A 72,089-nucleotide genomic window follows, 5' to 3' on the forward strand; every position below is an offset into this window, starting at 1 on the left:
ATATTCGTATGTTACAACATTTACATCGGTCAGCCCTTGTAGTCCTCTTACACCTCTTCAATCTTATTTGGGCACAAGGAGTTCTTCCCCAGCTGTGGAAATCTGCCATTGTTCTCCCTTTCCGCAAACCGGGTACTACAGGACATGATGCCTCCCACTATCGCCCCATCGCTCTTACTAGTGCAGTTTGCAAAGTGATGGAACGCCTCGTAAATCGACGTTTAATGTGGTATTTAGAGACTCACAACAGTCTCTCCGCTAGTCAATATGGCTTTCGTAAGGGTCTTTCTACCATAGACCCCTTACTACGCTTGGATACGTATGTTCGTAATGCCTTTGCGAATAATCACTCAGTTATTGCCATATTTTTTGACCTTGAGAAGGCATATGACACAACTTGGAGGTATAATATTTTGGCCCAGGCCCATTCCTTAGGCCTCCGAGGCAATCTACCATCCTTCCTTAAGAACTTTTTAACTGACAGACATTTCCGTGTTCGAGTCAATAATGTTCTTTCCCCGGACTTCGTCCAAGCTGAAGGTGTCCCTCAGGGATGTGTTCTAAGCACAACACTTTTTCTCCTTGCTATAAATGATTTGGCCTCTGTTCTTCCACCCAATATTTGGTCATCACTCTATGTTGATGACTTCGCTATTGCTTGTGCAGACGCTGACTGTCACCTTATTGCAGTTTCTCTCCAGCATGCGGTCGACCGTGTTTCCACTTGGGCCACCACACATGGGTTTAAATTTTCAAGTACCAAAACTCACCAAATTACTTTCACTAGACGCTCTGTTATCTCCGATCATCCTTTGTATCTCTATGGCTCCCGTATCCCCGAACGTGATACAGTCAGGTTTCTAGGCCTTCTCTTTGACCGTCGGTTAACCTGGAAACCTCACATTACCTCTCTGAAGGCAACTTGTCACATCCGGCTAAACCTTCTTAAAACCCTTGCTCATCTTTCCTGGGGAGCTGATCGTCGAACTCTGCTTCGCCTACATTCAGCCCTCGTTTTATCGAAACTCGATTATGGTGACCAGATTTATTCCGCGGCCTCTCCTGCTACTCTCTCTAGCCTTAACTCTATCCATCACCAAGGCTTACGTTTGTGCCTTGGTGCTTTTCGCTCTTCCCCTGTTGAGAGCCTCTATACAGAAGCAAATGTTCCATCCTTGTCTGATCGCCGTGATGCCCATTGCCTTCGTTACTATGTACGCTCTCACGATCTACACAATCCTTCCATTTATAGAATGGTCACCGATATTAGTAGACATTCTTTATTCGTTCGCCGCCCCTGTTTGCTCCGTCCCTTTTCTCTTCGCCTACATTCACTCTTGTCTTCCCTTCAGTTACCACCTTTATATGTTCATGTAGCATCTCACTTTTCCCTACCCCCCTGGGAAGTTCCAGCTGTTCGGGTCTGTTCTTTCTCACTCCCTTGCTCGAAAGCTCAACTGCCTACGGTGGCTTCCCGCTCTCTTTTTCTTGATCACTTCCACTCCCATTCTCATGCCACCGCTGTGTACACAGATGGCTCTAAGTCTTCAGACGGCGTCGGATTCGCAGCAGTGTTTCCGGACAGCGTCGTACGGGGGCATTTACTATCTTCAGCTAGCATTTTTACTGCTGAACTGTATGCCATTCTTGCAGCACTTATTCGTATCGCATCTATGCCTGTGTCATCATTTGTAGTAGTCTCAGACTCCCTTAGTGCTCTACAGGCTATACGAAAATTTGATACATCTCATCCCCTAGTTCTCCGTATCCAACTTTGGCTACGCCGTATCTCTACCAAACATAAAGATATTGTTTTTTGTTGGGTCCCTGGTCATGTCGACGTACAGGGCAATGAACAGGCAGACACTGCTGCGCGGTCAGCAGTACATGACCTACCAATTTCCTATCGAGGTGTTCCATTTCTGGACTATTTTGCTGCAATAGCTACCCACCTTCGCACCCGTTGGCAACAACGTTGGTCAACTTTGCTCGGTAACAAACTTCATTCTATTAAACCGAGCATAGGTTACTGGCCGTCTTCTTGTCATCAGTGCCGAGGTTGGGAGACCACTCTCTCCCGCCTTCGCATTGGCCACACTCGTCTTACTCATGGGTATCTCATGGAGAGGCACCCTGTTCCTCTCTGTGAGCAGTGTCAAGTTCCAGTATCGATTAGCCACATTCTGTTAGACTGCCTTCTCTATCAACGAGCACTCAGAATTTACCTCCAACGTCGTCTTCGTTCTACTACTCTCTCTTTACCTTCCCTTCTTGCTGATGGACCCTCCTTTAATCCTGACTCTCTCATTGACTTCTTGACAACGACTGATTTACTCCACAAACTCTGATGATACTTTTCGCACTCCCCTCAGCCCTTTCTAGTTCAGTCTCTTGCTGCCCTTTACTCTTTCACCATCCACTACCCCGCTGTTATCCGTAACCTATTACTCATCCATCTCCCTTTTGCCACCTGATGCCCTCGCTTCCTTCCTGCCCTGCAGCGCTGTATAGTCCTTGTGGCTTAGCGCTTCTTTTTGATTATAATAATAATAATAATCTTTCTTCATTTCCATCGTAATTCTCACCCTTTTTATCACAGGCTTGGCACTAGAAGCTTTCTTGGGGCCCATGGTGGCTTATTTAGCGGTTAAAAGCACTAAAAACACTAGAATAATACAAAATATATCGCAGGTACACGTGGAACCGACCAAAACGGCTTGTAAACAATGGCACACTGAGTCTTGGAGTGGCTGGGCCCACTCGGGTCAGACGCCGTTAGATGAGTTTTTCGCCGTTGGTAGAGCCATTTTTTTTTATGCCAAAGAGCGCCGTTAGACGAATTTGCCTTTACTCGATGCTGCCATTGGGCGGGGGTCCACCGTATATGTATCCTTGTGTGTGTATTTGCTCATGCATGTGTACATTTGTATATGTACTCGCCTATTTGTGGTTGAAGGGGTAGAGTCAGCTCCTGGCCCTGGTGTGTGCAATTTTTTTTTTATTAAAACATTGGCCATATCCCACCGAGGCCGGGCAATCTCTCTCCCCCCCCCCCCCCAAAAAAAAGCACACCTATACTACAGTTGGATGTATTAGCAATTAAGGCAATAAGTTGGCAATGTTGGTGGGTCATTACCCTTTAATTAACTTTGATATATATATTTTCATACCTATGTTCAGTGGATAAAAAAATTTTCTCATTTACATTCCTTATTTTTTTCCTCCTGTTTATATCACAGAAACCAATAAAAAAAATAATTCTTTGGTTACTGAATAAAAATGAATATAATGAGTTATTCAATAAAACACTTATTTTTAGGCCTCCACATCTTACAAAAATAAAAGTGAATATGCAATTGTAGTTCATTGTCATGATGTATTATGTTGTTTTTACTGCTTAAGATTACAAATGCAACAGAAATAATCGTATTTCTTACCTTAAATTGTGGGTGCTGGTGTTTATGGATGATTGTAGGGCTGTGGCCTTACTGGGCTGAGGTGGATGGTAGAGGTTCTGGTACTGAAGTCGATGGTTGTTTTGGAGTGTGCATAAATTCTGTAATGGACTTCTGTTCTATTTTACCCAGCAGTACATTATACAAGTGACAGTAAGGCATCAGCTGCTCTAGACACTGTTTCAGGGTCCTGTTCAGTGAAAAAGTCTAACTTTAAGTCAGCGAGTCAGTGAGTAAATCAGTAAGTAATTCACTAAGTCAGTCAGTAAATCAGTCATCACACACACTCATATTTACCTCATTCCTATGTGCACAAAATGAAGCTTCGTTACGGCCACATTTTATGACATGATAGAGAATCTTTTCCTGATGGTAATGACACCAAAAGTACGAAATTTGGTCGAAAACTCACAAAATTATGGTCCCACGAAGTTAGCGGTCTCGGCGACTATTACAACCTAGGATTTCAAATGGCCTGTTATCCCAGGTGTAATGGGAGCAAATAAACACAGTAGAAAAAGTTTAGACTTATATTATCCTTCACCAATTTAGAACAGCAATATGTACACTATGTACAGTGATAAATATAGTGCACTCCACGGTAAGCAAGGCAGAAATAGAAGCCACAAGATAGCAGACCGTGCTTCAACCAGCTCTAGAATGGGAATGACAAGGGCAGACAGGAGAGCGGTATCCACATAACCTCTGCGATTGCCAATCCCACCTTCTTATTGGCTAGAACCTGGTCACTAGTTGAACGATGGGGCCCCATCATCAACTCTTAGCAACCTGGTTCGCTGGTTGGGGGAGATAACCTGTAAATGAGGGTGTGTCCATGCGCCGAATAAAGGTTACGTACTCTTTGCATGCCACACCCCCACCCCCGAGAAGGCTCAGGATTAGGCTGCCACCTCCCAGTGGTAACCGTGCCGCCATGGCACAAAATAATGGGACCGCCTATCCTCTCCACCATCCAACTCTTAGATAGAGCTCAGCTTTCCTAGTGACCAAAAGCCAAACCCTAAACTCAGAGTGAGACAGCAGTCAGATAGGCCAACATAGGTCCAAGATACAAGCGGACGGTAGCCCGTATCCCCTCACTAAAAAAAACCCCCACATCAGGGGATAAAAAAAAGAGCTTGAAAGGGGGGTTACCACAAATACATCCTAACCTAAATAAAATATTAAACTAGACTCTTGACAAAGAGTCTGCCAACACATTTTCTTTGCCGGCAATATAATTAATTTTTATATTGTAGGGCTGCAGCCTGAGCGTCCAACGCATAAGCCTTGTGTTGTGATTCTTCATGGCTTGGAGATAGACTAACGGGTTGTGATCACTGTAGACTGTGACCACCTGCGATGTCTGGCCCACATAAACATTGAAATGCTCCAAAGCCATTACCAGCGCGAGGGCTTCTTTTTCAATGGTAGAGTAAGCTCTCTGATGTGGCTGGAACTTGGCTGAAAAGTATGCGATTGGCTGCAGCTCCTTGTTCCCGATTTGTAATAGTACCGCCCCAACCCCAGACTCACAAGCATCAACCTGTAATGAAAAAGGTTTGGAGAAGTCTGGAGACAGGAGAATGGGTGCAGAGCACAATAATCTTTTTGCTTTATTAAAAGCAGTGTTACAATCTGACGTCCAATTAAAGGGAACTTTATGACTGGTAAGAGAGGTAAGAGGGGCTACAATATCTGAGAAATTCTTACAGAATCTTCTGTAAAATCCTATCATGCCTAGGAAACGTTGAAGAGATTTCCTATCATGAGGAACTGGATAATCTTTAATCGAAAGAACTTTAGCAAGTTTAGGTGCAACATTACCACTACCTACTTCATGGCCTAGAAAAGTGACAGTGGCCTGGCCAAAGGAAGATTTAGATAAATTAACTGTTAATTGGGAATTCTTAAAGGTCTCAAACAGAGCTTTAAGTCTAAGTAGGTGTTGATCCCAAGTATCAGACACCACAACAATATCATCTAGGTATGCTGCCGTGCCTTCAAGTCCTTTAATAGCCTGATGGACGAGTTTCTGGAATGAAGAGGGGGAATTTTTCATTCCGAAGGGGGTAACTGTATACTGATAATGACCTCCTGGAATTACGAAGGCAGAGATTTCCTTCGCCTTATCTGTCAAAGGTACCTGATAGTAACCTTTAAGGAGATCTAATTTGGACACAAAAGTAGCCTTACCCACAAAGTCAATTACGTCATCCAGACGAGGAAGAGGGTAAGCATCTGTGATTGTGACCTCGTTCACTTTACGGTAGTCTGTGCACATACGAAACCCTCCATCAGCCTTTTTTACTAGGATGCACGGTGAAGCCCATGGACTAGATGACTCCTCCACTAAACCATGTTCTAACAAGAAGTCTACTTCCTGCTGAAGTAGCCTTTGCTTTTCAGGATTAGCTCTGTAGGGGGAGAGTTTAATTGGTTTAGATTTTCCCACATCTACATCATGGTAACCTAACGTACATTTTTTCGGCACATCCGAAAAAATATTAGGATATGACTGTAGAAGCTCAGTTAAATTGGTTGCTTGTATTTCAGATAATCCATCCATTAACGGGCTAGGATCCTTGAGGAGGACAGAATTTGAAAGTTTAGTATTAATTTCAGAGATAGAGTGCAAAGAGTCAGAGTCGTCCTCAGAGGTAGAGGACAGAGTCATTACTGGGACTTTATCTGGTGTATGAAAGGCCTTGATTTGATTAATGTGGTAAGTTTTTGTTTTTGAGGTCTTATCAATGGGAGCTACCACATAATTTAAATCAGATAATCTACTTACTATCTGCATAGGTCCCGTAAATCTAGCTTTCAAGGTGTGGCCAGGTATAGGTTCCTGCACCAACACCTTGTCTCCTGGATGGAAGGAGCGGAATTGTGCACTTCTGTCATACCTCTGTTTCATCTTACTTTGAGCTATCTTTAGGTTAGCCGTGGCTAACTCACGTGCCACCTGCAACCTTGAAGACGGGTTGTAGAGTGCTGAGCTTACGTCTTCTCCCATCCATCCTTCTTTGAGCACCCGAAGAGGACCTCGTACATTGTGCCCAAAGATCAGCTCAAACGGACTATACCCTGTAGACTCTTGCACCGTTTCTCGTACTGAGAACAGCAACAACGGTAGAGATTCATCCCAATCTGTCGGAAAGTGCATGCAAAAACTTCTCATCATTGTTTTTAATGTTTGGTGGAATCTTTCCAAGGCGCCTTGGGACTGAGGGTGATAGGCAGTGGATAAGTTGTGAATTATCCCTAGCCTAGTTAATACTTCCCTAAATGCTTTGGCAGTGAAGTTAGTACCTTGATCACTTTGTATAGTTTTAGGAATGCCAAAACAAGAAATGAATTTTGTTAAAGCTTTGAGAATAGCTTTAGTATTGATACTACGCATTGGGATCGCTTCAGGATATCTGGTTACTTTATCCATAATTGTAAATAAATACTGATTTCCAGACTTTGACTTAGGTAGTGGACCTACACAATCTATAATTAAATCTGCAAAAGGTTCTCCATCAGCAGGTATGGGTTGGAGAGGTGCAGGTTTAATGGAATGTCCAGGTTTTCCAACTTGCTGACATTCTCGGCAACACCTAATATGATTCTTCACATCTTTCTTTAATTTTGGCCAATAAAATTCTTTTGTGATTCTATACAAGGTTTTTGTAATTCCTAAGTGACCTCCTAATGACGTATTATGAGCTATATTTAATATCTGAGGTCTATACTTGGTTGGAACCACTAACCTGTTGTATAATTGCCGGCCCTCTATCTCCTTACCAGTCTCAGTGCAGACCAAATAATCATTTTTAACTTCATACTTGACTGGATGACCCAAAGAGGATTTACCCATGGCTGCCTGAAAAGCGAATTTTAAAGAAGGGTCCTTTCGTTGTTCCTCCCGGAAGGACAGTCCCTCGGGCATGGAAACAGAGACATCTGGCAATCCTGCAACCTGGGAATAGGAAGGCTTGATCGGGGTCTGTTCACTTGATTTACGAGACTCCGGCCGGTGTGTCTCATAAAACAACGTGGCTATTCCGAGATCGGAGTCGTCCAAGGATAGGTCAACATTCTCCCCAGACAACCCTTGGGATGTTGCCCGAGTTATGGCCAACACTGGAGAAGCATTAATCATTATAGGTTCAGGACACGAAGTAACAGTAGTAATGTTATTACCCAGTAATAACATGGCATTTTTCATGGGAAATCCTTTTGAGACACCTACAGTCAAGTACCCAGTGTAATATTTGCACTGTACATAAATTTTATGCAAAGGAACAGAATATATAGCTCCTCCATAGGCTTCCAATAAAACTGAGGAATTCAAGGAAGTATTCTCTGAAAGGGGTAATATTCCTTCTCTGACAAGTGAGCAATATGCTCCAGTATCTCTAAAGGTATTTACTTTAGTTGGTTCTGAGTTTTCCTGAAGGGAAATAAGACTTTCGCAATAATAAGGGGCCATACCTTTTTCTACTTCTCTAGGGGACATGTTACTAGGGATATTAGAGATTTTCCCGATGGGTTGAGGTTTTTGGGGGCAGTTGGAACTGATGTGACCTACTTTATTACACCTGAAGCAGACGACAGGCTTGCCCTTTACTCCCTGATGACGTTGCAAGTGGTGTCGTTCTGGCTGGTGCCTCTCTGGATATTGTTGTCGAGATGCTCCATAAGTAGTTTGCCTCTCCGCAGGGGGACCATATGTTGAGAAGCGTGGCTCACCAGGTGACTTGGTTGGATGACGTAGACGCTCTCCCTCCGGCTGGCACTTCATTCTCCAATGTTGTCGATCTCTGCTCACGCCAGACTGTTGAAAAGAGAGACGGGACCGCTCGGACAAGGAGCGGTTCGTTTCGAAGGTATCAGCCAACCTGGCCGCCTCCAATGCAGTGGTTAAGTCACGATCCTGCAGAAAGACACGAACCTCTGGTCCCACAGACTCCAGCAGGTTATCAATCAGAATAAGCTGCACCAGCTCCTCAAAGTTAGAGACACCACTCGCTTTATACCAGCTGGTAAAAGCTTTGGTTTGCTGTCTCACAAAGTCCACCAGGGATTGACCAAGCTGCCGCCTGTTCAATTTGAAGGTCTTACGATATTTAGCTGGGATACATGTATATGCTCCCAACACTGTGGTCTTCACTACTTGATAATCAGAGAATTCAGCGTCAGTTAATACCGACGTAAATTCCTGTGCCTTACCCAATAATGCTGTATGAACCAACGCTGCCCAGTGCTGTTCCGGCCACCTCAAGGCTCGAGCCTGATTTTCGAAGCTTTCGAAAAATTGCTCTGGTTCGGCCTCATTGAAGCGGGGAACAAGCTGTACTGCTTTTTGTAAACTGAAATCGTTTACAGAATGCGAAAACTGCCTCCTTTCTCTTTCCCTATCAAATTCTTCCCTTGCGAATGCTCTCTGTTCCCTAGTTTGCTCCAGCGTGATTTTTGCCAGCTCAAGTGCCAACGACGCTGATTCACCTCGAGACAACCCAGCTGCACCATACTGACCATTTTGCTCCGTAGGTGTATCATCTTCCTCATGCGAGAACATAAGAGTTTTTGCCCCAGCTCCCGTAGAGGGAGGAGTTTGATGTGCCATCTCTTCTTCAATAAGTTTGTCAGCAATAAGTGAACGCAGTTGCGCAGCTGTGAGAGTGCGTTTATAGGGAATGCCAATGGAACGAGCAATTTGCCAACAACGCTGTAGGGACAATTTAGGTAGGTTATGCAAAGTATATGCCGACACCAGGCGTCTGACTCGTCTAGGTGGCATAAGTTATTCGCTATGCACAGTACGAATACCCCAACGTAACACGTTAATTTGCAGAACACGCTTAGCTATGCACAGTACGATTGCAGAATACGCATACAAGCAAAGCCGACTGCACACAAGATTGACCGTAGCGAAGCGAGCACACTGAACAAGCTAGTAGCGAGCTGTTGAACGATCACACAATAGCAAGGCTGATCATAAGCAACTGACACGCAAAATTTGTAAAGCGAAGCGAGACAGCAAGCTACACAGTGTTCCTGCTACAAGCTTCACCCTAAGCTCAACCGTTTCTCTAAGTCCAGCTCTCGGACAGGCTACCCATATTACAACCTAGGATTTCAAATGGCCTGTTATCCCAGGTGTAATGGGAGCAAATAAACACAGTAGAAAAAGTTTAGACTTATATTATCCTTCACCAATTTAGAACAGCAATATGTACACTATGTACAGTGATAAATATAGTGCACTCCACGGTAAGCAAGGCAGAAATAGAAGCCACAAGATAGCAGACCGTGCTTCAACCAGCTCTAGAATGGGAATGACAAGGGCAGACAGGAGAGCGGTATCCACATAACCTCTGCGATTGCCAATCCCACCTTCTTATTGGCTAGAACCTGGTCACTAGTTGAACGATGGGGCCCCATCATCAACTCTTAGCAACCTGGTTCGCTGGTTGGGGGAGATAACCTGTAAATGAGGGTGTGTCCATGCGCCGAATAAAGGTTACGTACTCTTTGCATGCCACAGCGACATATATGCATCAGCAATTCCGCCGACTTTGAGCCCTGTTTTTGGCCAATTTCGTTGTTCCAGTTGACCAAACTCATAGCTATTTCTTTAGAACTCCATTTTTTCTATCAGTTGAGTACAAGAAACCACCCATTTACTGATTTGAACTACCCAATAAAGTGGTCAGAAATTGGCAATTTGGCCAATTTCACGCATATTAAAAAAGATGCCAATTTCAAAATAGGGTCCAGAATAAACAATGTAGACATTCTTGGCACTAAAATAACATATCCTTTGTTCATTAGTCACATCTCTAGGCCCCTCTTATATTACTATTGCTTTCTATTTTGATTTTTTATTCATACAAAAAATACAAAATTTACTCTTATGCAGACTACTGCATTATTGTAAAAATGGTATAAATAATATCAGTGCACTAGTGAAAGAATATCAGACTCCCCAGTTGACGTGAATTGGATGTGTGGTATGATTTGCTTACTCCTGAACATTGGTAAAAATCAAACATTTCTGCTACTTTGAGGTCAATTTCAAGGTCGTTTTCATCGTGAAACTAATCAAAATCATCTCTATTTCTGTAATATGTTTTCCATTTTATCACCTGAGACCATGAAAACGAGAATACAACGATAAATACTATGTGAAAATACACCTCAAAGTTGGCGTTTTAATCCAAAAAAACGGTGTTGTTTTTTTTTCTCATTACGCACTGCGTGCTGCAGGATTTTTTATGTGGTGCACACTGACCACACAGACCCATTCTCTCACATGTGGGCCTACCAGCTTTCTCCTACTTGAAGCCGCTAGAATTTATGCGTATTAATATGTCCGAAACACTGGCTCATAAGATGTATACAGTGGAACCTCAAATATCGAACTTTCTTCGGTCCAGAAGTCTGTTCGAGTGCCTTTACCGAATGAATTTATTCCCATCAGGAATAATGTAAATTAGATTAGTCCATTTCAGACCCTTAAAAATACACTTATAAAAGCACTTACAAAAATACACTTACATAATTGGTTGTGTTGGGAGCAGTTCGATTTTTGAGGTTCCACTGTATATATACGACCAAAACAGTCAAAGGGTTAATTCTAAGACTTAAATGCTTATACCTTTTCTTGTCACTTTCAGCAACACTTGTATGCCGACTTGGTGCCATGATTGCTTGGCAGATTTAAGACATGGCAATTAAAACGTGTATCTAAACAAACACAGCGAACTCCCAGAGGATCGTCCTACACATGTATGAACCAAACTAAAGGTTGTGAGGGTGGTGGGGGATGGTGGTAGGTCTCCCCTGTGACTCGATGGTGTAACCAACAGCCAATCCTGTGGGCAACCATGCACTCAAAATTTTTTCCCCCTCCTGCAAACTGAACCATGTTAAGTTAATTTTACGAAGTGTTGTATAAAATTGTGCCACAATTCTTCAATTGTGCCAAATAAACCTGTGTTAAATGGTCTACTGTATTTACTATACTGATAAATATGCCTTCACATAAGCAAAACGTAATAGGTACTATCCTGGCAGTAAAATGCATCACCCATTAATTAGTGAATAATAATAATCAAATTACAGGAGAGCATGGCTCTTAGGTTCCCAACCTCGTGCGATAAGCTAAAATCACCGGCTGGTGGAAACCTTAAAATATGAGGCTGATTGTCTTTCCCTTACACAACTGCTGTGTGAAAACTGTAAAAGAGCTCAAAACAATGAACAATGGCTCAATTGAAAGCCAATGAAAATGTGGAACACCAAAGAGTGGGGCCCTCCTGTATGTGCTAAACCCAAATTAAATATTAAAGCCATTTAGAAGAGGTAAACTAAAACTTAATTTATTGTGATTTAACAGGACTGAAAATTTCACATACAAAATGGCCAAAATCTGCACTTGCACACTTGACTTTCACACTGCCATCATCAAATTAGGTGGCACCTTTTTTTTTTTTTTTTGGATAAGCTACACCACTGAGGGTTTCTGACATTATCTGAGCCATTCCAGGATGCTGGAAATGGGTTCAACAACTCGGGTCATGGTGCACCTGCACATGCCTATTGTTTCTTAGAATCTGGTCCTTGTTACCATACACAAGCATTCAAAATTTAAATCTGATCAGATGAGGGGTTTGGGAATTGAATGAAATACAGGAGGTAAATAAAAATTAAAGATATCAATTCATGGCAATAAGGCACCTAAATTACTGGGAATGGTTGAAGGTCCTTGATCTGTATTCCCTGGAATGCAGGCAAGAGAGTTATATGATAATATACACTTGGAAGGTCCTGGAGGGATTGGTACCAAACCTGCACACAAAAATCACTCCCTATGAAAGCAAAAGACTTGGCAGGAGATGCAACATTTCCCCAATGAAAAGCAGGGGCGCCACAAGTACATTGAGAGACAACACAATAAGTGTCCGGGGCCCAAGATTGTTCAACTGCCTCCCAGCATACATAAAGGGGATTACCAGGCCCAGTGGCCTGGTGGCTAAAGCTCCCGCTTCACACACGGAGGGCCCGGGTTCGATTCCCGGCGGGTGGAAACATTTCGACAAGTTTCCTTACACCTGTTGTCCTGTTCACCTAGCAGCAAATAGGTACCTGGGTGTTAGTCGACTGGTGTGGGTCGCATCCTGGGGGACAAGATTAAGGACCCCAATGGAAATAAGTTAGACAGTCCTCGATGACGCACTGACTTTCTTGGGTTATCCTGGGTGGCTAACCCTCCGGGGTTAAAAATCCGAACGAAATCTTATCTTATCTTAATAGACCCCTGGTTGTCTTTAAGAAAGCCCTGGACAGGCACCTAAAGTCGGTACCTGACCAACCGGGCTGTGGTTCGTACGTCAGCTTGCGTGTGGCCAGCAGTAACAGCTTGGTTGATCAGACCCTGATCCACCATGAGGTCTTGTCTCAGACCAGGCTGCGGGAGCATTGACCCCCGCGGCCCGGGGGCCACCTCTTTGGGGATACATAAAGAAGAAATGTCTCTCCCAGTACACACTGAAATGCTCTAATCTTTAGAACACACATGACTTGACCTAATATAGGATGCCTTCTCTGCTCTATAATAAACTACTTTCTATTAAACCGTGTATAGGTTTCTGGCCATCTTGTTATCATCAGTGTCGAGGTTGGGAGACTACTCTCTCCCATCTTTGCATCGGCCACATTCTTCTTACTCACGGGTATCTTATGGAGAGGTGCCCTGTTCCACTCTGAGAATTCTCAGGTTCCAGTTTCTGCTAGCCACATTCTGTTGGACTGTCCACTCTATCAACGAGCATGCGGAATTTACCTCCAACGTTGTCACCACTCTACTGCCCTTAGTTTACCTTCCCTTCTTGCTGATGGACCCTTCTTTAACCCAGACACTCTCATTGACTTTTTGACAGCAACTGATTTACTGCACAAACTCTGACGATGATACCTCTAGTACTCCTAATGGCCCTTTCTACCTCAATCTCTTGCTATCCTCTACCCCTGCACTATCCACTGCCCCACTGCACTCTATAACCTAATAATCATCCCTCTCGCTACCCATTACTTTTGCATCCTTCCCTGCCCATCGGCGCTGTATGTCCCTTGTAGGTTTAGCGCTTCTATTTGATTATAATAATAATAATAAAAATAGGATGCCTTCTCACCTCTCATAGTCTTGTCTCATTTCCTTGAAGCTGATTCAGGACAGACTGAAATGTCCAATTTTCATTTTCAATTTGTAGATTTGTCTCAACTTGTACATCATATAAAATATATAAAACAATTACAACAAAAATTATTAAAAGTAATTTTATTCAAAAAAATTGTGCACATATACTGTACTAATAATTTCAGCCATGTGAAATTTTTATACTGCCTCAATGATCCAAGCACACTTATGATAAAAACATATAAAAAGCATTTTAATGTGGATGTCTCAATAATATATTACAGTATTACCAAAGCTTAATATTACACTATTTACAAGGCATTTGGATTATAAATCAATATAAAATGAAAATGTATTATCCCTGTAAATGCCATACAGTATCCATTTTTTATATTTTATATGTCAGGTGTCAGCATTTAGTCTTTCTGAAAATTACTCATAGAAAAATATTAAAATACAATATTCTATTAATTAATATTTTCCTAGTAAGATACCCCCCTCTCCCCAATAAAAGCCATGGAATTAGTTTTCAGTAATGGAACCCCCATTGATAACTGTGCACCCATGAGAAATAACTATCAACAGCTTTCCCAAAACCTATTAGATCATAAGTGCAGGGGTTGCTTGTGCATTATGTTGACATTAATGCCTGGTATTTCATTCAGTACTATGTATATCTCTTCAGATATCCATTTAGTTTCCACTGATATCATTTTAAATTCTTAATAATCATCCTAACACAAATTATTTAAGAATTCAGTACAAGTTCAAATTTATAACATATTGGATTTTATTGTGACTCAAGAAAATGTAGCAGCAGTTTGTCACAAAAGAAAATACAGCAATACGTAAGTCAAGTTTAAACTACAACATTTAAATTCTAAAATAATTAAAAGAATTTACTATATAAAAAATCAAATAAGATAGAAATATTAGTATTGTTCTATTACTGATAAAATTTAGTTAGATAACTAAAAAATAATCAATAACAGATGTTTATCTGATCACTTGATGGTGACTGATAAAGATATTCACAATTTTTTTTTTTTAAATTCAACCATTAGAATAGAAAAAATACAATTTAAAAACCTGCCAGTAGGGAACTAAAAAGTAACACAGTATACTCTAAGCTTCTAACATATACATAAACTATAATCACTCTGGATTGAGCCTTGTTAAGATATTGAGGTAGTAGTGCACTTGGTCTCAGCTGGCAATACTACTATTTATTAGCAATGCAGAATGTATCATACTGTGGAGATGGTACGGTAATAGTGGTACCCCACTAAATGAATTTAGTAAGAATGATGTAAAGAAATTTATCAAAAACAAATCTACTCATAAGGCTTATGCTGTGCTAAGTAATTCTCAAAACTGCTACCATGGGACAACAAGGCTCAAAATTTAAAGATAGAAAATCAAGTGTACAATTGAACTCTGAAATTCTCATGCTTCTTAATTCACATGATAAAAGTAAGAAACATTTTGCATTTAGCTCTGATTATCAAAAAAAAAAAAATTGCAATGACAATTTTATTTTATCATGTGTGAAGTAATACAGAAGATTCAAGGTATTCTATTTCATTCAAAATATGCTCACTGAATTTCCTTCACCTAAACTCAGTTTTATTTCTAATCATTTCTTATTAAACATGATAATAATAGGCAGACTAGAGTAATATTTTAAGAGATATCGGCCAAAACATTGGATTTTTTCCAGAAATTTAATTATTAATGTACATGAAAGTGTTGAATGATGATGAAAGTATTTTCTTTTTGGGGATTTTCTTTCTTTTTTGGGTCACCCTGCCTCGGTGGGAGACGGCCGACTTGTTGAAAAAAAAAAAAAAAAAAAAAAAAAAAAAAAAGTACATGTAAAGTATAAAGGGAATTTTTTTAATATTTCTGACATGTAAAACTTTGTATTATCTATGGCTTCAAGATTCACAAGGCCTTCAGGAATGAAACTCACAAATTACGAGGTTCAACTGTATATCAAATATAAAGTAATTCACTCTGAAGCCCTAGCAATTTAACTAAAATTGTTCACCACTTCACTGATGTGAAAAATCAGGCTATACATTTTCAAAATACTGTACTATGACAAAAAAATCTCCAACATCAGACAACATTATTTTCCAAAGTGGCAGCCAGGGGCCCTATTTAAAAAAAAAAAGACAAGATACTCCATTACCTGACCTTTAAAGTTTAGTCAATCTGATGGTGTTTCATGAAAAATAACAGTAAGCGAGACTTAAAATATCAAAGGAGACACTACATAATAATAACAGACAAAATTAGTTAAACATTATTGTTACAGTACTCTATTAAATAATTTCTAGGCACAAACTGGCTTAATTAGCAAAATATATTTATTATATTAAAACAAATGCAACATCAATGACTTTCAAACTGCTATTCAATGTTATTTAACCTAAGTTCACTGTAGAAGATTAGGTTTTGTACAACAAAAATTATGTATCAGTCCAAGTACTAAGTTACATTGTATTGAGCATTGATAGACAGTATTACATTTACATACATACATACATTTTATATATACATCTTTCAACACATACATATGTATGTATGTGTGTGTGGGAGGGGGGGTGCACAGAACAAGCCACAGAGGGATAGAAATCTTTAACTCAAGACCTTTTGCACTGGTGTGTCAAAAAGAGCTATGCAGTGTTGCAATACTAGCAATGAATAGAAGGAAAAAATTATCTCTGAGGCAAGGCAGAAGCATAAAGCATCAGGCCACTCCACTGTGACATGGCCTGACACTTCACACTTCTGCCTTGCCTCAGAGAGAATTTTCTCCTTACTATCTGCTGTTAGTCTTACAACACTTCATAGTTCCTGACAACACAAGTGTGAAAGATCTTGGGCTTAAGATTTCCATCCCCACGTGATTTGTTCTGCATTGTTAAGATCACTTGTTTGTGTATGTTTATATATATGTGTATATATATATATATATATATATATATATATATATATATATATATATATATATATATATATATATATATATATATATATATATATATATATATATATATATATATATATAAATACATACATACATACATACATACATACACACACACACACACACACACACACACACACACACACACACACACACACACACACACACACACACACACACACACACACACACACACACACACACATATATACACACACACACACACACATACACACACACACACACACACACACACACACACACACACACACACACACACACAAAGGCAGTGAAATTCATTACTACATTACAGTTACAGTACATCAAAGGCATAATAAATACAAAGAAATTATTAAGGTTTCACACCCATAAATTTTCTAAGCAAAAATAGGTATATTTTCAGAAAAATTAAGAATTTCTATTTTTTTTATTGTTATTTAGAAAGAAGGTGCTAATTAGAGATAAAGGTAAGAAGACATGACTTTTTGAAAGAGAAAAATGTAAGGTGAGGATCTCACAGATACTAATGAACCTTAGCTTGTATAATAACTATTGCACATACATACACAATGGGATTTCAGTTATATTCTAATTATGGTTGATTTACTGTTAAGTTAAATTCTATATTTTCAAGTTTGTATAAAATCTAAGGCAAATTTACTTTATTCTCACATTCTTCATAAATAAGACAGAATTGCTACTAATACTGTAGCACACACTAATAAATGTTTCATTTTACTTTTCAAAATGACACACTTTGACATAATACATCTTAATATGAATCTGAATGCAATTTTATAGGTCTAATCTTAAAATAAAAAAAAAAAACTGTACAACCTATACTTAGGTAATGCACTGTGAAATTCACGCAGCTTGAAATCCTGGTCTCTATGAGGGACGGAATGTAGTAGTTTTAAAATTGGGAATATCATAAACCTTGTATAAAACTACAGTAAATACACACACACAAAATATATATACGTACCATTGTTCCAATTCATAAATGCATACAAGCTAAATCATGTGAGGAATATACTTTTATTTCTCACATACTTTCCCCAGCTCTTTCAGTTGTACAGCTGTCCAGTTTTTCTCTACTCTAACCACCAACCCTGTACCTTGCTAATATAATTTTGCCATAACTTTCTGACATCTTGCTTAACTCTTGGTACCAAATATACAGTACAGTAGAACCTCGGTTTTCGTATGCTTTAGTTTGTATGTAAAACTATAGTTATTCTCTATAAAATGTATTTTTTGTTAATATTTCCCCATAAGAAATAATATAAATCCAATTAATCCATTCCAGACACCAAAATATATTAACAAAAAATACATTTTATACAGAATAACTATAGTTTTACATACAAACTAGGGTATACGAAAACCGAGGTTCCACTGTACTTTCAAAACTATTCATTTTGACTTCTATACTGTAAATATTTACTTTTCTATGGCTAATGAATGCATTGGTACCTCGGGATACGAACTTTTTTCGTTCCAGGAGGCTGCTCCCATAAGGAATAATGTATGTAAATTAGATTAGTCTGTTTCTGACCCCCAAAAGTACACTTACAAAAGCACTTAACATAAATACACTTACATAATTGGTCGAGACTTGAGCTGTTTGTATCCCGAGGTACCACTGTACTTTTATTTCCATGCAAACTACAGTTTGTACTTGCACTTGCACACCCTACAATTAAGACTTTTAGTGTACATTGCCTCATCTTTTTCTACCTTGTCTCAAATGATTAAAAAATGCTTTATTTTACCTATTAATCCACAATCAAATTCAGTTATCTCCATATGCAAATTTATGTAACATTGTCTCAACAATTACAAGAATTTAATAAATTTCCATTTGGTATAATCATCAAAAACTGAATTATTCACATACATACACATCACCCATGACAACTTTCAATCTCTTCTCAACATTGCATTGCCTCATCCGTGATATATCTACTTACAAAACACTACAAACTTTTCGTTATTCAGCACTTTAAACACAGTTTCTGATATTATTAAGAATTTGATAATTTCATCAAGGGCCAGTTCGTAATGTTAGTGCCTAACAGCAGTAACATCCTCACACAGCCTTGGTGCATCCACATTTTTATTTCATTTATACAAGCACTGCTTCCCATAGTTTACATTGTGCAATAATTACTTAAAAGACAAAGGAAATTTAAAATTTGGATAGTTTGAATGCACATGGGTGTAGTACAGATAAGGCAGAACTGACTGTATACTACAGATAAGGTAGACATGACTCATACAGATAAGGTAGAACTGACTGTTAATGTTATGTATGACAGCAAACTGGATGTCCTAGCACTAAATCATACAAAGGGGAGAAATCAATAGGGTTGCAGTGGGTGTATCTGAGAGAACTAGAGTTTAAGAAAGATTAGCAGTGGAAAGGGTAGAAACTGTCATTCCTACAAGCAGGAGAGAGTGTACGTTCTGTATTTGTCGCCCTGCAAGTGGCTGTTTAATGGTATACCACAACCCCTTTTTTCATGATGTTATTTTGGTCCTGGAGGTGGATGTGCAGTGCTGCACGCTGAAGGAAGGATGCTCATATTACAGTTCTGAGTGTACAGTGGAACTTCAATTTTCATATGCCCCAGTTTTTGTAAGATTTGGTTTTCAACAGCTTTTTTTCGTCAAAATTTTGTCCCAGTTTTCGTACATCCGCTCAGTTTTCGTACAGTTGAAAATGGTCCATACCAAACGTGTCCACGTGGCTCAGCCACTTAAGTGCCCACACAAAGCATCCCATGCGTTTGTGACTCAGTCTGCCTTTGGGTAAGCATCACCTCCTTTTGCTCATCTGAAACATTTCATAATAACCCATTGTTTTTTGTGCTTGTTTATTGAGTGTGACTGCTAAATAAGCCATCATGGGGTCAAAAAAGCTCCAAATGCCAGCCCTTTAATAAAGAAGGCAAGAAACACAACAGAATTCAAGAAAGAACTCATAGCAAAGTACGAAAGTGCCATATGAGTGGCCGACCTCGCCAGGATGTACAGGAAGTACATCCTGGCCAGATGTACTTCCCCTATCCAGGGAAGTAACCCCAGATAGGGCCTTGATACCTGAAGTCCTTATGGAAGGGGATTCCCCTTCCAAACAATAACCTCTCCTCCTCCCTCTCCCCTACACCAACAAGAGTCTTCAATAAAGGTAAAAGTGATGGTAAATGTTCATTTATCCATTTCATTAGTCATTTATATTCACTTCTCATTGTTTTCTGTAAGGAAAACTATAGTTATTCTCTATAAAATGTATTTTTTGTTAATATTTTTGGGTGTCTGGAATGGATTAATTGGATTAACATTATTTCTTATAGGAAATATTGCTTCAGTTTTCATACGATTTGGTTTTCATCAGACTTTTTATAACGAATTAATCACGAAAACCGAGGTTCCACTATAATTGGAATTGTGATGTCCGTGCACTTCTTGCAAGACAGCTACTGAATGAATGATGGTGAATGTTTCCTTTTTTGGGGCACCCTACCTTGGAAATAAATGGTATAAAATACCGACACAATGGAAATATAAACACAAATGCAGTATAATGTGATCCTTTATTGATGGACAAGCCTCCATCCTCTGCAGGGGTATACATAATCCCTTGTAATGACTGCAACAAGCTATACGTGGGCGAAACATCAAGGGACCTCCAAACACGTGTTTCAGAACACCAATACGCAAGCAGGTCTGACGACACAAGGAATACCTGCATACAACACCGTAATTCACACAACCACTTGATAAACTACAGAAACTCGAGACTTATCGCCACAGAAGACAACACTCAATACCGAAGAATCCTGGAATCATCACTTATTTCTATATCCGACATCTTCAACCAGAATAGTGGCTTCTATAACATAGCTGAACCACTTGCCAAGAAACTTCTTCATCGCTATCCCACATAAGAACACTGTAGAAGGTCTGCTCACAAACTTATCCAATCTCCTTTCCAAGCTACCCAAGTTTTTAGACTCTATAACCCCACTCGGTACATCATCAGATGCAGCATTCTTCACCTGACCTCAGCATTCTGAACCGGACTATAAATACTCGCGTTCCTTCCACCCCAGGTAGTTCTGTTTGTGACTTGAAAAAGCCCACTGTGTGGGCGAAACGTAGTCAATAAAGGATCACATTATACTGCATTTGTGTTTATGCACCCTACCTTGCTGGGAGATGGCTGATAAGGTGCAAATAAAGATACAGCATACCCAGATTCATTACATGCTCTCCTGATCCATAAATATGATGTACACTCATTCCTACATCCCTGAGGTCTTTTTTTCCATCGCCTTTTTAAATGCTAAATCTGAGGAACAAACTCTGTATGTTCTTAAACACCTGTTCTTTGCTTACACTCACCAACTCACTGATCAATTTCCTCATGGGAGGCTTGCATTCTGTAATGTAATGATGAAGCTGAAAATTAAAAAAATAAAGCAAGAGGGATGCAGTACATTGCAGCTAAAATAAAAAAAAAATAATTTTATAATACTGTAATCTAAATACTCAGTTCAATAAGAACAGACATGTAGTGTTGTATTTAACAGTTAAGGAGTCAGCAAAAGGATTGAAGGAATAATGTATTTAAAAGATTTGTTAAATGTTAGAGACTGAAGAAAGTAAACAACGGTGTTACAGGTTAAAACCCTGATGACCTGGTCTCTCATCAAGCTTGTCTGACTAACAAGCATTAAAACTTTGTCTTTTCATTAGTTATTTTGCACATCCTGTACCACCTCCTGCTCTTTTAGGGAATTACTTAAATGAAAATTTGAAATCAGTTCCTTTAGTATTTGCTCTAGTTTAACCCTATGACTGTCACAAGCCCCTTTCTGAAATTGTCATTCTATGTCGCAAAATTTTTTGAAAAAAAAAAAAAAAAAAAGGCTTTTCTTAGGAAATGATAGAGAATCTTTTCCCGGTGGTAATGACACCAAAAGTAAGAAATTTGGTCGAAAACTCACGGAATTACGCTCCCACAAAGTTAGTGGTCTCGGTAACATATACGCATCGGCAATTTCGCCGACTTTGAGCCCTGTTTTTGGCCAATCCCGTTGTTCCAGTTGACCAAACTCATAGCTATTTCTTTAGAACTCCATTTTTTCTATCAGATGAGTACAAGAAACCGCTCATTTACTGATCTGAACTACCCAATAAAGTGGTCAGAAATTGGCAATTTGGCCAATTTCACACAAATTAAAAAAGACGCCAATTTCAAAATAGGGTCCATAATAAACAATGTAGACATTCTTGGCACTAAAATAATGTATCCTCTGTTCATTAGTCATGTCTCTAGGCCCCTCTTATATTACTATTGCTTTCTATTTTGATTTTTTATTCATACAAAAAATACAAAATTTACTGGTATGCAGACTACTGCATTATTATAAAAATGGTATAAATAATATCAGTGCACTAGTGAAAGAATATTAGACTCCCCAGTTGACGTGTATTGGATGTGTGGTGTGATTTGCTTACTCCTGAACATTGGTAAAAGTAGAACATTTCCGCTACTTTGAGCTCAATTTCAAGGTCGTTTTCATCGTGAAACTAATCAAAATCACCTCTATTTCTGTAATATGTTTTCTGTTTTATCACATGAGACCATGAAAACTATATGGAAATACACCTCAAAGTTGGTGTTTTAATCCAAAAAAATGTTTTTTTTTTTTTCATTACGCAGTGCCTGCTGCAGGATTTTTTTTATGTGGTGCACACTGACCACACAGTCCCATTCTCTCATATGTGGGCCTACCAGCTTTCTCCTGCTTGATTTGAAGCCGCTAGAATTTATGCGTATTAATATATCCGAAACACTGGCTCGTAAGACGTATATATACGACCAAAACAGCCAAAGGGTTAAATTATAATGTATTGAATATCTTGTGCCTGAGGTGATTGAAGAAATAGTTTAAAGATTAGAATTTTGAAAATGCTCCTTAACCCTTTGACTGTCGGTAATCCATTTCTGAAACTGTCATTCTGTCGAAAAATTTTTGGGGAAATTTTTTTTTTTTTTTTTCGCTCCGCGAAGTAAGTGATCTCGGCTATATATACGCATCGGTGATTTCGCTGACTTTGAGCCCTATTTTCGGCTAATTCTATTGTTCCAGTCGACCAAACACATAGCTATTTCTTTAGAACTCCATTTTTTTCTATCAACTGAGTACAAGAAACTGCCCATTTACTGATTTCAACTACCCATTAGTGTGGTCAGAATTTGGCAATTTGGCCAATTTCACACAAAATAAAAAGATGCCAGTTTAAAAACAGGGTCCAGAATAATCAATGCAAACATTTGTGGCACTAAAATAGCATATCATCTGTTCATTAGCCACGTCTCTAGGCCCCTCTTATATTACTATTGCTTTCTATTTTGATTTTTTATTCACACAAAAACTAGAAGATTTGCTGTTATGCAGACTACTGCATTATTGTAAAAATGGTATAAATAATATCAGTGCACTAGTGAAAGAATATTAGACTCCACAGATGATGTGTATTGGACATGTGGTGTGATCTGCTTACTCTCGAACATTGGTAAAAATTGAACATTTCCGCTACTTTCAGCTCAATTTCAAGGTCGTTTTTATGGTAAAACTAATCAAAATCATCTCTTCAAGTGTGTGTAAACCTGTAGTGGAGGGAAGGCGTGGTAGGGGTCGGAATAGGAAAGGTTGGGGAGAGGGGGTAAAGGTGGTTTTGTGTGCGGGGGGCTTGGACTTCCAGCAACCATGCGTGAACATGTTTTATAGGAGCAAATTGAGACAAATGTTTTTTAGGACTTGACGTGCTGTTCGAGTGTAAGCAAGGTAACATTTATGAAGGGATTCAGGAAAACTTGCAGGCTGGACTTGATTCCTGGAGATGAGAAGTACAGTGCTGGCACTCTGAAGGAGGGGGTGTTAATGTTGCAGTTTTATAACTATAGCATAAGCACACCTCTGGCAAGACAGTGATGGAGTGAATGATGATGGAAGTTTTTCTTTTTCGGACCACCCTGCCTTGGTGGGAAATGGCTGATGTGTTAATAAACAAAAATAATAAGGAAAAAAAACTGTAATAATAGTGATGAGAAGTCTGTAGTAAGGAAAAAATCATCAGTGGATGCAAAATGAGAAATGTATAAAAGTAGAGTGGACGTAACACTTTTGTATAGGTGAGTGGCATGGTCTTTAAATGCTGTAGCAAACAGGCTGAAAGAGGTACAGATGCTTGATATATATCTACAATATGAGTATTATACAGGGAATAAATACCACAGTGAAGACATTAGATGTTGTAGTGGAATTGAAGGTCTAATTCAGGAAGTAGATGAGGGGGTTATCAAGACTGTCTGGTCATTGAGAAAGGATGAAGCAAGAATGGCTGATCATGAGAGCATATAAATGAGTAGTGGATCACTAAGGAAAAGTTGAAAGGGTGTAAAATTTCCAGAGTTCAGAGAACAAGCATGTGCAAGTGTGTTAGATCAAGGTTAATAGAGACTAGTAAGTATTTAGGACTTGACATATTGTTGGAATATGAGCACAGTACTGCATTATCTACAAAACATTTAAGGAAACCATTTAGGTTCTGAAAGTGAGAAGTATAGCACCAGAACTCTGAAAGTAGGGATGTTGTGGTTTGGCTGATCTTTTACATTATGATGGCTGCACTTCTATATGTATAGACATATATAGTGAGTGATGATGCTTTTCTTCATTGGATCACCATGTTTGGAAATAACCAATGTTTAAAAAAAAAAAGGACAGCAGTTGGGAGCCTTTACATTACCTTTATTACCTACCTATAATTACCTATTAGTAGTTTTGCTAGCAAAGCAAAGCTCGTAGGGTCTCGTCTTCAGCATTTATCATATACTTTTTTTTTTTTTAAGTTTCCAGTGATTATAGCAATTACTACCTTTTCTCACAGATCATGCCACTGTCCTACCCCTATTTGTGATGGACTTTCTGATATCCCATTGGCACATCTTTTTTTTAGTTTACAACTGAGGCCTTCCATTTTTATTGATAGTATCAGGAAATTTTTCACATCGATTATTTTGCATAGTACTTTGATAATATTATACGTGGTTATCAAGTCTAATCTTATCTCTAATCAGGGCATGTCCTATGCTTTCAGCCTTTCTTTGTATCTCGCATATTTTAATTTTGGAAGTCATTTTGTAACATGTCTTTTTCTAATTTACCCAGTGTTAACGTACAAAATTTAGAGAATATTTTAATACTTGCACTTTAATGTATACGGTAACAAGACTTGTTGGTTATTACGAAAGAAATGATTGTTAAGTGTTGTTCATGAAAGCAAACGGAATATCTTAGTACTGAATGAGAGTATGAATAGGGAGGAAAAGGAATTAAGTTAGGCATATCTGAGAGAATGAGAGCTGAAGGAATAGCTGTCATGTTATATGGATAATTGTAGAAATACTACAAGGTATTATAGGTGTTTAAGTTTAAAAATAGTGTGTGCTTAAGAATGAAACTGGATTGCGAGAAATGGCTAAAATGAACATTTAATCTAGGTAGATTCATATAGAGGAAAGAAAAGGCAATTCTGAGAGGCAGATCTTACTCAAACTCACCCCTTCTCACTCATTTATTTGTCCAACCTATTTTTTTAAGCTACTTCTGACCACCTGCCCTGGATGCCATACTATATAAGCTGGAAGTTTTCTCATTGTTCTATGTATCTGATAAAGCCCCCTCATGGTAGTAATAAAATGGATAGCACTGTTACAGTGTGTGTAGTAACAAAATTCAGTGTGCTTGCCAGGGGTAAGCGACAAAGGGTAGCCTGTAATTGAAATTTGTTTATAGAGGGGTTTAGTAATATAAAATACTTGATTTAACAAGAGGAGAGAAAAGCCTTCAAGATATGAACTGATCAAAGAGGGCAGTCTGCTAGACTATATATCATAGGATAAAAGTTAAAGTGAATGGAAACAAATGGTTTTTGGGCTCTGACGAGCTGTTGGAGTGTGAGCAGGGTAATATTACGTGGAGGGATTCAGCGACACCAGTTAGCCGGACTCAAGTCCTGGAGGTGGGAAGTACAATGTCTACACTTTAAAGGGGGACAGGGGATACTGGCTGTTGGGAGTGACATCTAAACTGTTATTTCTGGGCACCTCTGCAAAGGCAGTGACTGTGTGTGAAAGATGGTGAAAGCATTTCTTTCTTTTTTGGGTCACCCTGCCTAGGTGGGAGACAGCCAAAGTGTTAAAAAAAAAAAAGTTAAAGGGAAGATTTTTAGAAGTACAAGTTAACCCTTTCAAGGTTGACAGGCCCTCTCAGAGACTTGTTCTCAGGGTCCCCCAAATTTCAAAAAAAAAAAAAAATTATTTTTTCTTACGAAAAGATAGAGAATCTTTTTCCCGATCATAATGACACCAAAAGTATGAAATTTGATGGAAAACTTACAGAATTATGCTCCCGCAAAGTTAGTCTCGACGATGTGTATGCATCGACGATTTTGCCCAACTTGAGCCCTATTTTCGGCCAATTCCAGTATACTTGTTGACAAAAATCATAACTATTTTGCTAGAACTCCATTTTTTCTATCAAATGAGGACAAGAAATCACCCATTTACCAATTTCAACTATCCAATACAGTAGTCAGAATTTAGCAATTTTGCCAATTTCACAAAAATTTCAAAAGATGCCAATTTCTGAATAGGGTCCAGAATAAACAAGAAAGACATTTCTGGCACTAAAATAACTTTTCCTCTGTTCATTAGTCACTTCCCCATGCCCCTCTTACATTCTTTTGCTTTCCACTTTGAATTTTTATCTCACAAAAAAATAGAAGATTTACTGTTATGCAGACTACTGCATTGGTGTAGAAATGGTATAAATAATATCAGCGCACTTGTGAAAGAATATTAGACTCACCAGTTGACATGTATTGGACGCATAGCATGATTTGTTTACTTTTGAACTTTGGTAAAAATCGAACATTTCTGCTACTTTGAGCTCAATTTCAAGGTACTTTTCTTTGTAAAACCAGTCAAAATCATCTCAATTTCTGTAATATGTCTTCCATTCTATAAAATGAGACCAGGAAAACTAATAAATACCATACGAATATACAGTGCAAAGTCGCTGTTTTAATCCAAAAACATGGTCAAAGTTTTTTTTTTTCTCATTACGCACTGTGTGCTGCAGGATTTTTTTTATATCACGCACACTGACCACATAGACCCATTCTTTCATATGTAGGCCTACCAGCTTTCACTAGATTTGAGGGCTCTAGAATTTAGGCGTACTAGTACGTCAAAAACCCTGGCTCGTAAGCCGTACTAGTACGGCCAAAACCCTGAAAGGGTTAATAGAGGGATGACTGGCATGTCTGATCATTATTTAGTGGTAGCTTGATTAAAGAGTAAGGTGAAAATGGAAAGGAAAATTTTGTCAGTAAAAATCAGAATATTTCTCATGCAGTGGTTCTAGTCACAGGATGACATGCTCAATGGAACTTTTGGTCAACTGACTGAGGCCTTCTGCTGGCTTACCACTCCACCCCAGAAAAAATAAATATTTCATCATATGTACCATAGGAAGACAGTATGAGAAATGTCTCAGTGGATAAAACAATAAGTGCAAGTAAATGAATTAAAGGAAACAAGGAGAGATATGAACAAATGTTGGGAGGATAGCATGAAAGAGGGAGAGAAAGAACGAAGAGAGCTAGGAGGTACAAAACAGTATGGATTTAAGAATGAATTGCTAGTGCTTAGCAAAGGTTTGTGATTCTAGGATGGTGAATGTAAGAGGAAAAAGGAATGATTAATGGGATGATGTGAAAAAGGCAGTAAGATAACTTATTATATTTATAAGGAAGTGTTAAACATACAAGGGTTAGTGCCAGGGAATAAGGAGGTAATCAGGTTTAATCCAAGGAAGGGGATGGTAACTTCAATTCTTTGGATCAAGAGCTTTTAATCTGAGTCAAGGCACCTGTCTTGAAGGAAACACACTAGAAAAAGTTGGCATAGGATAGGCTTTTGCAATGTAAAAAGTTATATATAAAAGCTACAATACAAGGAGAAGGAAAGGCTAAAAAACAGATGAAGGAGAGGAAGAGAAAATGCAAGAATCATCTTCCATCAACAAAATATTCTAAGAACCAGTTTTAGAGAAATAAACATGTGAGAAAAATCTAGGGAGACAATGAGCTGGTCAGCTAACAGTACTCACCGAGTTGAACTAACCAAGCTGTATTTGCAGGGGTTGAGTCTCAGCTCTTGGCCTCACGTCTTAAATTACAATCACCGGCATTACTGGTTCCTTGCCTTGTGGGCATTATCATACTTACTCTTGAAACTCATGAAATGTGCCTAGATGTTGGATAAGGAGGTAGATTATATTAGAGATCAATGAGAATATTTTGGAAAGTTATTAAATGTGGAAGATGACATAGCAGTGATTTCATTCATGAGTCAAGGAGATTTGTTATTTATTTCATGCACATGTATATCTGAGCTGTAGTATTGGCATGCTTCTGGCAAGACAGTAATGGAGTGAGTGTTGCTGAAAGTGTTTCTTCTATATTGGACAAGGGGTTTAAGAGAGTATGAATTATATAGGAACAAGCCACATTGGCAAGCAATGTATGGTGTGATTATTATGCAGAGAATAAATAGGGAAGAAATCAGAAGTGTGGTGATATGAAAGGCATAATTAGGGAAGCAAAATAAAGTTCAAGATGGTTTAGTTATGTAGAAAGGGTAGAGTAAGATAAGGTGACCAAGAGTTTGTATATTGTATCTATATCTGGGGTGGAAAGAGGAAACTATTAAAATAAGGGTTTGAAGTTTTTATGTGGTAGGTGGTTGAGTATGCTACGGCATGTATGTATGGAGTAAATCAAGTTTTAAGTGATAGGGCTTCAACATCCAACAGGCTTGCATGAGCACATTAAGAGTGGAGAAATTTGTTTTTTATTACTTGACATATTGTTGGAGTGTGAACAAGGGAGCATTTATGAAGGGATTAAGGGAAACCAGCTAGTTGGACCTAAGTCCTTGAGATGAGAAGTACAGTATCTGGACTCTAAATGAGAAAAGAGATGCTACAGTTCAGAGGATCATCTGAACTGTGATGTCAGCACATTTCTGGCAAGACAGCAACTAAATGAAGGATGGTGAATGAGCTTCTTATTTTCTGAGCAATCTTAACTCAATGGAGGGCAGCTGGTATGTTAAAAAATAAAAATGTTTTAATCTACTGTAATATATTTACTCACAGACAAATGCTGACAACTGCATTTATTCTAATTTTTTTTTTTTTACCAAGAACACTACAACTGCTATAAGGTTCAAGAATATCAGTACAAAAGTACTATTTGCAGCATGTACAGCAAAAACCTCACTTCTAAGCATTGCTTCAGGATGCATTGTAAAAAAAAGTTTGTACCTTGAAAAGACATTACGCAATTTGTCTTTCGTGTGCCCAGAAAATTATATCTGGGTAAATAAAATTCACATCATAAAAAATAATTAACTGTTAAATATGTCAGTACTTGTCCATAACAAAATTAAAATAATAACAATTGTACCTGCATTACACATCCCATTTAATGCCTGCATATGTCACATACTACTCAATGCCTGCACTCAGCACATACAATTCAACACCTTTTACTTGCATTCATCCTATGCCTGCCTATATCATATACAATCCATCATTTAACAAATTAAAAACAATTAATGAAATCTTACCAGCTGTTTGAAAGAAAAAAGCAGAATGAGAATTACATAAAAATCTATACAACTGCTGAAGCTGACCATACATCCAAAGAAAGGTTAGCACTGCTTCTAATTGTTTTTTCAAAGTTATGAATAAGTCATTCTAAAAATATACTTTCCACTACAAATGGCTTAAACTGCATATTACAAAGGTACCATATGTAAATTAAACAACATCAACCAATTCAATCAGTTAAAAAAGAATACTTTGTCCTAGCCATTAGTCATCAAGCCTAAGTAAGGTTTAAATGTATCACATAATAGCACCACATCTCTTTATCTTCAGTTTCCACCAGTCCATGTAAAAAAAAAAATCACTGCTAATTTTATTTCTATCTTTAATTGGAGTAGGAAATATTTTAATTAAAAATTCCACTTATTACAATTTAAACCATCAAATTGCAAGTACTATAAAATAAAAGCATAGTTAAAAAGGCATATAAAATATTATATACTATGCTTTTGATTTAAACTATCAATAAAATAAGATTAATAAGAGAAAAGTATATAATGATTTGGGGGTGAATAAAAATATTAAAACCACACTATTAACAAGACTGTACAAGCCAATGATAATGTCAGGACTGGACCAAACTTTATAAGCACATAGCACTTTCTTGATACTTACCTGGTATATTCTTACCATTAATGAACATTGCATAACTCTTAAGTTTACTGAATTATGATACATATTATGACAAATGTACAACCATAAAAACTACAGAATGTCTATCAAAATACTTCATTTATGTACCATTATTGCATTTTCTAAACCTCCTGAAACCTATGACTGTAATGTAACGGTAAACATTCCACTATTTGCTTCATGGAACAAAAATTTACTTTTCTGAAGAAATTCTTTAATTGCTGGCTTTAATCTTGCCTGCCCCCCAACACTATGTGCACCTCGACCTGTAATCAAAGAAACCTGCATCTGCTTTATCCCTCGAGCTGTTAGGACCCGCTGTCTCTCTTTAAGGAATGCTTGGGCTGCACTCAGTGCTTCAGGAACATGCAAAAGGTGCAAGTCCAAGCAATTTGCATCTGTTCTATTAGCATTAGTTGCTTCCAATATTTTCTTGGATGCTCGCTGATTGGCCTCACCTAACTTGGTTGAGTGTAAGTTTCCTAAACGAGCATAGTATGCTGCCACTGCTTTCATTCCCTGACTTGACGCTTCCTGTGCCTTTTTGAATGCCTCTTGACGCTGATGGTAATGTAACTGAGCTTCATTTCGATACACCTGCAAGTATTAAAAAATTTCTACCAATAACTTTCCAGTCAAGCTACACATGTTCATATTTAAAGCTATACAGTATTTTTTCATTTTAATACTTGTCCATATAAACTTAATGGGAAAAAATCATAAGATTACCTGTGGATCATCTGGAAATAGCTCATCTTCATTTTCCTGGGTAGTTAGCAAGTCCTCTATCTCTTGCTGAGCCAAGCTATCACGTTGTGCTTGTCGGATCATTTGCTGCTCGTATCTGTACAAAGCTTCTGGAGCAATTACAGTTTTGGGGGTTCCGTGTTCAGTACCATATTGTCTATAAAGTTTTTCTACGGTATCCTGATAACTAAAGCCACTTCTTGCAAATTCCTCCTTCAAAGCATTAGGATCAACTTTAGGGTATTCTGCATATAAACGCTGTAAAGTAAGATGAGAGGACATTGTGAGACAATCAGAAGATTGGCTGTCTTCATGGCTGTGTTGTAGTGCCTGCTCTAAATCCATAATTTCCTTGAATTGAGAAGGTGGGTCATTTTGGAAAACTTCCTCCATTTTTTCATTTTTTCCATTTCTTAAGCTTACCTCTTCTTCTTCTTGTAAACGACGAGCAAGACTTTCATCTTCACGGATAAGGCTGTCTAAAACTTCTGTTTCATGCTTGAATTTACCATCTAGAGTAAGAGTCCAATATTTATGTATCATGAGGCAAAATTCTAATGGGAGAATAACACTCCGGTCCTCTGGGGTTAGTTCACCGCTAATCTCACAGGCACCAACAGGACCAAACATTCTCGTAAGTTGAGAAGCAAAGAGGGGATCCATCACTAATGTTATGTATTGTGCTCCTTCTGCATCATCTCCACTGGTACTCTCTTCAATTGGTTTTTCATTTCTATTTGATGCAATTTTCCTCTCTCCTTGTTTCCTTTTTGCTTTCATTTCCTTTACTCTCATCATATTGAGCTCACTAACATCTTTACCAGTTAGCCTTGTAACTCTGTCATCAACAGAATCATTAAAAGTGAAAGCTTGTTCAATTGCTTTTTTGCTAGCCAAGTCCTTTGGTTGTTGGCTCTGCTTAAATTTTCTAGATTTCTCTTCAACATATACATCTGATGAAATATCACTTGCATCAGCAAACGATGAAGGATCTTCCCTACCATCTCCTGTACTTGTTGTTTCTGTTGTTGATTCTGTGTCTATATCTACTTCCTTAGGCTCTTCATAGCTAATGCTTGCATCAGCAGGGTCTGACATTTCATAACCACCATCTAATAAAACATTCATAGCCCAATCTAGGTTATACATGCATTTCTCTAATACATCTTGAAGGTCATCTTCTGAAATGTTAGGGAAGAATGCTACAAGATTTCTATAGGATTCAACCATAGTAATGTCTGCACTATAGTCTGTCATAGTACTTTTGTCAAGATAAAGTTTTCCCCTGGTTAATGGTCCACTATCAGGAAGAACATCACTGTCATACTTAGTAATATAACCTGGCTGACCATACATTATCTTTAGCTCATAAAGATTGTTATCTAGCTGTAGAGCTTCAAAGTCAATTGACAGTGTCTGAGTTTCTGCAGGGATGTATTTAATTCTAGAGCTTTTTTCAGCATCATGTAAGCTCTTTTCAATGCATGGTAAAGGATAACTGGTTGTATCATTTGATGTCTGATCATCAGAATTACCAGAGCTGGTACTAGCTGCTGAAAGTGTTCTGGCATGCTGCTTGTGTCTCCTAAACTTTGGTACAGCACCAGTGTGAGGCTGTGGTTTGAGAGAATTTTCACTTTTTATTTCTTGAATCTCTTGCTTTAGGGGTCTGTCAGAGTCAGATAATATAGGCGAGTTATTACTGTCCCATGACGGTATACCACTTTGTACAGGTTTCCAAGATACTATGGAAGGATCCTCTACTTTGTTTGTCTCTTCATTAGTATCACCTAACCACCTGTCGGGATCACCTGATATTCTCTTACGTCTGCTTCTACTTGGCTTAGAAGACTGTGACACTGATTTATTAGTTTCAACTTTCTCAGAAGAATCCCAGTTCACAGAACTTTCTCCTGCAAATGTATCTACACACTCCCAAGATGCTAAGCTATCTGCAACTGAATAATGATAGCCGATATCCTGAGGAGAATTTATAGTCTTGCTGATAAAATCCTCAAGTTTATTATTTTCAGAGACAACAGTGCGAATGAGTAGTATATTTTCTTCATTAATAACAGCATCATTTGTTTCCAAAATCTTGCCTTCCATCAATATTTTATCACTTATATGTCTATCATTGCTTTCCAAGTCTTCAACAGCCTCATCACTTGTGTGCTTTTGAAAATCCGCTTCAGAATTATCATAATTTTTCTCAAGCATTACAATCTTGTGGTTTTCAGATTCCAAACGGGTATTAGACGAGACATCATTGTTATCAATAAAGCTACCAAGTTTGATGCCATCATTAACAGCACTTCCTATCACTCCTACATCATTGTTCTTGCCATCATTAACAGCACTTTCTATCACTCCTACATCATTATTCTTGCCATCATTAACAGCACTTTCTATCACTCCTACATCATTATTCTTGCCATCATTAACAGCACTTTCTATCACTCCTACATCATCATTCTTGCCATCATTAACAGCACTTTCTATCACTCCTACATCATTATTCTTGCCATCATTAACAGCACTTTCTATCATTTCTACATCATTGTTCTTACCATCAGTAACAGCACTTTCTATCACTCTTACATCATTGTTCTTGCCATCATTAATAGCACTTTCTATCACTCCTACATCATTGTTCTTAACACTAATATCATTCATTACATTTGATGTTGCTTCTCTTAAACTTATAAATGAAAACAAACTGTCTGCTTCATTTTCCTGATTTTTTGAAAAATCATAGCTACTATTCAATGACAGAAAATTCATGGCTTCATTTTCCCCTGACCTTGTTAGAAGCATTGAGAGAGACTTGCCAGTTTTTTCTTCCACATTACTACACAATTCATACATGGCCAAATCTTCATTAAGTGTGTCTGCTGTCTGAAAAGTTGCAGTACCTATCTCTGCTCCTGTGCTAATTCCACTGGCACTTTTCTCTATCTGTGCTCTTACAATGGATCCAAAGCTCATAACTAAATCACTAAATTTCTGGTCACTTACATCCTCCTCTTCATTACTCTGAGAGGTTAAATCAAACCAGTCTCTCTCACTTTGTGCAATATCAATATCAGCATTAGCTTCTTCAATTAATCTTTGTATTTTCTCTTCATCAGATACATCAGCCCACTCCATGTCTTCATTTTTAATAGAGATTTTCATGCTTTCTCCACTTTGGTACAATCTTTTATCTTGTATATTTTTTATCTTGCCTTGTGTGGCAATTCCACAAACATGTGAACTAAATTTTCCTTCATCTAACTTACTGTCTGCCTGTATTTCATTGCCAGACATTGCCTCTGAAACTTCAGTTTTTCCATCGGTATCTAAATTACCAACACAATCAGCTTTTTCCTCCTCAGAATCATAACCCTCAATTATTACATCAACATCATCATCATCATCATCTGCATCAGAACTCCAATCCTCAATCTTCTGAAAATCATCCTGGAATTTGGAGAATGCATTCTCAGTTATTTGTCCACCATTAATATTTTGCTGGAATAAAGTCTGGTCATCCTCCTCTGACTTAAATTCATAAACTAAAGGATCTTTATCTGCTGACTTTTGCTTGTTTATTTGGAATCCTCGTAGGTCAGCAATAATATGTTCAATGTTTATTTCTCTTTCATATCTTCCTTTCATCTCTAAAATTTTACTCTTTGGAACACCATGTGTATTTCTTTTGGCAAGTTCTTTCAGGTTATTCTTCCATGGAGCATCTGCATCCAATATATCTACTTCATAGCCATACTGTAGTGCTAGTTTAACATAAGGCTTCATTTCCCATGCCTGTAAGTTTGTATTGTCAATTATTATAGGAGTTTTACCATCCTGTAGTCTCTGAGCTGCTCTATGTTTGTTCCACTGGTGTGCTTCACTAATCCGGGATGGATCATAATTATATTTACCCTTTTTGCTGAAAAAAAAATCATCTGTGGATAAAATAACACCATTCTTGCCTTTTATTTCTTTGGCCAATGTCGATTTTCCAGAACCAGGCAATCCTCGCATAAGAACCATAATTTTTGTACCTATTAAAATTTTTTTAACAATGTCATCCTTTTTACTGACATTATCTTTTACTTTTGATTTACCTTTAGGATTCTGAGGAGTTTGCATCAAGAAATGGCTCATTTCTAAAGGCCAGATACCATTATTGTTAGCTGAAGGATTTGGGTTAAAAGCATTAGGCACAAATTCTGGGGCTAAAACCCAATTAGAAGTATCACGTTCTCTATTAATTTCAAAATCAACTGCAAATCCAAATCTATGAGGAGAAAGTGGTGAAGAGGACCCACTCCCTATTCCTCCAAAGCTGTTATGTGGTGATGAAATTTCTGTTTCAGTTCTTATGACAGCAGCAGCATTGTCATCTTCTCGAAAAACTCTGGCATTACTATTTCTAGGATGTAACACTGTACCAGAGGCCAAAGATGGATTTAAAATACTAAACTCGTTTTCATTGCTTACTGGACTTCTAGGTCTATTAGTATGATTTATCAAGTCTTTTTCTAGTTGCCCAGAGGTAACATTTAATGTCTGAACTAAACTGCTGTCATCCGAAGATAATTTATCACTTAATTGCTTTGCAGAGTTCTGGACAATGGAATCAGCAAGCAGTATATTCTGCGCATGAAGAGGCAAGTCCTTGGGATCTATCATTGCTAGTAACATTTCAGAAGCACTTTTGGACTCCCATCCACATGACTGAAGTATCATTTTAATGACTTCATGCTCAACAACTGTTCCAAATATTTCCTCAAACTTCGTCAACAACTCGCCATGGTCTGTCTCCGCCATATCTCCTGTTCATTTCAACTTTAGTGCTGAAGATCCTCACACAAACTTGATGGTGAACACTGATGCGTCCATCATCCCACCATTACCAGCCTCGTCTTACACTGTCAGTGTGTCTAGCAGCTTGGTCAACACAGCTTCCACAACCAGAATTCTTATCACATGACGACAATATGGAGCATAACATGTGAAACAAAAACAAACCTGGAAACTTGAGTACAATCGTAGAGATCTCCTTAGAACCTTTATATACGCTCTCTGGGCTGCCCAGAACCTACTTCTGCTCTTCAGATCCTACTCCTGCCCTCCCCCCCCCCTCTATTCTTTCCCTTAGCAAAAACAACAATGGCAACAATTTCTTATTATACTAATTTCCTTATACTTAAATAAACCACTATAATAATAATAAATTTATTTAGGTACAGGTACACACAAATAGTTACATAAATTATCATATGTGTCAGTATATGTGTAGATTACCCAGGTTTAATCCCAAAAAAGCCGAAGTGACTTATTTCTATTGGGGTTTTTGGTTGCTTATTTAGGCACAGGTACACATAAGTACAATTATCATCCCCTCAAGGAAGGTTCCTTGATGTTGGTGAGGGGCTCTTGATTTAGGGAATTGGATCTGTGCTCCAGTTCCCCGAATTAAGCCTGAATGCCTTCCACATCCCCCCCAGGCGCTGCATAATCCTCCGGGTTTAGCGCTTCCCCCTTGATTATAATAATAATAATAATAGTACAATTATCATACATAGTGTAAATTACCTAGGATAACCCCCCAAAAAATCAGACAAAGTGACTCTGGGTCCTCGTAATGTCTTGACAATTTGGAAAGTGTCTGGGCAGGTGAGATGCTGCCAACCTCATTTATTTATTTATTTATTTAAAAATTTGTGCACACATACAGAGGTACAAAAAAACAGAAAAGAGCAGTATGCCAAAGCCACTTATACTATGCATAGCATTACGGGCTGGCTTAAAATTAACTTAAGATGAACTAAGCAATGATGACATCGGTGATAAAACTTTAATGTAAACAGATTACTATAAAGCACAAGTGAGTATTACAAAGACAGGTCATATGGTTGTATGCATTGTTGTACATTCAGTAGAATGGAGTATTCTGTTAGGTAGTGTATTTAAAAAATAATAAAGTTAGATTGGGTTTTAGGTTTAACATTTATGTGATATAATTGTGAGAAACATTTAAGATATACAATTTATAAGGTTCAGTTATTCAGTATTTATTTGGTTTTGGGTGAGTAAGTGATCTTTGAGAAGAGACTTGAATTTATAAACAGGTAGTGTTTCTTTTATATTTACAGGTAGTGAGTTCCAGATTTTAGGGCCTTTTATGTGCATTGAGTTTTTGCATAGTGTGAGATGGACCCATAGGTTCGCTTTTCCCTCAGGATGGGCGGGAAACACGACTCTAATGCACTGCTTAGTAATTTATTCAGGTACAGGTACACATAAATACACAAATTATCATACATAGTAACATGTGTAAATTACCTAGGATAACCAAACAAAAAAAAAGTTGGTCTAACTTATTTCCACTGGGAGGGTACTGGTTCCTGCACTTGTGTAGTAACAAGGAACCCAGTGGAAATAAGCCAACGAATTTTTTTTAGAGTTATCCTAGGTAATTCACATTATGTATGATAATTTTTCTAGTATGTATCTATCTAAATAAACTTGTGATAAATGGTTTTGTAAACCGACAAGTTGAAGAATTGAGACATTTATGCAACATATGAGAATCTTTATTGAAGATACATTTCGCCACAGTGACTTCATCAGTTCAATATAAAGCTTACACCTTCCTGCTTTGTACGGGACTAATGAAGCCACTGTGTGGCGAAACGTTTCTTTCATAAAGATTCTCATATGTTGCATAAGTGGCAGCATCTGGCTTTCTATACGCACATTATTATTATATATAAAAGCACTCAATTAGTCACTGCTTTATTAATCTTAAGATGGTCTTAAGTTTGCCTGAAATGTTTTGCATATAAAGGGACTTTCTGTATGCACACTTAAATGTCATTAATCTCTGTACAAACATTGTACACCTGGAGTTAACCTGGAGAGAGTTCCGGGGGTCAACGCCCCCGCGGCCCGGTCTGTGACCGGGCCTCCTGGTGGATCAGAGCCTGATCAACCAGGCTGTTACTGCTGGCTGCACGCAAACCAACGTACGAGCCACAGCCCGGCTGATCAGGAACTGACTTTAGGTGCTTGTCCAGTGCCAGCTTGAAGACTGCCAGGGGTCTGTTGGTAATCCCCCTTATGTATGCTGGGAGGCAGTTGAACAGTCTCGGGCCCCTGACACTTATTGTATGGTCTCTTAACGTGCTAGTGACACCCCTGCTTTTCATTGGGGGGATGTTGCATCGTCTGCCAAGTCTTTTGCTTTCGTAGTGAGTGATTTTCGTGTGCAAGTTCGGTACTAGCCCCTCTAGGATTTTCCAGGTGTATATAATCATGTATCTCTCCCTCCTGCGTTCCAGGGAATACAGGTTCAGGAACATCAAGCGCTCCCAATAATTGAGGTGTTTTATCTCCGTTATGCGCGCCGTGAAGGTTCTCTGTACATTTTCTAGGTCAGCAATTTCACCTGCCTTGAAAGTTGCTGTTAGTGTGCAGCAATATTCCAGCCTAGATAGAACAAGTGACCTGAAGAGTGTCATCATGGGCTTGGCCTCCCTAGTTTTGAAGGTTCTCATTATCCATCCTGTCATCATTGATACAATGTTGTTGTCCTTGAAGGTGAGATCCTCCGACATCATCACTCCCAGGTTTTTGACGTTAGTTTTTCACCCTGTTTTGTGGCTGGAATTTGTTTTGTACTCTGATGAAGTTTTAATTAGACAAATGCATTTGAAAAAATTACATTTATGGGAGAGTACTCAATCCATGGGGGTCATACATTATTATTATAATCAAAAAGAAGCGCTAAGCCACAAGGGCTATACAGCGCTGCAGGGTAGGGAAGGAAGCGAGGGTATTGGATGGCAGAAGGGAGGAGGGATGATCAGTAGGTTACAGAAAATAGCGGGGCAGGGGATAGTACGGGGGTAGAGGGTAGCAAGAGATTGAAGTAGAAAGGGCTGAAGGTATCAGAATTTGTGAAGTAAGTCAGTTGTTGTCAAAAAGTCAATGAGAGAGTCCGGATGAAAGGTGGGTCCATCAGCGAGAAGGGAAGGTAAAGAGAGAGCAGCGGAGCGAAGACGACGACTATTACAAAAAAGTAATTTTTAAAAGAAGATGGTAAGATTTACTTCTTTTGTAATAAAGAGTTCGGGATACATAAATACACACATTAAAATCAATTAATCTTTAATATATATAAATCAACTATCTTTGGTCTAGAGGTATTTGAACTATGATATTTGTACATGTTACTATAATAAATTATAATTAGCATCTAACTAAAATAAATAATTATTCGTGACCCTACACAGGGTACAACTTTCTTGACACTACTGTCACTATATATATATATATCTCTATACTAAAATAATAAATTATAAATAACATTTGTATAATAATAAATTACAATCAACTGCTTCTCACGACACGAGACCAGTCACATGACACTATTCAGTGTACACTACAACCAGGCCATCTTCAGTGTCCCACGACACCCTTTTCATCTCAGTGTTCCACTACGGTCCTGTGCATATCTCAGTGTTCCACTCCATCATACGTTCCTAAGTGTCACACTACGGTCCTGGCCCAGTTCAGTGTAACACTCCAACCTTTTCTTCATGTAATGTCCCACCAAACAGCATCTGATGATTCCGGCCCACAGTTGATCAACGTAGACGGTGAGTCCACAGACATCACCGGTAGTCCAGTAAATCCTCTCCAAAGGCGGTTGACACACCGCTAGCCGAACACCATGCTGCAAGCTCACTGAATGCGGCCGTCAAGTAACTGAGGCCAACAGACTCAGTGAGCTGCGGTGAGCGGTTCTTCTAACGCCAGTAGATAGGTACGATTCGGTGGTCAGGTACCTACTGCATAGACGTGTACCCTGAGGAGTTCAGGTACTTAATGTTGAAGCCAGTAGACGTGTACCCTTAGGTGTGCAGGTACCTACTGCTTAGGTGCGTATCCTGAGGCGCTCAGGTACATACTGTTACTAAAGCCAGTAGACTGTACCCTTAGGTGGTCAGGTACCTACTGCTTAGATGTGCACCGTGAGGCACTCAGGCTCTTACTGCTCTAAGGCCGGCTCAGCAGCCCCCACATTGGGTTTGACGACGTACCCAGTGGTACTGCCGGCCGGCAGGTTAACTATTTAACCGCTAGTTTGGCAGGGGCCGCAACAACGACGGAGGTAAATTCTGCGTGCTCGTTGATAAAGTGGGCAGTCCAACAGAATGTGGCTGACTGATAATGGAGCTTGGCAATTCTCACAGAGAGGAGCAGGGCGCCTCTCCATGAGATATCCATGAGTAAGACGAGTATGGCCAATGCGAAGACGGGAGAGAGTAGTCTCCCAACCTCGACACTGGTGATAAGAAGACGGCCAGTAACCTATACTTGGTTTAATAGATTGAAGTTTGTTGCCGAGCATAGTAGACCAACGGTGTTGCCAACGGGTGTGAAGGTGGGAAGATATTGCAGTAAAATAGTCCGTAAATGGAATACCTCTATATGAAACTGGTAGGTCATGTACTGCTGACCGTGCAGCAGTGTCTGCCTGTTCATTGCCCTGTACATCAACATGACCAGGGACCCAACAAAAAACAATATCTTTATGCTTGGTAAAGATGCGGCGTAGCCAAAGTTGGATACGGAGGACTAAGGGGTGAGGTGTATCAAATTTCTGTATAGCCTGTAAAGCACTAAGGGAGTCTGAGACAACCACAAATGATGACACAGGCATAGATGCAATACGGATAAGTGCTGCAAGGATGGCATACAATTCAGCAGTAAAAATACTAGCCGAAGATAGTAAATGCCCTCGTACGACGCTGTCCGGAAACAATGCTGCGAATCCTTTGCCGTCAGAAGACTTAGAGCCATCTGTGTACACAGCAATGGCATGAGAATGAGAGTGAAAGTGGTCAAGAAAAAGAGAGCGGGAAGCAACCGTAGACAGTTGGGCTTTCGAGCAAGGGAGAGAGAAAGAATAGACTCGAACAGCTGGAACTTCCCAGGGGGGTAGGGAAAAGTGAGATGCTACATGAACATAGAAAGGTGGTAATTGAAGATATGACAAGAGCGAATGAAGGCGAAGAGAGAAGGGACGGAGTAAACAGGGGCAGTGAACAAATAAAGAATGTCTACTAATATCAGTGACCATTCTATAAATGGAAGGATTGCGGAGATCATGAGAGCGTACATAGTAACGAAGGCAATGGGCATCACGGCGATCGGATAAGGATGGAACGTTCGCTTCTGCATAGAGGCTCTCGACAGGGGAAGAGTGAAAAGCACCAAGGCATAAACGTAATCCTTGGTGATGAATGGGGTTAAGGCTAGAGAGAGTAGCAGGAGATGCCGCTGAATAGATCTGATCACCATAATCAAGTTTCGATAAAATAAGGGTGGAATGTAGGCGAAGGAGGGTTCGACGATCAGCTCCCCATGAAAGATGAGCAAGGGTTTTAAGAAGGTTCAGCCGGCTGTGACAAGTTGCCTTCAGAGAGGTAATGTGAGGTTTCCAGGATAACCTACGATCAAAGAGGAGGCCCAGAAACTTAACTGTATCACGTTAGGGATACGGGAGCCATAGAGGTACAAAGGATGATCGGAGATGACAGAGCGTCTAGTGAAAGTAATTTGGTGGGTTTTAGTGCTGGAAAATTTAAACCCACGTGTGGTGGCCCAATTGGAAACACGGTCGACTGCATGCTGGAGAGAAACTGTAATGAGGTGACAGTCAGCGCCTGCACAGGCAATAGCGAAGTCATCAACATAGAGTGATGACCAAATATTTGATGGAAGACTAGAGGCCAAATCATTAATAGCAAGGAGAAAAAGTGTTGTGCTCAGAACACATCCCTGGGGGACACCTTCAGCTTGGATAAAGTCCGGGGAGAGCACATTATTAACCCGAACACGGAAATGCCTCAGTTAAAAAGTTCTTAAGGAAGGATGGTAGATTGCCTCGAAGGCCTAAGGAGTGGGCTTGGGCTAAAATATTATACCTCCAAGTTGTGTCATATGCCTTCTCAAGGTCAAAAAATATGGCAATAACTGAGTGGTTATTCGCAAAGGCATTACGAACATACGTATCCAAGCGTAGTAAGGGGTCTATGGTAGAACGTCCCTTACGAAAGCCATATTGACGAGTGGAGAGACTGTTGTGTGTCTCTAAATACCACACTAAACGTCTATTTACTAGGCGTTCCATCACTTTGCAAACTGCACTGGTAAGAGCAATGGGACAATAGTGGGAGGTTTCATGTCCCGTAGTGCCTGGTTTGCGGAAAGGGAGAACAATGGCGGATTTCCACAGCTGTGGAAGAACTCCTTGTGACCAAATAAGATTGTAAAGGCATAATAGGACTGCAAGGGCTGACTGATGTAAATGTTGTAGCATACGAATATGAATGTCGTCGGGCCCAGCTGCCGATGATCGGCAAGCTGAGAGTGTTGCCTCCAGTTCTTGAAGTGTAAAAGGCACATTATACTGTTCTTCTCTGAGAGAAGAAAAGTCCAAGGGTGCTAACTCTCTGGCAGACTTTGAGGAAAGAAATGAGGGGCATAGATGGAGTCCCTGAGAAATATGGACCAGATGATTGCCAGTTTCATTGGCAACATCTAGTGGGTTTGCTATATCAACACCAGCAACCCGCAGAACAGGAGCCGGGTCAGGAGAATATTTACCACTCAGTTTTCGTACATTTTTCCAGACTGCACTCATAGAGGAAGCAGAGGTGATGGTGGAGACATAATCTCACCAGCAAGTGCGTTTAGCGTCACGGATGACACGGCAAGCGAGCGCACGCTTCTGCTTAAAATCAAGAAGTCTCTCTGTGGTTCTATTGTACTGGTACCTGCCCCATGCAGCTCGTTTCAAACGTACTGCACGAGCACAAGCAGGAGACCACCAAGGCACGCATTTCTGAGAATGCCTGCCCGAAGTTTGGGGTATAGAACAAGAAGCTGCGGTTAAAATGGAGGACGAGAAGAGGTGTAAAAGCTCATCGATGGAGGACGAAGAAGGAACCTCTCTAAAAACAGTTAGGTGTGAGTAAAGGTTCCAATTTGCCTGATCAAATTGCCAGCGTGGGATGCGAAGAGGTGGTGAATATGAAGGGGAAGTAAGAATGATTGGGAAATGATCGCTGTCATGTAAGTCCGGGAGAACAGACCAAGTGAAGTCTAATACGGCGGAGGAAGAGCAGACTGAGAGATCGATGCAAGAGAGAGTGTGAGTCCGAGGATCAAAATGGGTGTGAGTACCTGTATTTAAAACATGGAGGGGGTGGGTGGCAAGAAAAGCCTCTAACTGAATGCCACGGGAATCACAGTGAGACCCCCCCAGAGGAAATGGTGGGCATTAAAATCACCAAGTAACAGAATCGGTGGCGGTAATGACGAAACAAGAAAGGCAATATCCGGAATAGATAATGCCCGAGAAGGAGAGAGATATAAAGAACAGAGCGTATACCACCTATGCAAGTGGATACGGGCTGCTGTGTAATGCAGCGAAGTACGAACAAATAGCTGATGGTACGGAATATCAGTGCGTAGAAGAAGGGCACTTTCATTAAAGGTCCCATTAGGAAAAGGATCTGAAGAATACAATAAATTATAGCCTGAGATGGGAAAGATAACAACAGAGTGTAATTTTGGTTCCTGTAAGCAAACACCAACAGGGGAAAACTGGGAGAGTAACATCTGAAGCTCACCCCGATTACCCCTGAGGCCGCATATATTCTACTGTAAATAGGCCACGATTGGCAATGATAAAGATACCTGAAATCCGCAGGTAAGGGTTCCTACGGACTAGAGGGGTTAGAAAAGTCCACATGCGGAGGCAGTGGAAAACATTCAAGCAGTGAAGGAACAGTGCGCTGTGAAGAAAGGAGTTGCGCAGATGGAGCAGAGGAGAGAGAAGGAGCGGAGGGTGGATCACTGTCCATTGATGGTTTGGTCTCTGCAATATATTCAGAGATTGCTTCAAGTGTTTCGAAATTCAGAGACGTCATATGGGAGACAATATTGGAAATGGTAGGGGGAGGATGAGTAAAGATTGGAACTGTATTGGACTCTACGAAGGTAGGGGAGGCGAAAGGGTGGAGGGAACTGGAGAAGCGTGGAAGGGGACAGAAGAGGCAGAAACCTGGGAGGTGGCAGAAGAGGAAGAAACTTGGGAGGGAACAGGGGAGGAAGGTACAGAACGAGGAGGAGGGTGAACCTCTACACTTGTAACAGAGCCAGTGAGAGGGGGAGAACCAGGTACAGAGACAGGGAAGGTAAAATGAGGAGGTAGAAGATGGGTAGGAGGTGTTAACGGACCTTTTTTTGACTTTTGAGAAGTAGAGGGATGATTGGGAGGAGGTGTCATACGAGATCTCGTCGCTACTGAGGCTTGTGAGAGAGAACACGAAGAAGCGAGATCAGACTGAGGCGTTGAAGTAGGGACGTCTGAGCCGAGGACAGCAAAAGAATTAGATACAGGAGTGACTATGGGAGAGGTAACCACAGAGGTGGGTGCAGAAGATGGGATACCAGAAATGGGGGGACGTTTTGAAACATGGGAATAAGAAACACGTGGTAGTCTCCCTTGGAGGCGGAGATGAGAAACTGCCATGGCATAAGGGAGACCTTCTGCCTCTTTGAGGTAACGGATTTCCCGCTCATTTAAGTAGACTTGACAATGGCGAGAGTACGAAGGGTGAGCCTCATGACAATTAAGGCAAGAGGGAGGTCGATTGCAAGACGTATTAGAATGGTCATCGGCACCACAGACTGGGCATTCGGCGAGAGATCTGCAATATTTTGCTGGATGGCCAAATTGCCAGCAATTTCTACACTGTTGCAGTGTAGGGATCACCTTTCGAACTTGTAACCGATGTCCTGCTACATAAACTGAGGATGGGAGTTCACGGCTGTCAAAAGTTAAACGAGCCACATTGCTTGGGTATCGTCTCCGCCCGCGGGCAGGAAGAATGTAAGTGTCTACCATGAGGATTGGGAGATCTTGGAGTTCCAGCTGTTCAAGAATGTCAGTGCCACATGTCTGGAAATTTTGTTGAACTATGGTATGGGGCAGAATGACGGTACCACTACAAGAATTGAAGGAATGATGTTTTTCAATAGTGACAGGAACAGTATCGATATGGGAAAGACGAGAAAGCTCATGAGCCTGGGTAGCATTCTGTACGGTGATGATGCGCGTACCGCTCTTAAGAGCATGAAAAGAAATATCTTTACCAACATGGCGTAGGAGTGCCTTGCCAATACTGTGGTCAGAAAGATAGGCAGTAGAGGAAGTCGGTCGTAAAGTGAAGAATTTAGTCCATTGTGCAGTCTGAAACTGAGCATGGAAAGGTAGTGAAGGACGTGTCGATCTTTTCTGAGAAGAACGAGAAGGTGGAGAAGTATCATCAGCAGGTAATTGTCATTGGCGTTTAGGCGTGGGACCAGAGTTGGTCCGACGTGGAATGGGTCGGCGATTCGAAAATTGCCGCACCGTAGAGGGAGAGGCCGGAAGCATAGTTAGAGGAGAGCGAAGGTCAGATAAATCGAAGGAGTCAGTCGAGGCCTCAGTACCTGAAGCAGGTGAGGAAACAGCACCGGCAAGAGGTACAGAGGCATGAGGAGTGTCCGAAGAGTGGTCCAAAGACGAGGCGGGGTCAGAACGGGGTGCGGTATCAATAAGGGGCCCGGGGGTAGCAGGTTCATGGACTAGGGCTGCCATGGTTAGGTTACTTCTTTCTTTTTGTTTTTAAGAAAAAAAAAGAAAGAAAAGAAAATAAAAATAAAAAAAAAAGAATAAAAAAAAGGGGGACCGGGGAGGGATAGTTCCCAGGAGGAATGAAAGGGCCAGAAATCTCCCTCCGCACCCAAGAGGATCTCAGCACCGCAAGTAGCGCAGATGCAGCATGGAACCCGTGCCATACCCTACCCATCATGCCAGTAAACCGGCAATCCGGGATAGCAACCTCACATCTGCCGAGCTACCTCGGTGGACAAAAGAGAGGGCGGCCGGATATCCGCCACAAAGCATACCTCCTTTGGCCACCACCCCCGGAATCCAAAAGGTGGCTTCCAGAGATACACCCGTCGCCCGAGAGACACCCAAGACCACCCTCCGGGATACCGGAGAGGGATCGGGACATCCCCAGGCAATCCAGATTCCACGGCAAACTATGCCACCGCCAAGAACCTCAACGGAATGGGATGGACCCTGGTACCCTTTCCCCTACCTAGGAACCAGCGTGCCTGTGTAAAAAAAAAAAAAAAACCCAAAGGCCAAAAAGGAAGGGCAAAAGGGAGGGGTGGGGAGGAGGAGGAGGAAAGGAAAAAGAGGAGGAAAGGAAAAAGAGGAGGAAAGGAAAAAGGGGAGGATGGGATAGGGAACGGGGGATTGGGGGGTAATTAGGTTCGGTCTGAGGAAGGAGACCGACAGGTCTAATTCCTCAGACCAAGAGCCTCTTCACCACGCCAAGGAGCCCCCCTTGAAGAGGTGGGGGTCATACAATATGAGAGAAGGGGTAGATTTGAATGAGACTTGCATGGCTTATCTATGCATTAGCTGGATGACCCTTGTGGATTTAGCACTTAATTAGGATTATAACAATATCAATGAATTATCCATTTGTGAATACGCCCAGGGGCTGTATGACCCATATGTGTTTAGCACTTCACAATATCAACAATATTGATGAATTTTCTCAAGACATATAGCCATGGTGCACACTCCAAGGGTCAAACTAATCTTGAAAAATTAGTGGGAATACAGAGCATTGTCCATTACTGTTTAAGTGGCAAACTGTAAGTTGAGTAGTTATGAATTAGCACCCTTCAAGATTCCTTGATACTGGTGAGGGAGTTCTTGACTCAAGGTGTTGGAATTGCCCTCCACTTTCTTGGATCAAACCTGATTACCTCTTATTTCCAGGCTCTTTATGACCCCTACAGGTGTAGCACTTCCATCTAAATATATCATAAATTGGCAAAGGGGATTATTATAATCAAACAGTGCTAAACCAACAGGGGTCATGCAGCTTGGCAAAGGGGAAATGCCCTGAGGAAAGAGATTACAACTTTGGGCTATCAACTAGTAGTTTGAAGATAATAAGAGGAAAAGAACTTTATACCAACTTGTCAAGTTTTCTAAACCATTTATTTAATGAGCTTCATGAACTAGAGACAGAGGGAGCATGACAGTCATCAGTCGATTTATCATCATTCTATCATGCAAGAGAAGCCACATGTCTATGGCACATCTAATAAAAAGGAAAAAAAAAATCTTTAGGTTTGAGCCTATGTGTACAGACAAGTGAAATACGAGTGTATGGACTTGGCCGTGACACCTGGCAATAAAATCTTAAAACTCCTGGATGTCACTAGTGCCTGGCTTCATCTGAGCTACAAGTCCCTCTGAGTGTGTGCACCACCAGCTGATGTAGACAACTAAGTGTAATCATTGCCAGAACTATTGTTACATACTTCCACATGACAACCTGAAGATAAACTCCATTTCTGGCATCCTTCAACTACCACCACCAGTTACTAATGATAATATCGCCACCCTCGAGAGAAAAGTGTGAAATCTATAAGGGTCATGCAGGACCTGGGAAATAGAAATCAAGCCCAGTTCACTGGAAAGGGAATTTAAAGTCCAATTCTTTGTATCAAGAAATCCCTCTTGAAGGGTAATCAGTTTTAAACCAAGGAAAGAAATAACTCCAATTGCTTGGATTAAGAGCACTTCACCAGTATCAAGGCACCCTCTTTGAAGGGTGGGCAGGTAATGGTGTGAGGTACCCACACCATGAAAAGACACACAAATGCAGTTACATGGAATGTTTATTGATGACATTATGCCCACACAGTGACCTTTAAGAAGTCACAATCAGGCAAGTGGGAAAAAGATATTCAGCAAAAGAAGATCTTTATTAGTAAGACATTTCACCTACATGAAGTACTGTACAAAAAATATCATAACTATTAACATACACATGTATATATAGTGCTGAAAAGTGATGGAGTCAGGTGACAAGCGAGGCTGAAGTGAAGAGGTTTCATTTGATGTAGTCGAGGTGACCTGTCTGGCAATGTTGAGCTGTTGGATGTGGCCTGAATCACAAGGCCAGGACCTGGTAATTTGTATTTTTCATGTTTCAGTATCACTTTAGCAGTGGGCTTTGCTAAAATATACTTGCCTCTATTCTGTGTGATGGTGTTAAAGACAAGTATAACAGCTTATTAAAAACATAATTCTATTTTTCTGTTGCTCTTCTTATATCGGAGATGGGCTTGTTTTAAGTGTGTGATGTGCTTGTGTGTTAGTGAACCACATATGCATTTTGTGTGTAATAATAAAAATAATAAAAATGTAGCTTCAAGTTAAGTCCCATAGCCTCCCTTCCTGCCAGAATGCTACTCATAACCTCCTCCCTGCACACCACTGCAAATGCCTATTCTTAAAATATAGTTCAGCAAAAAAGCAACAATCTATTTTAATGGCAAAACCATATGGAATACTGTATCTAAATATTGTATATATCAGAAATTATCAGAGGTACAATACAACTTTTACATCTAGTACTGCCACTGATATTATAGTCAGTAGATGCTAACACACACAAATACAAATAGGTAATCTAAAACAGACATCTTCCCTCATTTGAGCTTTTACAATATATTGCACATAGTTAAGTTTAATTTGGATTTTTTTTATATACAACACAAGAATGATGTTAACTCAGGTCATTGTTTGATGAAAATTTCTTGGAGATTGATGGCTTCTGTAGATTGAGCAACTTTTGGCACAGAAGATCTCCTTTACACACAAACCGTAAATCCAGAGACAAATATTCCTATAAAAAAAAAAAAAAAAAAAAAAAAAAAAAAAAAAAAAAAAGAATTAGTTTTGATGCAAAATGCTTAAGTATTATATTATAATTTTATGAAAACATCCACTAATATGAATTTAAACTTGTGTGCTAAGTAAATACTGACAATGTTGATAAAGTAAGATAATACTGAATTATAATTTTTTTCAGGATATCTGTTCTTTCCTACAAAAAAAAAGATATTATTCATTCAATAGCTGTCTTGCTAATAGTACAGAAACATCAAAATTCGAAAGACCCTCTGAACTGCAGTATATCCACCCCTCCTTCAGAATTCATGGACTGTACTTTCATCTCCAGGAATTAAAGTCTGGCTACCTGGTTTTCCATGAATCCCTACACTTTAACACCCCATCGAGCCACAAAACTCGCTTGTCTCTACTAACTCTGATACAACAAACTCGCACAAGTCTGTTGGATGCTCAAGCCACTACATATTTTGTCCCCCTCCAATTCTTCCTGGGATAATCCCCACCTCTCCTTCGCTCTATCCCAAATTTATACACCCCTCTTGGTCATCTTGTGCAGCTCCATCCACTCAAATCCCCAAAATCACCTCTACAACCCCTCAGCCCTCTGAACTATACCTTTGGTTAAAGAGCTTTTTCTAAACTTAAACAATGTGATTTGTAACATATAATCCTACCTTGAGAGATTGAATTCCATCAACAGAACAGACCACTGGTGATGTTTTTCCTTTCAGTTCCTTATGAAGCTAAAAAGCAATGGAAAAAATTAAAATTAAAAATACTGTAATTTGTTTCTTTAATATTTTGTAAATATTTAAATAAAAGTTAAATTCATAAAAAATATAAATATAAAATAAGAAATTTAGATATACAAAAAACTGGAAAGGAAGTGGTGAGAAAACAAACAGGAAGGGTAATGCCATGAGGAATTCCCTTATTATGAATACCTATTATAATCAACTATACTTTTCAACATTACTGAAGATATCCATATGCTTACCTCTTGCTCTGTACTAAATTTGATGATGAGATCCAGGCCTTCTTCATCTATTGTTCTAGTATCAAATGGTTCATTGTTGTGTGTTAGTGTAATCCAAACATAAATACAATTACTAATAACCCAAGTTGGCCCACCTTTCTGGAATGGCTGACTATTTGCTAACTCTTCCTGAGTGCACTGAACATTCACTCTTATGTCGCAGTTGCGTACTCGCACCTGAAATTGAATGATGAATCTGATGCGAGTGTGTTAATTTACACAAATTAATATTAATTTTTTTTCATAACTTATGGTAGTAAATGAGAGGGCGGTGTGTTAAAAATAAACTATTTTATTCGAAATGGTGAGGACCATGGACATCTGTTTAATACAAATTTTTAGCTAATAGGAGTTGCTCCAATAATACTGCAGAGCATAGCTCATCTCAAGCATTGCAGTAATGATTAATACACACATTTATTACAATTACTATTCATGTATAAAAAAAGAAATTCAATAAATATAGTGGGTTTGTCAGAGTTAACCTGCACAAACTGATTAAAGAAAGATTTTTTCAATACATCTGCCATTTTCCACAAAGATAGCAACTCATCATCACACCAAGAATGATGTGTGTGTAATATGAATATTATCTGGGCCTACCCAGGCACAATGCTGCCAGATGTATCAGTGTCATTTATTTTTATTTACTTCACTGAGGTTAGGAATACTTTTTCACATCTATGCAACCTACCCTAAACTAACCTAGAATAAAGAAAAAAGTTCTTTCTCTACACTCTTCAGGAGAGACAGCTGGGGACTGAATTATGGTGAATATGTTTTTCTTTTTTAGGGCCAAACCTACCTTGATGGGAAATGTCTAAGACCACTGAGACCATGCTAACATTACATACACAACTGGTGTACAATGGTACCTTTTGTAAACAATACTTATGCTAGTCATCCCCCACCAAGGTAGAACACCTCCATAAAAAGAGAAAACACATTCACCATTACCTATTCAGTGTCTTGCCAGTCATGGATCTCCAAAATGCAACAAGGAGGGATGAGGATGTTACATTTTAGAGGGCCATATGAGCTGTGATGTCAACAAGCTTCTGTTAAGACAGTCACTGAATGAAGGATGGTGAATGTGCCTCCCCCCCTTTTTTTTCCCAACAAGTCGGCCATCTCCCACCAAGGCAGGGTGACCCAAAAAGAAAATCCCCAAAAAGAAAATACTTTCATCATCATCCAACACTTTCACCTCATTCATACATAATCACTGTCTTCGCAGAGGCGCCCAGATACAACAGTTTTATGGGTCACTATTTCAGCGGGAGATGATCATGTCTTCAAAAACTTACATGGGCTTGAATTTTACCTCCAACACTTCCTAACATTTCCCAGGTATGAAGCACCCCACCATCTGCAAAACACAATCTCAAACAATAAGAGGGAAAACAATGCCTTAATTATATTCACAGAGAAGTGCTAAACCCATAAGATGATCATATGGTGACAAAGGAATAAGAGGGGTGGGGGGTAATAATTAGGTTTGATCTGAGGATGATGAGATGAAATTCCTTGGATCAAGAGCCCTTCATTAGCATCAAGGCACTCCCATTCTTGAAGGGAAACAAAGACTCACTTACAAATGTATGTAGGTATACTGAATATGCATTAAGCAAATGAAATGATAAACAGATTATGCAATTTAATATAGAGAAATACCATGTTATGAAAAGGAAAACAGTTTTAAAATTAGCAGTATTAAGACTAAAAGGTTAATCAGCATTCTATGCTATACAGAACTTGTGATTTTGATTTTAATAAAAATATAATCAACGCTTTACCAGTGTTTGGTATAACTAGACTCAGGTCTACTGTTAATTTTATCTTGGTACAGAATTTACCTTCAATGTCACTTTCCAAGGGAAGAGAAGGATCAGCAAGAGAACGCAGAAGAGCCAAGTCACAAACACTCTTGGGTATTTGATCAGGAGCCTCGTTACAATGACGGTAGAAAGCTGAAAACATTCAAGACTAGATGACAATAAAGATGTGATATTTCAAAAGGAACCCCATCTCTGCTTTAATGTGCAAAGCATACAGCACAATACTTAATGCACAAAATATAACCTACAGTGTATTTATATATGGTCACTCTTTTAACCAACTCCTCACATAATTATTAAAAGCCATTTGGGGCATGTCTAATTTAAAAATCATACATGTAAGGGCACAGCAATTCCTGCTAAGACATCATAAGCACTGATGTCTTAGTAGGAATACTACACATAGTATATTCCCCAAGGTTCTTCAAGCATTTATTTCATATTCTCTTATATTTGGGTGTTATTTTATTAGGCTATAATCAACCAGCACAAGTCAGTGGTTTGAGGATTTTTGTTAATATAGCATGAAGCTCTATTTATTTAGTTGTACTAGTAACCACATGCTGGCAGACTGCATCACTTGTAGGTCAGGTACAAGAACTAAACCGAGTGCTCTAGGGGTCATGTATGGAAAATGTTGGAAGTCTGCCACTGATCACAAGCAAGAGGCTAACTGTGCAAAAAATTTGTATAGTGCATGAGCCTATCTTTAAATTGACTTGTCAGCTGATCTGGTGACATGAAGTGTTATGTACCAGCCTACAGATGGATTTACTTTATTTTTGTAAATTAATGTTACACCCTGTGCATAAATGACCTACCAAATGCTTCGCAATTACTCAAACCCACACTATTTGCAGATGACACTACATACGTCTTCTCCCACCCAAGCCCAGTCACGCTAGCCAATACTGTAAATACAGAATTACAGAAAATATCTACCTGGATGAGGACTAACAAACTTACACTAAACATTGACAAAACCTACTTCATTCAGTTTGGTAACAGAGCTACAGATGTCCCTCTTAACATAATGATAAACGGATCACCTATCACAAAGCTAACAGAGGGAAAATTCTTAGGAATCCACCTTGATAATAGACTCAAATTTCATACACATATACAACAAATTTCTAAGAAAATTTCCAAGACTGTAGGCATACTATCGAAGATACGGTACTATGCTCCACAGTCAGCCCTCCTGGCCCTATATCACTCTCTTATTTACCCCTATCTCACCTATGGAATTTGTGCATGGAGCTCAACAACAAGTAACCATCTCAGACCACTAATTACCCAACAAAAGGCTGCAGTTAGAATGATAACAAATTCTCACTATAGGCAGCACACTCCACCAATATTCAATACACTAAACCTATTCACCATACAAAACATTCATACTTATTACTGCACCTATTACATACATAGAACACTTAACTCTGATATTAACCCTCCCCTCAAACATCTCCTTGCCAACCTCAACAGAACACATGACCATAACACAAGGCACAGATCACTCTTTGATGTTCCTCGTGTCCATCTCACACTATGCAAAAACTCAATGCACATAAAAGGCCCTAAAATCTGGAACTCATTACCTGTAAATATAAAAGAAACACTACCTGTTTATAAATTCAAGTCTCTTCTCAAAGATCACTTACTCACCCAAAACCAAATAAATACTGAATAACTGAACCTTATAAATTGTATATCTTAAATGTTTCTCACAATTATATCACATAAATGTTAAACCTAAAACCCAATCTAACTTTATTATTTTTTAAATACACTACCTAACAGAATACTCCATTCTACTGAATGTACAACAATGCATACAACCATATGACCTGTCTTTGTAATATTCACTTGTGCTTTATAGTAATCTGTTTACATTAAAGTTTTATCACCGATGTCATCATTGCTTAGTTCATCTTAAGTTAATTTTAAGCCAGCCCGTAATGCTATGCATAGTATAAGTGGCTTTGGCATACTGCTTTTTTCTGTATTTTTTGTACCTCTGTATGTGTGCACAAATTTTTAAATAAATAAAATAAATAAATAAATATTAGATTAACTTACACCATGATTTCCCACAGGCAACACCTCATTTGTCAAATCTGACTGCAGAGGTACTTTTTTTTAAAGTTGTTTTATTTCAAATTGCAACATTAGGTTTCAGGTTTTATATTATTATACATTTTTTTTTTTTTTTCAACAAGTCGGTCGTCTCCCACCGAGGCAGGGTGACCCAAAAAAAAGAAAGAAAATCCCCAAAAAGAAAATACTTTCATCATCATTCAACACTTTCACCACACTCACACATTATCACTGTTTTTGCAGAGGTGCTCAGAATACAACAGCTTAGAAGCATATACGTATAAAGATACACAACATATCCCTCCAAACTGCCAATATCCCAAACCCCTCCTTTAAAGTGCAGGCATTGTACTTCCCATTTCCAGGACGCAAGTCCGACTATATGAAAATAACCGGTTTCCCTGAATCCCTTCACTAAATATTACCCTGCTCACACTCCAACAGATCGTCAGGTCCCAAGTATCATTCGTCTCCATTCACTCCTATCTAACACGCTCATGCACGCTTGCAAGAACAAAAATCTGTCCTCTATGCCCACTTAAAGGATTAGTTTCCAGTCAACTATTAAATTTGCTTCTGATGACTGGCTGGGCTTTATAATAGGTGTTGTGAGCCACGGTGATCATGTCAGCATCTGAACATTATTTCTCCAACAAATGACCATTTTTTCATAAGTACAGATGTTGATGTCATCACTATGGCTCGTGACAGCTTAACTGAAGTACGAACAATTTGGCTTGTATTTCTTAGGTGTTTTATGAAATGAAGATATATATCCTCATATATACAGTATCAATATTAATTAAAGTAAAAGTAAAACATCTGTTGTCTGAACATACATTCCTTAACCTTCTGTCCCAGCATTTCTACGGGTATGGGTTTTCCCACCACATCTTTTAAATGTTTCATCAACAGAGAAGACTCCAGCTGAGATGACTCCATTTCATAAGAGGAATAATTTTCTGATGTAGCATAAAGGGTGTAAGAGTTTGCCAGGGCACAATTGTGTGTTTCTATTGTTGGCGGACACTTTATTCTGAAATAAGGATGTCATAAAAACTTAAATGCATGCAATTACAAGTGATAATAAAAAACAAGATTACTGTCATAAAATTACGTATATGAATGTAAACATTTAACCCTTAAACTGTCCAAACGTAGATCTACGTTTTTTCAACATTTGAAAGTATGTAAAAAAGTAGATCTTTTCTTTTTTTTACATTTGAAAATGTGTAAAAAAAAACCTTTGATCTACTTTTTTTTTCTTATATTTGAAATTATGTAGAAAAACGTAGATCTACTTTCGGAGCACTACGCATGTGAACATAAATTTGTTTGGACAGTTTAAGGGTTAATTACTCCTTATGGAAGGCATACTATTTCTACCCTTCTCCATCCTTGAAGACAGTCTGCAACATTTCTTCTTTCTTTCTTTCAACGCATCAGCCATATCCCGCTGAGGCAGGGTGGCCCAAAAGAAAAAACAAGTTTCTCCTCTTAAATTTAGTAATATATACTGGAAAAGGGGGTTACTAGCCGCTTGCTCCTGGCATTTTAGTCCCCTCTTACGACACGCATGGCTTATGGAGGAAGAATTCTGTTCCACTTTCCCATGGAGATAAGACGAAATGAACAAGAACAAGAACTAGTAAGAAAATAGAAGAAAACCCAGAGGGGTGTGTGTGTATACAGTGGTGCCTCGGGTTACGAACAGCTCCCAACTCTAACAATTATGCAAGTGTATTTTTTAAGTGCTTCAGTAAGTGTATTTTTGGGGGTCTGAAACGGATTAATCTAATTTAATTATTCCATGTGGGAACAAATTCATTCGGTATCGGCACTCAAACAGCCTTCTGGAAGGAATTAAGTTCATAACCTGAGGTGCCACTGTATATGCTTGTACATGCACGTGTAGTGTGACCCAAGTGTCAGCAAAAGTAGCAAGGCATACCTGAAACCTTACACGTAAAATAATTACAGGCTTCCGTTTTACACTCACTTAGCAGGATGGTAGTACCTTCCTGAGCAGTTGCTGTCTACCACCCTACTACCTAGGAGCTTGCAACATATTATACATAATCTTCCCTTTCTCTAAACTACTAACTGATAAATACAGAACTAGATCTAGTATCCATAAAGTACTGTATAGTGTTTGCCCATGACATCCCAGGACAAGCATCCAGCATGCTGCTAGTAACCCAGTCACCCATGAGTCAGTGAGGTTACCTCTTATGATTTCCAACAACACTGTACAGTGGACCCCCGGTTAACGATATTTTTTCACTCCAGAAGTATGTTCAGGTGCCAGTACTGACCGAATTTGTTCCCATAAGAAATATTGTGAAGTAGATTAGTCCATTTCAGACCCCCAAACATACACGTTCAAACGCACTTACATAAATACACTTACATAATTGGTCACATTCGGAGGTAATCGTTATGCGGGGGTCCACTGTATATTTGAGGAATAATACTGTACATTTCAGGCTGCCCATCCTTTCGACTCCAATTGCTTCACATTCCTTGAAACTCTGTATAACACCAACAGGTTTAGTGCCCCCTCAATGGAAAAGTAATCAAGTAAATATTGAAAAAAAGCTGTTGAACGATCAACGGAGCCAGTCAGCTGGTCAAGTCATGTGACTGCTAACACTATAGTCGTCTTTCACTTGAGTCAATCTTTAATGTGCCGATACAAACAATAAGGAATTATCCGACCATTTGTTTACAATTACAACCTCATGAGCTATTCAGTCTATTACTTTATTAGTGAAATCACCATTAATAATTACTTTTTCTTTTCTTTTTTAACATGCTAGCCATCTTGTAAAATATTATTTATCTCTCATGCATTTACAATAAATTTTCCATGTCTACTCTGGATTTCTATCACTAAATTTTTTTCAATTTATTTGTTTTCAATGTGTGGATGCTTTATTTTGTGCATATACTGGATTGGACTTTAATTTATCATTGGTTTACAAATAAACAAAAATATATGTTTTCCAAAAGAATTTAGTACCGAGTTAATTAATGGCACTCACTGTTGTACTTACCCGCAGGAGAGCTGTGTGCGACATGAATCATAGATCGAAAATAGAAGTGCAGGTTTAGAATCCTGAATGATGTTAGTAACATAAGTCGTTGTGATACAATCCTCCTGACATGGTAATTCATCAAGAGGTGACTCCACATTCTCCACTCTAGGTACACACTCAAGACGCACATCAAGAGGCTGCATGAAGTCAATTCCATTGTTGATGAATCCATGGCCAGCAAAGTAAAACACAACTGTAAAATAAAAATTATTTTGATTTCAGTATATAAACGGCTTCTATATGGCTTGTACAGCATGAGCATATAAAGTCTACAGTTTAATAAAGTATGTACAATATATACAAGTTTTTCCTTCATAATGGTTACTTTGCATATTTGATGAGATGATGTACTAATTTAATTCCACGTACAGAATATTATGATTACTACTTGTTTACAATTACATATACGAGTTTGCAGAGGTGAGCTCTAGCTTTTAGCTCTGCCTGTTTTGACTGAATAATATAAAACACCACTGTCATATCTAACTTTAAGCTCCTGTATGGAATCTGCTTTCACTGTGTTACTATTCAGTTCATTTCACTTTACCAAGTTTAAGAGATTTTCTTTGATAGCCCTTTGATTAATTTGGCTATGTTAATATCTACGGGATCCCTACCCATCCTTTAGTGAGGGCACAGTACTTCTTACATCTATAACTGCAACATCCTCACTCATCCTTCAATTTGGGCACTGTACTTCTTACCTCTATAATTGCAATATATCCACTTATCATTCAGAGTAGAGACACTGTACTTTCCATCTCTACAATTCTCAAAAATTTATGAAAATTATCTTAAAATTAATGCCTCAGTATTGGTACCAGTGATGGTCATAATATGCACACATTATATTTCTTTAAACTTCATAGATTAAAGAAATGACAGAGGTGAAGAGTAAGCTGCACTCTGACAATACACATACATATAACCCGTGCATAGGAGACAAACTTATGATGTTTCAATCCAATTTTGAACCAAAATATCTTATCATAAATTTCAGTCTCCTATATGTGGGTTATTTGTGTATTGTTCCCATCATGGTACTGTGCCTTTTTATTCTTCAATGTGGTAATATTTTGCTATATGCAGAGCTTTATCAAGTCAATTGCGTCATAAAGCTCTACATAAGGCAAAACATCACTACAAACATCATCTTTTCATTAATACTCCCAACAATACACTTCTGTATTTAGCTCAATATCTTACCATAATCTCCTTCATGAAGAAATTTTGAAAAAAGACGAATAGCATTTATAAATTCTGTCCTTTTTAAGTTGCTGTACATCATAACACGAAATTGCAATTTTACCAGCTCTCTTGCCAAAATTTTTATGTCCTTTGTTGGTGTGTACAATTCTTTGCCCTCATGCTTGTAGGCTGAATTTGCCACCAATAACGCCCACTTGTTGCGTGCTAAAACAGTAGAAAAAATTTATACGGTAATTATATTAATTACATATGACAATTACACAAGGTACATATGCAGTAGACATCAAATGGCTGTATATATATTAAAAAAAAAATTCAATAATTCATCATAATAGAAAGAAATACGAGAAGAATGATAAGAGGTAAGTTATCCTTGTGATGCACTATTACGAGTAATTTTTCATAAGAATTAGTACCGGCCTGGCCCATCATATCCTTAGCTTGTATCAATGATCTACCAGAGGCAATAATTACTGTATTAATTGTATGCAGAATATGCAAAAAATTTTTTTTTTTACTACACTGGCCATTTCCTGCCAAGGCAGGGTAACTCAAAGAAAGAAACATTCATTTTTCACTATTCTCTAGCTGTTTTTCCAGAAGTGCACTGACATCACACTTCAAAAGACAAAGGCACACTGAACCATGCCATCCATACAAACAATACACTGTATTGCCTCCTCAGTGATTCTGTGTTAAGGGTCTAGAAAGCTATAATATTTCCTCATGCTGAATAACCCAATAATATTATCCTGTTTATAGGAGCCTCTGTCTCAGAGGCGTCGCTAGAGTTGGTGTCACCCGGGGCGGCATCTTTGGTGTCACCCCCATGAAATTTAAGGGCGGGGGGATGGGGGAAGTAAACTCCAGTTATGTCACTACTGCATGACCAATGACTAATGTTTAGCAATGAGAACGTTTAAGGGCCATAAACCGAACAGAAGAATACTTCTCGACTTTATTAATGATAAAATAAATAATGGTAGTAATATTGAGGAAACAAACTCAAATACCACTTTGAGTACAGGCAACAGATCCTACATTTATTCATCGTTAACAATGAAAAAAAATAAAATAAAAAAAAAAACTTGAAAAATAAAGAAAAACATTGCAATATCAGAGAAACACTAGTTCCAATTTGACCTTAAGTACAGGTAACATCTCAGTGAATTTGATCTTACACTTTCTTGCCTTCAATTATGCAAAATCATCTATCACATCATCAAAATCAATGATTTTCCCTATATAGGCATATTTGTACTTTGTTAATATATAATAGGCTATATAGAAACAAAGTATTCTTCTCTTATGTTGGTGCAGCACTGTTTTGGGCATTAGTGTCACCTTCTTTAGAGGCTCTATGGTGTCACCCCCTAAATGGTGTCACCCGGGGCAGCCCCCCTGCCCCCCCTTACGACGCCTCTGCTCTGTCTCCAATGAGCAGGTACAGTGTTACCTCAGTGACCTCTACTCGCTTTCATAATCTCAATAGCTTGCATTTGTTGGAGATAAACTAGTCACTTATCCATTATTGCTTGTCCATAACTTCCAGCAGCCTACTGCAAGCCCTTTAGTGATGTTCCTAAACATAAGTCATGTGTGGTATGAAAAGCAGCATTAAAAGAACGAATATTAGGTTATACCACTGAGTATGTCCTCGTGTGTGTCTCTCATTTGAAGCTCTGAATCGAATATAAATGTGCCTGCGGGTAATGAAGCCTTGGACCTCATCTGCAATGGTTTCCGGTCTTCTCTCATTAATGCGTCCTCTGTGATGATGCTGAGCAAATTAAGCCTGTGTTTATCTTCTGATGCAGAAACTGTAAATTTATGAAAAGTACAGTAACCGAGTCAACTTTCATTAAATACATTTTAATTCATCATTTATACAGCAATATGAACACATACTGGAAAAGAGGTGGGGACCTGGATTACATATATTTATATAAATACTGTATATACCATATATAAAGTAGAGAATCACCCATTCTAAATTACTTATCAATTATTTAGTAGATCACATTTACTTTATGTAAAGAATAAAGCTTACAAGCAAAATCTTCATTATTATGAAGGCAGAAAGATGGTTTCTTCTGGGATTCTTCATTGACTACTGCAGCTCCTGGAGTAAGAATAGGTGGAACAACCTGTTGAAACAAGACTTAAAACATTTATTTCATTATTATAAATATAATTTGATATACTTCTAACCATTTAATTATATTTAGTTAGCCAACCTAGTTTACAGATCATGCCTTGCAAATCAGCACACCATCTTCTAATTTCTTCATTTCTTATTCTCTGTATATACTGCATAATATTCACTCAACACACTGATATCAAATATGATATCTACTGCCTCTAGCTTCCTAAATGCAGTAACACACAAAAGCAGTGGCACCACTTTACAATATTCTGATACATTCACTTACTGCATCCATCAATAAAATTGTGTTTTCATGGGATCTTCAACACTCCAATCTTTCTTTCCTTCCTCTAGCATTCACCTCATCTTAAACAGTCATCTGCTGGTAAATCCTTTCCCAAACACTGAGAACTATTCAATTCCTCCATACACTCTCTCCCTTCAAATATCTTATTTTTCATTGCCTAAATATTTTCTTATTCTCATCAACTTGCTTCAGTTTTAATGTTCATTTTACACACCTTCCTAAACTCTTCCACCAACCCATTTTGCTTCATTCCAGTATCACAGTTAACCTTCAAACTATGTCGTAATTCTAATGAGCTAAAGACACAAAACTCATAATACAAGTAGGGGGACCAGGAATAGTTATGTTTCACTTAGCCAAAAAGTGGAATGGCGCTGGTTTCCTTGGACCCACCCTTCACTTCCAAAAGATGTTTGTCATTACTATAATTGTATATAATACTGACAAGATGAGGAAACAAGACGCATCCAATAACTGGGTATCTTTATTGCAAGACATTTTTGGGTTGTTGAGGTGGTTTGGTCATTTAGAGAGAATGGATCAAAGTAGAATGACTTGGAGAGCGTATAAATCTGTAGGGAAAGAAAGAGGGATAGGGGTCATGCTCGAAAAGGTTGGAGGGAGGGGGTAAAGGAGGTTTTGTGGGCAAGGGGCCTGGACTTCCAGCAAGTGTGTGTGAGCCTGTTAGATAGGATTGAGTGGAGATGAATGGATTTTAGGACCTGACGAGCTGTTGGAGTTTGAGCAGGGTAATATTTAGTGAAGGGATTTAGGTAAAATGGTTAGCCGGACTTGAGTCCTGGAAATGGGAAGTACAATGCCTGCACTTTAAAGGAGGGGTTTGGGATATTGACAGTTTGGAGGGACTTCTAAACTGTCATATCTGAGCACCTCTGCAAAGACAGTGATTATGTATGAGTGAGGTGAAAGTGTTGAATAATGGTGAAAGTATTTTTTGGGGGGATTTTTTCTTTCTTTTAGGGTCACCCTGCTTCGTTGGGAGATGGCCGACTTGTTGAAAAAAATAAAAAATTGCCAATCAGTGTTTTTTTCAATACAATACAGAGTATGATATATGAAGACAGTAGAAGACAATCAGTCCTTCAGCCTAGACAAACATACTGAACACCAACTTTTAGGCTGATGTCTTCTGTATATAGTTTTGCAAGGCTGAGAGATTGTTTACCTTATCTTCTAGTCTTTGTATATCATCTCTATTGTATTGAAACAGCCACTAATTGGCAAAACATCTTTAAATAAAGTTACCTATGTGTTGCAAATGTATCTTATGTTTCATCCTAAGGAAAAAATAAATGAGGTAGTGCACAATCATACAGCATCCTCTAATAGGAACATATAATACTAACTTACTTTCACTGTGGCTGGTCTTGTTGTACAGTTTCCTTCATTATTACGAACATTACAGTAATACAAACCAGACACCAAAGTGTCTACTTCTTGTATCTGTTTGAAATAAGGAAGAGGATATTACTACTCATACTCAAGAGTATATCCAAAACAGTATTATAATTATATTCACAAGAAAGCCCTAAGGAATGAGAGGCAAAGCTTGTTGAGAAATAATGTAAAAGACAAGTAAATTGGATGGCTAAGGTTAAGGTATTTGAAAGACTGAGTTACTGTATTCAAAATGGCTCACTAAGCTAATAGGAAGAATATCACCAAGCCATATCATAAACCTTTTGGTATGGAACATGCTGAAAAAGGATTTATAGAACAGTACATTGTGGTAACTCTGCTTCAGAGATGTATAACTTCATAATGATATACTACATTATGGTGGCATACTTTCTTCATACTGAACATATATATCATTAATTAAACATAATTCTATAATGTATAGGGAAACATACACTGCTACAGTAAACCCTCCATATAACGGACTAACTGGGATGGGGATGGGGTTGAAATGAGCGGCAGATAATGGCAGTTCTGGCAGATAGAGAAGAGACTGTTTGGCTGTGATTATAGCAATAATGGACAATTTTGTAACAGACTGTCCATTTTATCTAAATTGACTGATCCAGTGGAATTTTTTTTCCTTATTTCCAAAGTTTTTATATAGAGGGTTAACTATATGTATTTAGAAACTACAGTACAATAGAGAACAGTACTTTTAGCAATACTGGTGACCTGATATGGCTTGCCCTAACTGACAAATTAAAATATTTATATTCATGGAGAATGCTAAACCCACATGGGTTATACAGAACTACACAGTAAGCATGAGAATGACAGCAGAGAGAAAGAGGTAGATGTGATGAGGGCGAGCCCAAAGACAACAGGAAAGAGCCAGTATCAATGTACTACATCAGCTTCAGTTAAAATAATAAAGCTTAGTGAGTCCACAAAAGGAGAACAGAAAAGCAAGCATGTCAAAAGTGTGAAGGGAAGGTTGAAAATAAATTTTGTCAACTCTCTTGAATGGGACAATCAATCAAAAGAAGTTGGGTTGTCAGCACTGGCTGACATATCTTGCAGTAGTACTAGGGGCTCCCTTCATGAGAGGATAGGCATGGCTATTATGCAGGCATCAGAATACTGTTTCTGACAACAGACAGCAATGGAGAACAGTCTGAAGCTTAAATGAGGTTTGATGACCACTACTGCAGAGAAATGACACTGACAATCACCTTCTGTAATTATATTATGAAAAGACTGGCTCTACAAAAAGCACAATTGTCTTGCAAAAGGGCAGTTGCCTTACAGAGAAAGTAGTCTTCTTACAAAAAGAGCACCTGTCTTGCACAAGAAAGCAGTTGTCTTACAGAAAGAGAAAATGTCTTACAAAATGAGCAAATGCCTAACAAAAAGAACATCTAAAAAAAAGTCACCTTACAAAAAGACAATCTGTGTTACAAAATGTAATCTAATAAGGTATGATACTGCATTTTAATTCCTCCTACAGTGTTATTTTCTTTATCAATATGGTTACTATCTCCTAGTTACCTTATCTGTTTGTTATGTCCTCAGTATATACAGGTTAGATATGAGCAGTACCTAAATATACTGTATTTAGAATTCTAATAACTTCTTAATTTCTCAGTAGATTCTACAAGCCATCCAGCTTAAAGTAAAGACAACATTTTACATACTAACGGTAATAAGAGAGCAACACTATAATAACTCACTTACTTTGAGTGTTGGCTCAGAAGTTTTTGCAAAGAATTCATCATTCTTAAACCATATGTAGTCTTTTGGCTCAGGGTACCCAACTGCTTCAAAGGTTAAGACAAGCTGAAGAAAATAGTCCACAAAACTACTGTATATGAAATAGTTAAAAATACTCATACCACACACATACATACATACATGAATGAATGAATGAATGAATGACAGTGAAAGTGTTTCTACTTTTTTTCGGTCACCCTACCTTAGTGGAAGATGACCAATACATTAAAAAAATTATTTCTTCTTTTTTTCGGTCACCCTTCCTTAGTGGAAGACGACCAATACATTAAAAAAACTTAAACAGAATTTTTACTTTTGGAATGGAAGAAATTAACGATCTATGTCCAATAACTGTTAATCAGTACTTAAAAACAACCAATGGAAAATACACGCTGGACATTGCTAAAGGAAAATATTTTTATTAAGTAGAGTAATATCATACCTCCCTGCCTGTTGACAATTCCACATCACTGAGGTCCACTACAATCTCTGGTGGTAGCCTTTCTACATCTAAAATAAATCTGGGTGAGCTGTACTCTTTCACCTTTCCCTTGAGGTTTTGCTTCATGTGACAAAAGTATTCACCCATATCTCCAATACTGTTAAGAGAAGAAATATAATACTAATTAGTATTTCTTCTTATTATTATTATTATAATCAAGGGGAGTGCTAAACCCGTAGGATTAGTATTTCTTTTATTCACTCATTTACATACATCAACTATGTCTCGTTAAGAATTCTTTTTTCCAGGGAAGAGGGTTCAGTTCATGGTCTATTTCCCTATAATCATCTGTAATTCCTTCTTCATACCCACAGTACCTTTTACTCTGCTGTTCTGTCATTCTATTGTTGATATTATTACTAAATATATATTTTGGAATATGATAAATCTTAAGTGATTTTTATGGTCGCCTATCACAGATACAAAAGCCAGGAGCATCCTAACATTCATGATACTATAAGAGGGATGCATTTTATCAGTGCATTTAACATTTAATTAAGCTTTTGATAAAAACATCAACAAAACTATCTTCAGTTCCCAACATGTATTATAACTTTATATGGTGTAATACCAAGGCATTGTGCATAATGCACACACTCTTGTTTACTGCAATGTACACAAGCTAAAACAATACTGGATTGAAGTTGCTATAGATGGTAACTGGGTGACAAACACAGCTAATATATGCTTCAACTTTTCCACTGCCAGCCTCATGTGCTCGTTCATTAATCAGCATGACTCAGGCACCAAGGAATACTCTCCTGCACCCCAACTTCCTTTGTCTGTACTTGTATACTCTTCTTTCTTGTGTTGTCTCTTGTGACTTCCTAAACTACATGATTGGGCAAAACAATGTTGCTGATAAAGGTTTCCATTGCATCTAAGTGTCATTTACTCACAACCAAGTACTTTACATGCTATTAGGCTTATTGCTTGCGTAGTGCTGAAAATGGGTGGGGCAAGTATTCTGTTAGTGGGTTGGACTGTGAAGGACTTGCCTAGTATGGGCCAACAGGCCTACTGCAGTGTTCCTTCTTTCTTATGTTCTTATGTCTGTTCTGGTTCCAGAACTCTACTGTCCTAAATGAAGACAGGTCAACCACCCTTGAATTTTCTAGGCCACAAGATACACAATGGTAAACTGTGCTTACATGGGAGAGGAAAAAATACTGCTTAGTGAACAAGGGAGTCAGCAGGTTGCATGACCATGACTAGCCTAGTTTTGTAGTATGCAGAATTTATGAAACTTCACAGTAATATTCAACAATCTAATAGCAATCATAAACTTACCTTTCTACACCTACATTGATTGCTTAGCCTCATTTTTATAAGCATGTTTCTTGGCACTGCCAATGTACAAAACAATTTTTGTATGATCACCACATTCTAGGTTGCCTCTACAATTATTTTTCATAAGTATAGAGAATAGATAAAGTAGTATTTCCTAGCATTAGCAGCTGACACATGCAGTGGTTTAATGCATTCTTCCCTCATTGTCTTTCTTTAACTTTCTTTACTAATATCTTCACCCATCATCACCAGTACCCTCAGAACATTTTTACTACTTCACTGTAGGTAGCAAATTAATATTTTACCTACATTTTTCCATTAAAAAAATAATTGAAAACAGCTTCAGATGTTGAAAAACACTTTTATGTAACTTTTACTATTATTGATGGTTGGGAATGTATCCAATGTAAATAAACAGATTTGACTGCAATTATTTATCCCAATGGCCTTATCTTCAATCACTCTCAAATTCTTTATAGAATTTTTTTTAACACATCAGCTGTTTCCCACCAAGGCAGGTTCAAAACAAAAAAAGAAGAAATTAAAGCCTTTCTTCATTTTACATTTAGTACTGTAATTTATACAGGAGAAGGGGGTTACTAGCCCCTTGCTCCCAGCATTTTAGTCGCCTTTTATGGCACACATGGCTTATGGAGGAAGGCAGAAATTAGATATAAATAATATTATAAAAATAATACATTTGTTATTATTTATTATCACACTGGCCGATTCCCACCAGGGCAGGGTGGCCCAAGAAAAACTTTCACCATCATTCACTCCATCACTGTCTTGCCAGAAGGGTGCTTTGCACTACAGTTTTTAAACTGCAACATTAACACCCCTCCTTCAGAGTGCAGGCACTGTACTTCCCATCTCCAGGACTCAAGCCCGGCCTGCCGGTTTCCCTGAACCCCTTCATAAATGTTACTTTGCTCACACTCCAACAGCACGTCAAGTATTAAAAACCATTTGTCTCCATTCACTCCTATCAAACACGCTCACGCATGCCTGCTGGAAGTCCAAGCCCCTCGCACACAAAACCTCCTTTACCCCCTCTCTCCAACCTTTCCTAGGCCGACCCCTACCCCGCCTTCCTTCCACTACAGACTGATACACTCTTGAAGTCATTCTGTTTCGCTCCATTCTCTCTACATGTCCGAACCACCTCAACAACCCTTCCTCAGCCCTCTGGACAACAGTTTTGGTAATCCTGCACCTCCTCCTAACTTCCAAACTACGAATTCTCTGCATTATATTCACACCACACATTGCCCTCAGGCATGACATCTCCACTGTCTCCAGCCTTCTCCTCACTGCAACATTCATCACTCATGCTTCACACCCATATAAGAGCGTTGGTAAAACTATACTCTCATACATTCCCCTCTTTGCCTCCAAGGACAAAGTTCTTTGTCTCCACAGACTCCTAAGTGCACCACTCACTCTTTTCCCCTCATCAATTCTATGATTCACCTCATCTTTCATAGACCCATCCACTGACACGTCCACTCCCAAATATCTGAATACATTTACTTCCTCCATACTCTCTCCCTCCAATCTGATATTCAATCTTTCATCACCTAATCTTTTTGTTATCCTCATAACCTTACTCTTTCCTGTATTCACCTTTAATTTTCTTCTTTTGCACACCCTACCAAATTCATCCACCAATCTCTGCAACTTCTCTTCAGAATCTCCCAAGAGCAATATTTAAATAAAAATAAGAGTTTCACCTGAAGTTATTTATTGTGAGAACACTTGATGTGTGTTGTGGCATGGGTGTTCCCATGAAGTACCACTGGCACTCTGGGTATGGAGATCCATCAACATCAACAATAATATCAATTGTCTCACCAAGCTTCACACTGGCAGGAACATCACTTACTGGAGATTTTATCTCTACAGGAACTGTCAGCAAAATAAAAAAGCAATTAGTAACGAAAAATGCAAAGATATAATTCCAAACCAATAACACATTCTTTATACTGAATACACTTTTTTAATGAAACATTATTATAAATTACTAATTTTGACACTGCTCTACAATGGCAAAATCAGGTCTCAGAGGCACTGATCCCAGAAGTACTAACAGATGTATAGTAAAGTATCATAGCGAGTGTTCACAGACAATTTAGCAACATACCATTGGTTACAACTTTATTGAGAATGCTGAAAAGTTGACACTGTTTCAGCAGATTCTGCAGTTGTTGTACTTGTAGGTTATGACATTTAAGTTTGTCTAGTAATGCTTGACCTGGAGATGCACTCCTCCTCATATTTGATATTGCTTCTTCCCTGAAAAGTCAAAGACATTTACATTCTACATAAAGGTGTTACTATATAACATAATTTCAGAGAATCAAAATTTGACAGCAATGTCTATGCTCTCCTAGACTATTACCATATTAACATTTTTTTTTAAACTGTGTTCTCTTCAAATATATATATGGCAGTACGCTGATTGGTAGATTTTAGATTAGGTTGAAAATGCATATCATATTTCCTCTCAAGTTATAACTTCAAAACAGTACTATATAAAACTTGAAGCTTTAAAATACATACCTGAAAATGAATTCTTTCAGAGCATTCTGAAGAACTTCTGCTATTTTTAGCCAACTGTCATCTTTATTCAGCTCAGCAGCAATATCAGAGACCACATGAAAAGGTAATTCCTCAATATAAGTATCTGGCTTTAGCTCAACGTCCTTCATTATGATACAGTCTTATAAATGGTAATCTGTAAAGAAATAAAACATTTAAGAAAGATTTTTTATGAGGTATTAACTGTGTAATCCCCTTCTCATAATAGAGCCACAGACTACTAAATGATACCTAATCTATCATACTAACACTGTACTACTTAATCATGGATAATCCTACATCTACTCTCCACTTGGCTGCTCAGAATAACTTCTTGCCATAAGACTGTAAGGGACATTCTTACTATAACAAAACTGGTCTGTCAAGAGGTATTTACAATGCTTCTTCCTTAAAAGTCCTATATACAAATGCAGAAGGAATTTCTAACAAGGCAAATGAACCAAACACTAACAGCACCTTTCAAAGCAGGTAATACTGCTGACCTAGAAAGTGTACAGAGAACCTTCATGGCACACATAATTGTGATAAAATACTTCAATTACTGGGAACCCTTGAAGTTCCTCAACCTGTACTCCCTAGAATCCAGGCAGGAGAGGTACATGATTACATACTCTTGGAAATCCTAGAGGGATTAGCACCAAACTTGCACACGAAAATCACTCCCTATGAAAGCAGAAGACTCGGCAGACAATGCAACATCCCCCCAATGAAAAGCAGGGGTGCCACTAGCACAATAAGAGACAACACAGCAAGTGTCAGGGGTCCAAGACTGTTCAACTGCCTCCCAGCATACATAAGGGGGATTGCCAAATAGACCCCTGGCTATCTTCGAGAAGGCACCTAAAATCAGCACCTGACCAGCCGGGCTGTGATTCATATGTCAAATTGCGTGCGGCCAACAGTAACAGCCTGGTTGATCAGGCCCTGATCCACCATGAGGCCTGGTCACAGATCAGGGTGCAGGGGCATTGACCCCTTAAAACCTCTCCAGGTATCTTCAGGTAATCACAGAAACAAAAACATCAGTAATGCTAGATGGAATATACAATGGAAATAGCAAATAACATGGAAATATAACTGAAAGAGATGCAGATATGGAATGTAATAGGTAAAAAAACACATACACAACATACAAGACATTTTATTGCAGCTGTTGCACTCTCCAGGAGGAATTTCATGCTATTACTGGTCTTGACGTCATTTATTCCAGTCATTTATAGCCTTACAAAAGGTATGGGCATATGATGCCTGGCTACATACAGTGGGTACTGCAAAATAATGTTTACTTTCCCTGGAACAATGCTTATTTTGCTTCCTAACCATTTAAAAATTTTAATAAAACAATTCCTAACACAATTTTTAAAATAATTTATACGTATATGGTTTAGGTCTAACTGTTTCTATCTGCCAATTTTAGAATTTCCAGGGTTTGCAGTTAATCTTGTCCTATATGTTTCTCTGCACCTATGTTAAGAATATTCTATCCTAATTGGAACAACCTTCAGGTTACTTTTCAGACATTTTGTTAACGCAGATTACCATAAAGAGCAAAACCATGTACTTTTTTTTTTTTTTTTTTTTAACAAGTCGGCCATCTCCCACCGAGGCAGGGTGACCCAAAAAGAAAGAAAATCTCCAAAAAGAAAATACTTTCATCATAATTCAACACTTTCACCTCACTCACACATAATCACTGTTTTTGCAGAGGTGCCCAGAATACAACAGTTCGGAAGCATATACGTATAAAGATACACAACATATCCCTCCAAACCGCCAATATCCCAAACCCCTCCTTTAGAGTGCAGGCATTGTACTTCCCATTTCCAGGACTCAAGTCCGGCTATATAAAAATAACCCGTTTCCCTGAATCCCTTCACTAAATATTACCCTGCTCACACTCCAACAGCTCGTTAAGTCCCAAATACCATTTGTCTCCATTCACTGCTATCGAACATGCTCATGCACGCTTGCTGGAAGTCCAAGCCCCTTGCCCACAAAACCTCCCTTACCCCTTCCTTCCAACCTTTTCGAGGACGACCCCTATCCTGCCTTCCTTCCCCTACAGATTTATACGCTCTCCATTTCATTCTACTTTGATCCATTCTCTCTAAATGACCAAACCACCTCAACAACCCCTCTTCAGCCCTCTAACTAACACTTTTATTAACTCCACACATCCTAATTTCCACACTCCGAATTTTCTGCATAATATTTACACCACACATTGCCCTTAGACAGGACATCTCCACTGCCTCCAACCGCCTCCTTGCTGCAGCATTTACAACCCAAGCTTCACACCCATACAAGAGTGTTGGTACTACTATACTTTCATACATTCCCTTCTTTGCCTCCATAGATAACGTTTTTTGTCTCCACATATACCTCAATGCACCACTTACCTTTTTTCCCTCATCAATCCTATGATTAACCTCATCCTTCATAAATCCATCTGCCGACACCACGTCAACTCCCAAATATCTGAAAATATTCACTTCTTCCCTACTCCTCCTCCCCAATTTGATATCCAGTTTTTCTTTATCTAAATCATTTGATACCCTCATCACCTTACTCTTTTCTATGTTCACTTTCAACTTTCTACCTTTACACACACTCCCAAACTCGTCCACTAACCTTTGTAATTTTTATTTAGAATCTCCCATGAGCACAGTATCATCAGCAAAAAGTAACTGTCAATTCCCATTTTGTATTTGATTCCCCATAATTTAATCCCACCCCTCTCCCGAACACCCTAGCATTAACTTCTTTTACAACCCCATCTATAAATATATTAAACAGCCATGGTGACATTACACATCCCTGTCTAAGACCTACTTTTACCGTATAGTAAAAATGTACTCTTCTCAAAACACTAGTATTAAAGTAGTTTGTATGAATTTGGTTTAGTCTGCCCAAAATGCCCCAGCATAATAGTGACTTTCTTTGTAATTAACAAAGCAAAATTGTAATTGCACATTGTAAATACTGCAAAGAAATAAATAAATCTTTACAAGACAGTCTGTGAGAGTCACACATACAGTTGGTTAATACACAAATGACCTACACACAGGAGACTGAAACTTATGTTAATGTTTCGGTCCATCTGGGATCATTAATTAGCCATACAGAGAAGCCATGGTATTAGTAAGTGTATTCAGGTTAACACAAATACAGTTACATATATAGATTATCATATATAGCAGCATATGTGTAAAGAACCTGGGATAACCCAAAAAAGTTAGAGTGACTTACTTCCATTGGGGCCCTTTTACCTTATTGTTATTATTTAAAGGAGATAATATCTTATTATTACACTATAAAGGAGATATATGTACTACGAATAAGGGAAGGTTATGTGTGTTAGCCTTTTTTTATTCTATACTATAGCTTAGTTTTATTTATAAAGTAAATTGTATACATTATGATGCATACAGTAATATTTAGAATTAATAAATCAATGTATATTCAATATAGATAAATAATTATACAATTGGTATTTTGTGATGACTTAACCTAGGATATCTGACAGATTCCCTCCACAGGGTTTACACCAATATGGGTTTCCACTATATTAATCAAATATATATTTGCCATAGTACAAACATACATATATATTTTCCAAACAATAATTTAAAGACCTTTAACTTGGCCCTCACAATATTTATTAAATATAAATTCACGTGACAGGAATCAAAGGGAGTGCTAAATCTGTATGGGACACAGTACCTGGGAGGAATGGAGGTTTCATTCTGGGAACTGGAAAAGAAGTTCAATTACTTTAGTAACTGCTAGTAAAAGAGTAGCTTAAATTCATTGGATCATGAGCCCATAAGTAAGTTTATTCTTTACAGGTACACACAAATATTGTTACATAAATTATCATGCATAGTAGCATATGTAGATTACCAGGATAACCCAAGAAAGTCAGACAAAGTGACTTATTTCCATTGGGGTCCTTATATCTTATTATTTAAACATTATAAGTTAAAACAGCTATGTAACTCCTTTTGAAGACAGTTGAATAATAATAATAATAATAATAATAATAATAATAATAATAATAATAATAATAATAATAATAATAATAATAA

General features: G+C 38.6%; 2 protein-coding genes across 7 annotated transcripts in view; both read right to left on the minus strand.

Moving 5' to 3' along the window:
• Positions 1–13,768: 13,768 nt before the first annotated feature.
• On the minus strand, positions 13,769–35,892 carry LOC128686800 (NEDD4-binding protein 2). 4 transcript variants are annotated; one of them, XR_008406708.2, is made up of 4 exons: positions 30,820–35,892; positions 30,549–30,687; positions 27,895–28,034; positions 13,769–15,803 (listed from the first exon to the last, which is right to left on the minus strand). XR_008406708.2 is itself a non-coding variant. In XM_053773898.2 (3 exons), exons 1-3 carry the CDS (start codon positions 35,653–35,655, stop codon positions 28,009–28,011), a joined length of 5,001 nt encoding a protein of 1,666 aa, XP_053629873.2. In that variant the 5' UTR covers positions 35,656–35,892; the 3' UTR covers positions 22,280–28,008. The 4 variants fall into 4 exon arrangements, 2 of the variants coding, with proteins under 2 accessions (XP_053629873.2, XP_053629872.2); XR_008406709.2 differs by lacking the exon at positions 13,769–15,803 and adding an exon at positions 16,818–19,478; XM_053773898.2 differs by lacking the exon at positions 13,769–15,803 and having other exon boundaries at positions 22,280–28,034.
• An 11,754-nt stretch (positions 35,893–47,646) lies between these two features.
• LOC128687012 (mucosa-associated lymphoid tissue lymphoma translocation protein 1) overlaps positions 47,647–72,089 on the minus strand; it is a 574,887-nt gene continuing 550,444 nt past the window's right edge. For all 3 annotated transcript variants that reach the window (XM_070082200.1, XM_070082201.1, XM_070082199.1), the window contains 16 exons: positions 67,963–68,137; positions 67,544–67,695; positions 67,134–67,308; positions 64,051–64,207; positions 63,573–63,674; positions 61,788–61,880; positions 60,014–60,110; positions 59,607–59,783; positions 57,961–58,167; positions 56,713–56,947; positions 54,496–54,692; positions 51,578–51,691; positions 51,029–51,090; positions 49,683–49,898; positions 49,360–49,428; positions 47,647–48,677 (listed from right to left, as the gene is read on the minus strand). In XM_070082200.1, the coding sequence (XP_069938301.1) occupies positions 48,558–48,677; positions 49,360–49,428; positions 49,683–49,898; positions 51,029–51,090; positions 51,578–51,691; positions 54,496–54,692; positions 56,713–56,947; positions 57,961–58,167; positions 59,607–59,783; positions 60,014–60,110; positions 61,788–61,880; positions 63,573–63,674; positions 64,051–64,207; positions 67,134–67,308; positions 67,544–67,695; positions 67,963–68,111 (2,322 nt within the window). In that variant the 5' untranslated portion in view covers positions 68,112–68,137 and the 3' untranslated portion in view covers positions 47,647–48,557. The remainder of the gene's footprint in view (positions 48,678–49,359; positions 49,429–49,682; positions 49,899–51,028; positions 51,091–51,577; positions 51,692–54,495; positions 54,693–56,712; positions 56,948–57,960; positions 58,168–59,606; positions 59,784–60,013; positions 60,111–61,787; positions 61,881–63,572; positions 63,675–64,050; positions 64,208–67,133; positions 67,309–67,543; positions 67,696–67,962; positions 68,138–72,089) is intronic.

The sequence above is a fragment of the Cherax quadricarinatus genome, chromosome 7 (assembly GCF_038502225.1).
Source record: "Cherax quadricarinatus isolate ZL_2023a chromosome 7, ASM3850222v1, whole genome shotgun sequence".
In the NCBI taxonomy this organism is placed as follows: Eukaryota; Metazoa; Arthropoda; class Malacostraca; order Decapoda; family Parastacidae; genus Cherax; species Cherax quadricarinatus.

Bases quoted from the DNA above. Each gene is read 5' to 3' on its own strand.
- LOC128686800 (XM_053773897.2), bottom strand. From the start codon at position 35,655: ATGGCGGAGACAGACCATGGCGAGTTGTTGACGAAGTTTGAGGAAATA. The intron at 30,688-30,819 runs GTAATCTTATGA...TAATACTTGCAG, and splicing joins TATTTCCAGATGATCCACAG to GTGTATCGAAATGAAGCTCA.